The following is a 72,089-nucleotide window of genomic DNA, read 5'->3' on the forward strand; positions in this document are numbered from 1 at the left end:
TTGATCTTCTGGTGTCTGAATAAATGTTTTATTTCTTCTGCCTTCTATATAGAGAGTCTCTTATTCTTTGTGATTCCAAACTATACAGACATATTCATGATCACCATCAATATTATGAATCTTGCCTTACTAATACATAAATACATTTAATATGGTTTAAATGTGTAATTCATCAAATTCTGACAAAATCCATTTTAAACTTGCTTTTTGCATTTCCTTTTAAGGCCCTGTTAAGGAGATACTGGAGCCATATCATTAATTATTAAGATTCCTTGCTTTCCATCAAAATCCTTAAAGAAGTCTGCTGAATTAGGATTAGTTTTACATATTTTTTACACCAACACTTTTCTTTAACACAAGGTTATTCTGAAATGACTATTGGATAATTGAAAAAAAAAACTATACTACATTCAACAATACCAAACTCAAGGAGAGTTATTCATTAGTCCTAACTTGTCTAATCCAAAGGATTGTCTTTCTATAAAATGTCCCATGAATTTTTTTTTGGAATATACAGTGGAATTCATAGTTTAAAATAAGATATGATGTTGAAGGGGACATCAGTGAAAGACTTGCCAATCTAATACATCATTATTTTTGGTTGCTCCTCAAACTCTGGCTGATATAGTTGTCCAATGTTACTTAAATTAATGATTTTCTTAGGAAAATGCTTCAATTTGTTATCCATGAACTTGTTCTAAAGTACTTTATTAATCTCTGTTTAAAATATACTGAAATTATTCTTCTTGCATGTTTGTGTGTATATTAACATCTTTAGAATGAAATAAAGAAGAAACAGGTAAGCAAAATTATACCTTGAGAAAATTAAGTAATCAAAGGTACCTGAGCATTATGCTTTGAAAACTATGAATTTAAATGAATACAAAGTAATACTAAAGTGGGGATGAAGGGAGAAAAATGGAGGAAGAGGGAATACAAATCCATTAACACAATATTCAGATGGGAAAATTAAGAAAAATAATAATGTCAGTCTCTGAAGATCAATTAAAGAATGGGAATCAAGCCAATGTTAGAAAGAAAAGAACAGTATTATAATCTTCTCTTGAAAGCTATGGCAATGGGCCATTTATCCTGTTGGTTTTATCTTGGGCTGGTGCCCAGACTGGACAATTAATAGAATATTCTTGTCATGGCACCCTGTAACTTTATCTTGTTGCTGTTAACAAGGTGTCATTATCAACTATACATGCATTGATTTAATCTGTAATCTACATTTAAATGAAGTAAAAATTCATTGAGGGCAATGAAAGCATGGGGAAATGCATTCGGACTAATATGAAAAATGGTCTCTGGTCTCCTATAGAATTTCAGATAGAAAGAGAATACAAAATAATGAAGAGACTTCTAAGTCTTGGATTATATTTAAACCTCCAAATTTAGGTAAAATTAACCTTTAATTTAAATTTGCATATTTTGATTACATGAGAACAAATATCCATATATTTGGAAACATTTATCACAGAGAATGAAGCAAAATGACTTACTAAATGCATTGCTCTTATTCATAACAAAATTATTTCATTCACTCAAATTTAGTCCAATGGAACATAGAACCATACATTTAGAGCAAAAAGGATCCTTCAAAACTGATTTCACTACCCCCACCATCACCACCACTACCACTCCACCCCCCCACACACACATCCCTCCTTCTCCTCCCCCATTTTGCTGATAATTTTTGCAGAAAGGTTAAGTGTTTTGGGCAAAATCACATAACTACTAAGGATCTAAGGGAGAATTTAAACACAGGTCTTCCCCACACTAAGTCAAGTGAGTTATTAACTACCTTCCAGGTCACTCTTTAAATATAATTTATATTTGGAATCTCTAAATTTCTTCTGCATACTTAAGCACATAAAAAAAACTAAAGTCAACAGGTACTTCTCAGTCATCTAGACTCATAAGAGTATTTCCCCATTTTACCTACAGGCAGTTAGATGTCTTAGTCGATAGAGCGCAGGGTCAGAAGTCAGGAAGACTCATCCTGGTAAGCTCAAATTCCACCTCAGACATTTACTAGTAGTGTAACCCTTAACTCAGTTCTTCATCTTTAAGTGAAGGAAATAGCAAACCACCCCAATATCTTTGCCAAAAAATCCAAAATGGGGTCACAAAGGGTTAGATGTAACTGAAAGCTCACCTAGAGTTTAATTTTGTTTTCTTTTCTAGGAATAAACACATGTGCACACTCACAATATTGATATGTTCAGTGTTTTATTTATAATCTAAAAGATTCTGTTGTTTGTGTTTTTGTTTTTTAAAGACTGGGTTTCCATATCTCACCCGTGCTCTGATAGTCCTGAGAGATCCCAATTGCTCTATTTCCTAACTGGCCTAATTCACCTCTGAATCTTGGTCTTGGAGGCTCACCATTTCTGAAAAAGTGAACTTAATAGGGGAATCTGATCAGCTTAGTTCACTGAAACTCAGAACTCCCCAGCTGCAGAGATTCCATAGTGTCAGCCTCCTCATTATTGGAGACTACAGGTATGCATCACCTGGCCTAGTAAGATGACTTTTCCAAAATAATATACAAATGTTTTGTTGAAAATTCCACATGAAATCTTGAGGAACCAATTAAATAAAACAAGATCTTATTATAATTGCTTATTCACAAAAACTAATAAGTTAGATGTTTGCCTGTACTCTCTAGCAATTAGCCACAACTAATTCAATTTAGTCTCTTCAAAATCAGGACCATGGCCATAGTCAACCAATTACTCTTATTCTTTCATCTTTCTTTCGTTTCTCTAGACAGTTATACTGCTAAATTTCAAAATGTCATAATCAATCACTAGAAAAATAAACAAAAATGATAGTCTAAGATGTATGATCACAAATATATGATAAGCATCGTTCTCTTTCTGTTATTTCCCATCTTGTGTGTGTGTGTGTTTGTGTGTGTGTGTGTGTGTGTGTGTGTGTGTGTGTGTGAGAGAGAGAGAGAGAGAGAGAGAGAGAGAGGGAGAGAAAGAGAGAGATTACATGGAAACTCCCTGGATCTCAGTATTGGATGAACGAGCTGAATCTTAGGGAAAAATCTATTTTCCATGTCAGTGAAGTATCACTAAATAAAAGATATGAGATTATTAGCAATTAAAAATTGCTCCATTAAAATTTACTTGTATATTTCATCTTTATACAGAAAATTGGGACACATCAACCAAACTGTTGAAAATATTTATAGAAATGGTGACATTCCATTTGGCTTTACCATATAGATAGATACTATCTGGATAACAATATCTCATTTGAGAATCCTGAAATCACTGATGGATTTATCACTGTCATTATCATCAGCATTTTTAACAGGCCCTGACAGTTGCAGTGAGAGTTGGTACTATTCCTTAACTATTCAGGTTTTGTCAACTAAAATGACAACAAAGAGAAATAAGCACATATAAATGAATGAACAAATAAGTAAATAAATAACCAAACAAATAAACAGGATAACAAGCAAATAAATTAAATAATAAATGAAAGAATGAACAAATAATCAAAAAAATGAATAAATTAATGAATAAACAAGAAAACAGATAGATGAATGAACAAACAAATCAATAGATCCATAAACAAATTAATCAATCAATAAAATGATTGAATGAATCAATAAATAAATGAGTAAGAAAATAAAACCTTGAATTGGCAATGAAAAGCACCTGAATTGAAGCTTGACAAGGTCATTCACATTTTCTATGGAATTTAGTTATTGGGCAGCTGAAGTTGCAGAAGCCCAGTAAGTTCCAATTCTTGTTTTTTTAGCAGCTAATATGATGGATAGGGGGTAGCCTTGCAGTAATGAAGGAAGATCTGGGTTCAGGTCCTGCCTCTGATACATACTAGCTATGGCCATGAACAAGTCACTTAACTTTTCAGTATAACCAAGCAGTTATCTAAAAAACAAATAAGGATCTGAATTGATGAAATGAATTTCTATGCTTGGGGCTAGCCCAGGAGCATGTTTTTAAATGTTTACCAACCAGGTTTTCCAGAAATACTTTAAAAGTTAATCTGAATTTTTAACACTTTCTTAAATCTAGAATTCAACAAAACAACAAATCAATTGCTCATTTGTCATGATTTATCATTTATGAAGTGTAGATTCTTCCATTGAAATAAGGGTCAGATCTGGCTCCAGTACACCCTGGATCTATTTCACCAATGAGTTCACCAGTCTAAACAAAATGTGACACTTTTAAGTTTCCTGTGCAATATGAGACATAATTGTACCAACCAAAAACTTTATGATCTTCAAAAAATGTACTACTATATTGTAGGCTATGAAAACATTTTTCCATCATGACTTAGAAAACTATTTGTACTACAATGTCTCATATGCTATTTACTTTAGCAAACAGACACATACCTCAGGAGTAGTGCTGTCACTTAACTATGAAAAAAATGGCTTTCTACTTTTTATAGAGCAGCAAGTCTTTCAACACCTCTGTGACATAGACATCTTTCTGACTATACCCAAAAGGCAAAACTCTTTGGCATCCTCTGCATTAGGTAAAAATCTCAAGTTTTACTCCCAAGATATTTCCCTTGAAGATAAGTGGAATTTTACCATAGTCAAGACCGAAGAATACGACTTACCGTAGTTGCTGCAGCTGGAGATTTATATAGAGGAAAAGAAATTAGAATTGGACACACCCAAGAAGTTCATTGACAAGCAGAATAATTTAAGTTTTGCTGAAATCCCATATAACCTTGACTTCAACTCAATCCTGGATATTTTGGAAAGTTTTCATTACCCTCATTTTCTTTCTTTTGTTCATCTCTCTTCAGTGCTGAGAAAAAAAGCAGAGGGCCTATTTTTGCTGGAAAGCACCCAGACATCTGTACATAAGTTTTCACTCACCTATCCAATCCAACTAGAGCAAGGTTTTGTTGCCCCATTATGTGTAGGGAAATTTGTAAAGAAAATATAAGACTAAATATACTCTTGCCTAACTTGGACATTGTGATTATCTGACTCAATAAAGGACTAAATGCCACATCTTCCATAATCACCATTAACATAATTTTGTTTATATTTCTTACATTTAATATTTTTGAAATCTCAAAAAGACTGGAAAAATATCTGAAAATTTTAAGGACAATCTGATTACTCTCAACACTTTTCTTCCACGGAATCCACCCATAAAAAATGTCACAATAGAGATTTAATGGATTTAACATTTATTGCATAGTGAGCATTGTATTTAGGCAGGTAGGTGGCATAGTGGATAGAGTGCCCAGCCTGGGAGTCAAGAGGAAACTGAGGGAAACAGGGTTAAGTGACTTGCACAGTCATACAGCTAGTAAGTGTTTGAGAACAGATTTGAATTCAGGAAAATGAAGTTTCCTCATTCAAGGCTCACCACTCTATCCACTGAGATAGCTAGCTCCTCTTTCCCTTCTTACAAATAATAAATAATAATTAAAAAAATTAGTTCAGCAAAAGTACTCAACACATTAACTGAGTATGACAATACATTCAACATTCTACATCTATATTCTCCCACCTCTATAAAGATGAGAAGGACATATAGTTCCTCATTTTCTTTCTCTCAGTCCAAGCATTGTTACAATTACAGTACTTGAGATTTTGTTGTTTTCCTTTATATTAACATTGTTATAGCTATGTGTGTGTATATATATATATATATATGTGTGTGTGTGTGTCTCTGTGTATATATAGATATGTATCTATATATGTATGTGTGTACACATACATACATACACATAGATAGATAGATAGATAGATAGATAGATAGATAGATATTTCTTCCATCTGCATAGAACTTTCCGTATCACTCTTCCTCGGAGGGGGACCACGATTCTCTGAAATCCCTATACTTGTGTTGTTGTTGCTGTTTTAACAGCACAGTGATTATATTCCATTACAATAATGTACTTCAGTTTGTTTGTCCATTTCCCATTGATGCCAACCCTTTTGTTTTCTAGATGAGAGAAGCAAGGCCCAGAGAGGAGAAGTAACTTACCAAGGTTAAGAATTAAGCATCATCATGTGGAACATGTAGAGTTAGAGGTCTGGGCTCTAATCTCAGCTCTAATACCTGTAAATTATGGGATAACCTCTCTGAGCATCAAGTCCTTCTTCTATAAAATGGGTATAATATCACATTTAACAGCTATTTCTCAGGGTTATTAGGAAGAAGACACTTTCCAAACTTTAAATCATTATATAAGTGTGAATCGTTTGTGGAAGAGAACAAATGTTCTCTATAGCAGAGGTGGGCCAAAGCCTTGTAATGTCAATATCCAAAGAGGGCCATGATTGTTTATGACTTAGATGGATTAGAAAGGGAAATCTTTAGAGGTCATTCATCATAAAGAATGTTGAAGTTGTCAAGGCTGGTGGCAAAAGAAAACATGATAGGGTAGACAAATAAAATGGTAACCAATTGCCAAATTTATCAAATCTTGTCAAGTTTCTCATAAAGCACCCCATAAGCATTTGTCCTATTCATAGCTACAGTTACCATGCTAGTTATGATCATTTATCTGGCTCATGCAACTGTCTCCTAATTTATGTCCTTGCTTAAATCCAATTCATCCATGTATAACATTGGCAGGCTAATTTTTATTTATTTTTTTCTTTTTCTTTGAATTAAGGTTTTTTAATTTAGTTTACAACACTCAGTTCCACATAATTTTGAGTTCCAGATTTTCTTGCCTCCCTCCCTGCCTTCTCCCCAATACAGCATAGAATCCAATATATATTCTACATATAACTTCACATTGAACTTATTTACATAGTAGTCAATTTGTAAAGAAGAATTATGATGAATGGAATGAATCATGAGAAGGAAGAAACAAAAAAAAAAAACAGACAAAAACAAAAACAGAAGGAAAAAAAGAAAAAAACTGAGAGAAAAATGGAGAGCATACAGTGTGCCTTAATCTGCATTCAGACTCCATAGTTCTTTCTTTGGATGTAGAAAGCTCTCTCCATCAAGAGTCATTTGGATTTGTCTTTGAACCTTGTATTGCTGAGAAGAGTAAAGTCCATCAGGGTTAGTCATCACAGAATCCATATATCTGTGGTTGTGTATAATGTTCTCCTGGTTCTGCTCCACTAATTCAGCATCATATCATGTAGGTTTTTCCAGGTTATTATGAAGTCCGTGTCTTCCCCATTTCTTATAGCACAATAGTATTCCATTACCTTCATATACCACAACTTGTTCAGCCATTCCTCAATTGATGGGCATCCCCTTGATTTCCAATTCTTTGCTACTACAAAAAGAGCTGCTATAAATATTTTTGTACATATGGGTCCTTTTCCTACTTGTGTGAACTCTTTGGGATACAACCCTAGAAGTGGTATCACTGGATCAAATGGTATGAACATTGTTATAGCCCTTTGGGGATAGTTTCAAATTGCTCTGCACAATGGCTGTATCAATTCACAAATCCACCAGGAATGTAACAATGTTCCAATTTTCCCACATCCTCTCCAGCATTTATCATTTTCCTGTTTTGTCATTTTAGCCAATGTGACAGGAGAGATGTGGTACCTAAGAGTTGTTTTTATTTGCATTTCTCTAATCAATAGTGATTTAGAGCATTTTTCCATATGCCTGTATATATTTTTTAATTTAATTTTTTCCTCTGGAAACTGCCTGTTCATATCCTGTGACCATTTCTCAATTGGGGAATGACTTGTATTCCTATAATTTGGTACAGTTCCCTGTATATTTTAGAGATGAAGCCTTTATCGGAGACACTAGTTGTAAAGATTTTCTCTCAATTTTCTGCTTCCCTCCTAATCTTTGTTGCATTGGCTTTTTTATACAAAATATTTCAATTTAACATAATCAAAATTATCTATTTTGCATTTTGTAATGCTCTCAATCTCTTGTTGTGTCATGAATTCTTTTCTTTTCCATAAATCTGATAGGAAAACTATTCCTTGCTTTCCCAAATTGCTTATAATATCAGCCTTTATTCCTAAATCATGAACCTATTTTGACTTTATTTTGGTATATGGTATATTGGTCTATGCCCAGTTGCTGCCCTAACATTTTCCAATTTTCCCAGCAGTTTTTGTGAAATAGTGAATTCTTAGCCCAGAAGCTGTATTCTTTGGGTTTATCAATTATTAGATTGCTATAGTTGTTGACTACTGTGTCTTGTGTACCTATCCTATTCCACTTATCCACAACTGTTTCTTAACCAGTACCAGGTAGTTTTGATGACTATTGATTTATAGTACAGCTTAATATCTGGTATGTCTAGGTGACCTTTCCTAGCATTTATTTTCATTAATACCCTAGATATTCTAGACCTCTTGCTGTTCCATTATTTTGTTATTGTTTTTGTAGTTCAATTGGTATAGCACTGAATAAACAAATTAATTTAGGTAAAATTGTCATTTTTATTGTATTAGCTCAGCTTAACCATGAGCAACTGATGTTATTCCATTCTTTTCTATCTGACTTTATTTGCGTGAAGAGTATTTCATAATTATGTTCATAGAGGCCCTGGGTTTGTCTTGGCAGGTAGATTATACTGTCTACAGTAACTTTGAATGGAATTTCTCTTTCTATCTCTTGCTGTTGGGCTTTGTTAGTAATGTATAGGAATGCCCAGGATTAATGTGGATTTATTTTATATCTTGCAACTTTGCTAAAATTGCTTATTATTTCAAGTAGTTTTTTACTTGATTCTCCAGGATTCTCTAAGTAAATCATCATATCATCTGCAAAAAGTGATAATTCAGTTTCTTCTTTGCCTATTCTAATTCCTTCAATTTCTTTTTCTTCTCTTATTGCTACAGCTAAGGGGTGATAGTGGACATCCTTGTTTCACCCCTGATCTTATTGGGAATGTATCTAGCTTATACCCATTACAAATAATGCTTGTTGATGGTTTTAGGTAGGTGTTATTTATAATTTTAAGGAATGCTCCATTTATTCCTATGCTTTCTAGTGTTTTTAATAGGAATGAATGTTTTATTTTCTCAAAGGCTGTTTCTGCATCTATTGAGATGATCATATGTTTTCTGCTAAGTTTGTTGTTGATATGTTCAATTATGCTGATAGTTTTCCTATTATTGAACTAGCCTTGCATTCCTGGAATAAATCCTACATGGTCATGGTGTATTATTCTCATGATAAGTTGCTACAATCTTTTTGCTAATATTTTATTTAAAATTTTTGCATCAATATTCATTAGGGAAATAGGTCAATAACTTTCTTTCTCTGTTTTAACTTTCCTGGTTTGGGTATTAGTACCACATTTGTTTCATAAAAAAGAATTTGGTAGGACTCCTTCTTCAACTATTTTCCCAAATAATCTATAAAGTATAGGAATTACGTGTTCTTTAAATATTTGATAAAATTCACACGTAAAACCATCTGGCCCTGGAGAGTTTTTCCTACAGCCAGATTGATGGCTTGCTCAATTTCTTTTTCTGAGGTGGGGTTATTTAGGAATTTTATTTCCTCTTACATTAACCTGGGAGATTTATATTTTGGTAGATATTCATCCATATCCCTAAGGCTGTCGAATTTATGGGCATACAACCACGCAAAATAATTCCTAATTATTGTTTTAATTTCCTTTTCATTGGAGGTGAATTCACCCTTTTCAATCTTGATAATAGTAATGTGATTTTCTTCTTTCTTTTGTTAAACCAAATTGACCAAAGGTTTATCAATTCTATTGTTTTTTTTTCATAAAAGCAGCTCTTGGTTTTATTTATTGAGTTGATAGTTTTCTTGGTTTCAATTTTATTAATATCTCCTTTGATTTTCAGTATTTCTAATTTGGTATTTAATTGGGGATTTTCAATTTGTTCTTTTTCTAGCTTTTTCAGTTGCATGTCCAATTCTTTGATCTCCTTTTTCTCTATTTTATTCATGTAAGCATCCCCTAAGAACTGCTTTTGCTGTATCCCATAGGTTTTGGTATGTTGTCTCATTATGGTTATTCTCTTGAATGAAGTTATTAATTGTTTCTTTAATTTGTTCTTTGGCCCACTCATTCTTTACAATGAGATTATTTAGTTTCCAATTAATTCTTAGCTTATTTTTCCTTGGTTCTTTATTACAAATAATTTTTATTGCATCATGATCTAAAAAAGATGCTTTGACTACTTCTGCCTTACAGCACTGGACTGTGAGGTTTTTATGCCTTAGTACGTGGTCAATTTTTGAGTATGTGCCATGTACCACTGAGAGGAAAGTATATTCCTTTTTGTCCCCATTCAGTTTTCTCCAGAGGTCTATCATATCTGCCTTTTCTAAAATTCTGTTCACCTCCTTAACTTCTTGCTTGTTTATATTGAGGTTAGATTTATCTAGTTCAAAGAGGGGGAGGTCAAGGTCTCCCATTATTATGGTTTTGCTGTCTATTTCTTCCTGTAACTCCCTTAACCTCTCCTCTGAGAATTTGCATGCCATATTACTAGGTGCATATATGTTATAACAATCTCAGCTTTACCATTTGATACTTGTGTGACTTTTGGCAATCAATTTTCCCCTAGGCCTTAGGTTCCTTATATATAAAATGAGGAGGTTGGACTACCTTTTTGTAGACCATGTAGTCTAGCCCTCCTAAGTTTAGACCTATGATCTTATGAATTTCTCTGCTCCCAAACCCTCAACAGCTCCTGATTTCTTGTACTTATAAAACATAGCACCAAACACAAGAGTAAAGGTTATTAACCAACACCTCAGAAAGTCATCAATAAAAAACAACAACAATACATGCAGCAGATATAAGATAATGCAGAGTAATGCTTGACAGATTGCTGCAGCTATTATCTTCAAAGTCAAATTATGTACAGTATATATCACTCACACATTTACAGTGGCACATACATGTCAAAAAATACAAGAAAGCACTGAAATAATATTAATGGTGGCCCAACTAAAAAACACCATAGGTCAAACAATAAACTAAGTAAGATTTAAAAAATAAATGGAGCTAAAGGGTTTGCATAAAGAAAAGACAGAGCAAAAGGATGACATAAAAATTTAATAAGTAGAAGCATATTTGGGAAAGGTATTCATCTATGAACATATAAAATTATATTCAAGGCATATAGCACAAGAGTAAACATTGGTATTATCTTTTGATACATGTATCCATGACCCTAATTTCACCAGAGATATTGTAAATTAGTCTGGTCATGGAGTGGATAATCTTAGGCCTCATGTGACCATGGAATCTATCATTCTTGTGCCTGTGCTATTCAGTGATACAAGCTGGTTGTAAATCTTATCAGAACTATAGTTTTGTTCACCTAAATTTGACCCTAAAGGGGCTCAGGCTGACTAACAGCATTACTGTGTTCTGAAAGAATTGTCTGAACTCCACAAATCTCTAGGGTCAAAGTATTATACAGCAAAAGTATTGGCACTATATATGCTATATAAATGTTGTTTCCCCCTCTTGAGAATTGATTGTTGGGGTTCAGTACATAAGGTCTTCTTCACTTGAAACATCTGCTTTTGATCCCCTGTTTGAGGTCAGAAACATAATCTTTGCATGGTTAAAAGGCAAACTCTTTTTATTAGAGTCTGCTGAGGTGAATGTCTCCCAATTTCTGCTCACCCATCTGGGAGGCCAACTCTTGGCCATAAATCTAATCAATAGTTTTGTTGGGCTTCCATCAGTCTCAGGGGCTACTTTGTAAAAAGGAAAGTTGTTTAGCCTTTTTAGAAGTAGGTATGCTTTACCTTTCTATTAGTCTTCCAAATTATGGGCCCCATGAAAGCCAAGATTTCTCAACAGCACTGTTACCTTGTTCAAAGTCCTGACAGTGAATGTGGGCATCATATCACCATTTGTTTCTTTAATCCTCCTTCCTAATAGAAGATGTAGCTAGATAGTAAAATTTTTTTTTTATTCTTGACTGAGACCATTACTAGCAATGAGTATCTCAAGTCTCTCTCTCCTTTAAATTTTACTCTCAACTGAGAGACGCACAGAGCAACGAGTACCTGCAGTTGCTGAGTGTTATTCAGAGACTCTACAACATAAGTCAATTAATAGGCATGGCTCATGCTCAAACATCAGCCAACATGGTAAAAAGTTGGTGACATTTTTCCAGGTGGAATTGTATACATGTACCAGAGAATTCATACCCTGCTTCCCCTGAGATTTTTCTTTTATTCCTTTGAACCAGCAGAGCTTTCTTTGTGGTTGATAGTGGCTTCATCTAGCAGCAGTCTATTATAACTCCAAATAAGACAAGTGCACAGGCTTTTTGCATATACCTAAAGACAGTTTAGGAGCTTGAATACTTCAGACCAACAGAATAAAATCAGACTTGCCATAGTCTCTGGCTACTTTGAAAATACTGAAAGCTCACATATTCCTAGCCTGAGCTTTCTCTGAGATACTGGAATAAAATATCACTCAATACCCCCAAGAAAGCAGCAGCAGGACTAGCCCAAATGCTTTTGCAGAGGTATATAGCACCTGGCCCTATCATAAAGTTCAAACTCAGAAGGGAGACTGGAAGAATGAGCAAATAAACAAAAGATCCCAACATTTAAAAAATGCGGTCATGATGATGAGGATGCCTAAGAAAAAAACTCAGAAGATGAGAATGACTCTAAAATACCTACAGGCAAGGCCTTAAGGAAAAACATAGCTTGAGAAGAAATTCAACTAGAATTCCTAGAGGAGATGAAAAAAAGTTTTATTTTAAAGTGTTAGGAATTGTTTTTATAAAATAAATGAATGTTCTAGAAGGGAAAATGGAAAAGGAAGAGTTCTGGAAGAGTTGGAAAAGGAATTAATGACTAGGAATAATAGTAGCAAATTTTGCCCAAGCAACAAACTCCCTGAAAATCAGAATGAACCAAAAAGAAGCTAATGACTTCGTGAGTCAACAAGAAATATTAAAGCAAAGTCAAAATACTAAAAGAAATAGCAGAAAATGTATGACATCTCATAGCAAAACAACATAGCTAGAAATGAGATCGAGTAGAGAAAATTTAAGCATCCTTGCACTACCTGAAGACCGTGACGGACAAAAAAAGAGTTGGGATATCATATTTCAAGAAATAATAAAGGAAAAATGTTCAGTCCTCTTAGAACCAGAGGGCAAAATGGAAATAGAAAGAATCGACTAGTTATGCCCTTGAATGAATTCCCCCACATTCCATTAATATTCTAGAGAAATGGAAGCCAGCTTCCATTTCAAAAAAGACTATTTGGCCTATTCACAGCTATGAGAGCTATATGATCTACATCTTTTAATTTTTCTATAATATGATCTTTAGTATTAACTTCATGTATCCATTTAAAATGTATAATGAACTATGGAATAAAGTACTGGTGTACGTTTAAATTTTTCCAGACTGTTTCCAAGTCTTCTGGCAGTTTTATCCAAATATGCAGTTTTTCCTAATTAATTTACCCTGCCTGGTTTTCAAGACTCTTTATAATCACATCCAACTTTATACCATAAGTACTATTAGGAAGAAAAGAATCATCAAATCTCACAAGACTGACAAATTCTATCACAAAATTTGTATAAAACTTTCATGCTGACTTTTTTCACCAATTTTCCCTATTAATTTTTGTCTTCAGAAAACTGTTTTCTTATTTTAAATTTCTGGGTGTCCTAAAGAATTTCTTCAGAGCTGATGTTTTTCATATGTATCATTTTTTGTATCCTTAAAGGTTTCTAATTTCAGTTCAATGACATTCATGTTATTTTTATACAGTGCCCTAAATGCTTTCATGCTCATGTTCAAAGTCAGCAGCTCTTTAGTTCAGTCCTTTTAGGGCATCTTCATTGAGGTTTACTTACTCTCTGAATCTTTACTTAGCCTATTACCATTTTATCATATATTATGACCGTGACAAATCTCTTAAGGGGAAAGGGTTAAATTTACTCCTGTTTTGGACAGAAAGACCATCAAAATATACTAAGAAGGTAATTTTTGAAAGGCTGCAAAGTTAAATGAGAGGTAGTGCAGAAAAATTAGGGTTTTACCTATAGCTTTTCACTATTTGTAAGCTGTGAGACTCAGAGAGAGTCACCTATTCTCTCTAAACCTCAGTTTTCATTTTATTTTCTTTATTCTTTTAAAATCTGCTAAATGAAAATAATAACACCTATATTACCTAACCCAGACTCATAAATCAGACACTACCTAATCCAATATCCTTATTGAGGAAATATTTACATGCAGAAAGCAAAGCCCAAAGACTAAGGATAAATGATGAGATTGGAACAAAAAGACTTTGGGAGTTTTTTTTTATACCATGCTACTTTTATGGAATGCTAATAGTATGGAAACTAAGGAATCTCTATGGTAAGGTAAATAGTTTTTTAGTCATTTTCAGTTGTGTCCAATTCCTCATGACCCAATTTGAAGTTTACCTTGGCAGAGATACTAGAGTGATTTGCCATTTCCTTTTCCATCTCGTTTCATAGGGAAACTGATGCAAACAAGGTTAAGTGATTTGCCCAGGATCATGCAGCTAGTAAATGTTTGAGGCCTTGAAATCAACTCTTCCTGATTCCAGGCCTAGTGCTCTGTCATGTGAGCCACCACAATAAGGCAACAGAAAAGGGGGTGATGTTGAACATATCTGCAGTTTTCCTATATTGAGGTTACAGACAGCTAGCATATTAATTTTGGGGGAAAAGAACTGATTATCTTGGGAAAACATACTGTTAGTAATTTAGAAAACTGCAGCAACGTTCTCGGACAACTTTCTTTGTGTTTCTTTACTTGCATCATCCTGTGTTGAGTAAATTTCTGGACAAATCATATTGCAAACAGCCTGAGATTTCAAGCACAAAAATCACTAAAGGATTTGGTGGTACTTGGTGCAAGATAGGTACTTAATAAATGCTTGAGCACTTGACTGGAATATGTGTCACAAGGTTGATGATAGGTGCCTCCTTAAATAAGCCTCCATCTAAGATATTCCTTATTTTTTCTGATGTGCTCATGTTGGAGCCATGGAAACCTTGTCATCAGAGATTGGAGGGCCATGATACAATGTTGTGGTTAGCATTAAGTAAGAAAATATATAACCAAGCATTATATAATAATGAAGCCTTACAAAAATGTTCATTGAAATGAGTAGAATCCCAACATCTTCACATGCATAGTGCCGATATTCCTATGTAAAAGTAATCAGTTTAATTGGTGGCTAACTTTTTTTGAGGGGTAGAGGTTGAAGAATAATGAGACCTTAACTATTCTGCTCATTAAACATCTAATTAATTCACCCAGACTGTATTTTGCAGCAAACAGCTCTGTGTTCTTCCTGTTTCTCATACACTTCTATTTGATAACATTCCTGGCCATATCTGCCAAAGTTATCTGGGATTTGTATGGCTGCTCAGCCTAATTCTACATTCGTGTTTACTTAATCATTCTGTCGAGTAAGATGTTTCAATCAATAAACAAATATTAGTTGGATGCAGACCTTTTGACTCTAGAATTATACAATGAACTACAGAGAATATTAAAGATAAAAGCTCAATCAATTTGTGGAGGCAAAACATTTACCTACTACCTTCTTTACCATCGTTCAAGTAAAAAATATTCGCACTTCTAAAACACTTTAGGATTTTTTTGGTCTGTTCATCACAACTCAGTGAGGTAGAAAAAGCAAGGAATCATATCCCATTCTAGAGAGGAAGAAAACAAACACAGGAAAGATAAATGGTTTCCTCAAGGTGACATAGGAAGTGACAGTATGTGTCAAAACTCATATTCAAATCCAGATTTTCTCACTCCAAGTCCAGTACTCCTTCTACTCTACCATGATGCTTTAATAGACAAGATAAGAAAATGATACAAATAACTCTAATAAAAAGTAGATTAGAAAAACTCAGGGCAGCTAAATGACACAATAGAGTTGTGGGCCTGAAGTCAGAAAGATTCCTCTTCATGAGTTTAAATCTGTCTTCAGATACTTGCTAGTTGAACAACCCTTGGCAAGATACTTAACCTTGTTTGCCTCAGTTCCTCAACTATAAAATGAGCTGGAGAAGGAAATGGCAAACCACTTTAGTAACTTCATCAAGAAAACCCCAACTGGGATCACAAAGAGTCAGAAACAACTTTAAAACAATTAAACAACAACAAATAAAAAAAACTTAATGAGAGAACACAATTCTATGGCAGTTCAGAAGAAGGCATGATTATTCATAGTTGGAGTAAGGGAAATCTTCATAAAAGAGATGGAACTTGAGTTCAGTTTTGGAGGATAGGTAAGCATCAGGTAAACAGAGCTTGGAAGTGAAGGTAGAGGGATAGTGTGAGCAAAGAATGGAGTCAAAAATTACAGGCTGATTGTGGGGAAAGATGATTTCAGTGTGACACCAGCATAGAAGATGAGATACAAGTGAAGGGTAACTAACAATATGATCGAAGTGGTAAAGGATAAGTACTATACAACTGCTTTAGGGAGTGGTGTGCTGACGTTGATTGTTAAATTTTCACTGTGAGCATTCATACCTCAAAAATCTGTAAAGGCTACAAATCAGGGCTTGATTTATTGCTTTGTCAATCATGTCAACTCGAAAGTGGTTGGGGAATTGTTGATAATGCAGATTAAATGCAAAAGTCTATAATTAGCCCTTTTCCTCCCTAGAAAGATGGTTGTAAAACATTTCTGAATATATCTCTGGGTAGAAGTCATAAGTGCAACAAAAGACAGGGAAGGGAGAGATCACTATGGAAAGGGCAGGAGGGAGTGTTTTGCAGAATGGAAAGTGGAGCAGTTATTGGGATTTAGATAGAAAAAGAGTGTAAAGAAAGTATGTTTTCACAAATATTTAATTTAATTTAATACATCAATGCAAATGGGTACCCCGCTACAGAACATGATGTCTCTACGTCATAGGAAACCTGCTCACTTGGAGCCCCCTACACCAATTGGATTTTAGGTTTAATTCAAAACAATAAATGGAGTACACCCATGTAACACATAACTAAATATTCACATATGATTCTTCATATGCAGAATGGATTTTGAAGTCTTGTATGTGGTTTATTATACACATTACAACAAATATGTTATGAATACACACACTTGCTAATATTTTAAAGAAACTCTACCATTCAAAATGGTCTAGAAATTAAAAATCTGCAGAGAACATGATAGACTGAAATAATAAAAATAATGCCAAAAATTCTTTCCAAAGGTTGGCTTCCAACAGAGAAACCATGATTTTGGGCACCATCCCGTACAGCAAAGTGATGAATCTTCAATTCATTCCCATTGTTATTGGATACCATTCCTTACATTGCATTAGGTATCATATAATTTGTAACACCCCATTCTTCTCTATATAGACTGGTGTTCAAAGAGAACAATTAAAAAATTAAAATGTCAATTTCAAACTCCTCATTGTCAAATTCGATTTCCATTTCACTTCAACCTATGGTACAAATTCATTATTAAATCTGTTGATCCAAATCATTACATGTACTCTCTAAGTTTACGGTCAATGGCTTGTCATTTCCCCCATCAGAGCAACTAGATCTTGCATTGTAAATGACAAAGAGAATTGAAGAGGTGACTACTGGAACAAAGACATCCTCCATCATCAAATAATATACCTACTTTAAAAAAGATCACATAAAATAATTAATTTTTACCCATTCAAGTGATGTAAGTAGCTGGAACATTTTCCTCTTTTTTTCCTCTCATTTCATGTTTGTTATTAGGTAACTAAACATAGTTAAAAAATAAAATACTTGTAATGAATCCTGACACTATCAAAAGGACTATTCAGATATTCTTCAGAAATCACACAGTAATTATCTTTATGTATATTGTTGTTTCTCAAGCCTTTTGGGGGAAAAAAGAAAAAAAAATGTTTCTTGCCAGACCAGAAAAATCAAGGAGAAAACATTTTATGGCTTTGGGTATTATTTCTTTCCTTTTTTGACCACAAAAATGATATTTTGTAAAGCAACCATTTAATGATTTAGGTTTTTTCTGGTGTGAGAAATTGACAGGATTGGGGGTGGGGGGAGCTGAGCCAAGATGGCCATGTGAAAACAGTGTTTTACCAGAGCTCTCTCACAAGTTCTCTCAGATTCCCCTAAAAAGTGAATCTCAGCAGATTTGAGACAGAAGCTGCTAGCAGTCTGAGTGGGGCAAATTTCCAAGCCAGGAGAGTCCAAAAGGTTGACCGGATGTATCTCTAGGCTGGAAGAGTGCTCAGCATGCCAAGCTGCATCAGACGGCACCAAAGCAGAAGCAGCTGTGGCAACCAACCAGCAAGACAGGCTGGGAGAAAGCTGGGCACCCAAAACCGGTGGAGATCCCCAGGCTTCCCAACACAGGATGGAACTCTGTGGAAGGGACAAGAGGCAGCAGTGCAATGCCTCTGGCTGTGAGACATCAACTCCTGAGGCTTGAGGCCCAAAGGATTGAAATGCACCTTCTTGAATCTCCAGGATATGTAATCGCCAGGTAAAAAGCTCTAATCCCTGCCCCACCCAGAGAATTCCTTGGGAAAAATGCTGGAATAGAGGAGACAGAAGTGGGGCTTCAGTGGCCGAGCAGTGGGAGTTCCTGTGTCGCAGAGGGGCAAAGCCAGCAGGGGTCAAAACCAGGAGCCCAGACATACCCTTGCACCCCCAGGAGAAGTGGCAGACATCAGCACAGACAACAAACAGCTGAGACCATTGCAGAAGAGCAGTAGTGCTGGAGAGCAGCCCTGGGGAAAAGGAAAATTCAGGCAACGAGACCCCTCCCCCACACCTCAGGAAACTGAAGGCTATACTATACAAACCCAGTAAATAGACTCACAGTCCCCAGAATAAGAAGCCTGGGACAGAGATCCCTGAGCCCTCAAAGCAGAAATCCACTGTAAAGTCAGGAAAAAGCTAACCAACATGAAGAAGAACACAAAAAAACTGAGGACAACTAATTCACTTCATAGAGGCAGGGATGATCAAAATACCAATTTGGAAGAGGATAGCATTGACACTATAGCCACATCTGATACCACAAAAAGGAACGTGAATTGGTCTCAAACCCAAAAAGCATTACTGGAAATGATAAAGGAGGATTTTAAAAACCAAATTAGGGAGGTATAAGAAAAAATGAAAAAAAAAAGCTGATGAAATCAAGTCTTTAAGAAATAAGATCGGGGAAATGGCTATGGAGATTCAGAATCTAAACAGAGAAAATGACACCTTGAAAGGTAAAATCAACCAATTGGAAAAGGAGACTCAAAAGCAAAATAAAGACAGCAACTCTTTAAAAATTAGAATTGAGCAAGTGGAAACTAATGACTCTATGAGGCATCAAGAAGTAGTAAAACAAAATGTGAAGAATGAAAATGTAAAAGAAAATGTGAAATATCTGACTGGGAAAACAACAAACCTGGAAAATAGATCCAGGAGAGAGGATTTAAAAATTATTGGTCTACCAGAAAGCCATGGTGAAAAAAAAGGAGCCTGCACAGTATCTTTGAGGAAATTATCAAAGATAACTGCCCAGAGGTCCTAGAACCAGAGGGTAAAATAGTCATTGAATGAATCCACAGATCACCCCCTGAAAGAGACCCCAAAATGAAAACTTCAAGAATTATTATAGCCAAATTTCAGAATTACAAAGTCAAGGAGAAAATACTGCAAGCAACCAAAAGGAAACAATTCAGATATTGTGGAACTACAGTCCAAATCACGCAGGATCTCTCAGCTTCTACATTAAATGACAGGATAAATCGGAATGTGATATTCCAAAGGGCAAAGGAGCTGGGACTACAACCAAGGATCAACTACCCACCAAGACTGAGCATAAGTTTTCAGGCAAGGAGATGGACGTTCAATGAAATAAGGGAATTCCAGAACTTCCTGATGAAAAGCCCAGTACTCAATGGAAAATTTGATCTTCAAAAACAAAACTCAAGAGAGATATGAAAAGGTAAACGGGGGAAAACCCCACAAACCTTATTAAAAAATGAGGGCAAATTATTTGCATCTTTATATAGGATTATATCATCTTATGTATATCATATATAAATTTATGTGTATATATATGTCAATATTGAGAATAGTACAGTTATTATGATAATTGAAAGAGATACACATAGACTGTGGATGTCTGTATAAAATAACTGATATAAGGATGAAAACCATAATTAAAAGATGTAAAGGGAGGGTTCTGGGAGAAAAGGTAAGGAGGTAGTAGAAGAGGGTAAATTACATCAAATGAAGAGGCACAAAAACACCTTATAGTGGAGGGAAAGAAGGGAGGGAGAAGAGCAGTATTTGAGCTTTACCCGCCTCAAGTTTGGATCAGGAAAGGCATAACATACCCTGATAAGTATAGAAATCTAACTTCTCCTACAGGCAGTAGGAGGGGAAAGGGGGGAAAAGGGAGCGGGGTGGTCAGAAGGGAGGGAAGAAATAGGAAGTGGAAAACAATAAGAAAAGGGAGGGGAATCAGGAGGGAGGGTAAACTGAGGAAGGCAGTGGTCAAAAGTAAAACTGTTGAGGAGTGAAAGGGGAAAGGGAGAAATAAAAGCATAAATGGGGGAAATAGGATGGAGAAAAAGACACAGATAGTAATCATAACTATGAATGTGAATGGGATGAACACTCCCATAAAATGGAAGTATATAGCAGAATGGATTAAAAACCATAATCCTACAATATGCTGTTTACAAGAAACACATTTGAAACAGGGGGATACACAAAGGGGAAAGGTAAAAGCCTGGAGTAAAATATATTGTGCTTCAGCTAAAGTAAAAAGAAAAAAAAATGGGGGTAGCAATCCTAATCTCAGACAAAGAAAAATCAAAGATAGATCTAATTAAAAGAGATAAGGAAGGATGCTACATCCTGCTAAAAGGCACCATAAAAAATGAAGCAATATCATTGTTTAACATTTATTCACCAAGTGGTATGGCATGCAAATAATTAGAGGAGAGGTTAAGGGAGTTACAGGAAGAGGGGACCTCAACATCTCCCTCTCTGAACTAGATAAATCTAACCTTAAAATAAACAAGAAAGAAGTTAAGGAAGTGAACAGACTTTTAGAAAAGGCAGATATGATAGACCTCTGGAGAAAACTGAGTGGGGACAAAAAGGAATATACTTTTTTTCTGAGTGGTACATGGCACGTACTCAAAAACTTACTATGTACTAGAACATAAAAACCTCACAGTCCAGGGCAGAAAGGCAGAAGTAGTCAAAGCATCTTTTTCAGATCACAATGCAATAAAAATTATTTGTCATAAAGAACCGTGAAAAACTTAAGCTAAACATTAATTGGAAACTAAATAATCTAATTCTAAAGAATGAGTGGGCCAAAGAACAAATTAGAGAAACAATTAATAACTTCATTCAAGAGAATAACGATAATGAGACAATATACCAAAACTTATGAGATGGAGAAAAAGCAGTTCTTAGGGGAAGTTTTATATCTCTAAATGCTTACATGAATAAGATAGAGAAAAAGGAGATCAATGAATTTGGCATTCAACTGAAAAAGGTAGAAAAAGGACAAATTGAAAATCACCAATTAAGTACCAAATTAGCAATACTGAAAATTGCAGGAGTGATTAATAAAAATTGAAATCAAGAAACTATTGAATTAAAAAATAAAACCAAGAGCTGGTTTTATGAAAAAACCAATAAAATTGATAAATTTTGGTCAATTTGATTTAAAAAAAAAAGAAAGAAGAAAGTCAAATTAACAGTATCAAAAATAAAAAGGGTGAATTCACCACTAATGAAGAGAGAATCAGAACAATAATTAGGAATTATTTTGCCTAATTGTATGCCCATAAATTTAACAACCTTAGGGATATTGTGGCATTTAAAGAAAAATTAATTTCTATACTTTAAAGAATACTTGGGAAAATAGGTAAAGAAGGAGTTCTACCAAATTCTTTTTATAACATAAATATGGTACTAATACCCAAACCAGGGAGAATCAAAACACAGAAAGAAAATTATAGACAAATTTCCCTACTGAATATTGATGCAAAATTTTTAAATAAAATATTAGCAAAAAGATTGAAGCAACTTATCATGAGAATAATACGCTATTACCAGGTAGGATTTATTCCAGGAATGCAAGGCTAGTTTAAAAGTAGGAAAACTATCAGCATAATTGAACATATCAATAAGAAAATTAGCAGAAACCATATAATCATCTCAATAGATACAGGATAAGCTTTTGAAATAATAGAACACCCATTCCTATTAAAAACAACAGAAAGCATAGGAATAAATGGAGCCTTCCTTAAAATTATAAATATCATCTACCTAAAACACTTAACAAGCATTATTTGTAGTGGGGATAAGCTAGATGCATTCTCAGTAAGACCAGGGGTGAAACAAGGATGTCCATTATCACTCCTACTATCCAATTTGATACCAGAAAGGTTAGCTGTAGCAATAAGAGAATAAAAGAATTTCAAGGAATTAGAATAGGCAAAGAAGAAACTAAATTATCACTTTTTGTGATGATATGATGATTTACTTAGAGAATCCTAGAGAATCAGGTAAAAAACTACTTGAAATAATAAACAAGTTTGGCAAAGTTGCAGGATGTAAAATAAACCCACATAAATCCTTGGCATTCCTACACATTACTAACAAAGCCCAACAGCAAGAGATAGAAAGAGAAAGTCCATTCAAAGTTACTGTAGACATTATAAAATATTTGGGAGTCTATCTGCCAAGACAAACCCAGGGCTTATATCAACATAATTATGAAACACTCTTCAAGCTAATAAAGTCAGATCTAAATAAATGGAAAAAAAAAATATCAGTTGCTCATGGTTAAGCCCAACTAACATAATAAAAATGACAACTTTAACTAAATTAATCTATCTTTTCAGTGCCATAAAAATTAAACTACCTAAAATTATTTTACAGAGCTGGATAAAATTATAACAAAATTCATCCAGAAGAAAAGAGGTCTAGAATATCTACAGAATTAAGGAAAAGAAATACTAGGGAATGTGGCCTAACCATACCAGATATTAAGCTGTACTATAAAGCAGAAGTCATCAAAACCATTTGATACTGGCTAAGAAACAGAGTAGTGGATCAGTGGAGTAGGATAAGTACACAAAGTGGAGAAGTTAACAACTATAGCAATCTACTCTTTGATAAACCCAAAGAGACCAGCTTCTGGGCTAAGAATTCACTATTTCACAAAAACTGCTGGGAAAATTGGAAAATGGTAGGGCAGCAACTGGGCATAGACCAATATCTTACACCATATACCAAAATAAAGTCAAAATGGGTTCATGATTTAGGAATAAAGGCTGATACTATAAGCAATTTGGGAGAGCAAGGAATAGTTGACCTATCAGATTTATGGAAAAGCAAAGAATTCATGACACAACAAGAGATAGAGAGCATTACAAAATGCAAAATGGATAATTTTGATTATGTTAAATTGAAATGTTTTGTATGAAAAAGCCAATGCAACAAAGATTAGGAGGGAAGCAGAAAACTGGGAAAAAATCTTTACAACCAGTGTCTCTGATAGAGTACTCATCTCTAACATATACAATGAACTGAGCCAAATTTATTGGAATAGAAGTGATTTCCCAATTGAGAAATCGTCAAAGGATATGAACAGGCAGTTTTCAGAGGAAGAAATTAAAGATATCTATAGGCTTATGAAAAAATGCTTGAAATCACTACTGATTAGAGAAATGCAAATCAAAACAACTCTTAGGTACCACATCTCTCCTGTCAGATTGGCTAAAATGACAAAACAGGAAAATCATAAATGCTGTAGAAGATATGGGAAAATTGGAACATTGTTACATTGCTGGTGGAGTTGTAAACTGATCCAGCCATTCTGGAGAGCTTTGACCCAGCAATACCACTTCTAGGGTTGCATCCCAAAGAGATCACACAAGTAGGAAAAGGACCCATGCATACAAAAATATTTATAGTGGCTCTTTTTATAGTAGCAAGGAATTGGGAATCAAGGGGATGCCCATCAATTAGGTAATGGCTGAACAAGTTGTGGTATATGAAGGTAATGGAATGCTATTGTGCTATAAGAAGTGGTGAAGATAACGGACTTCATAATTACCTGGAAAAACCTACATGATATAATGCTGAGCAAGTTGAGCAGAACCAGGAGAATATTGTACATAATCCTAGATATATCGATTCTGTGATGACTAACCCAGATAGACTTCGCTCTTCTGAGCAATACAAGGTGCAAAGACAACTCCAAACGACTCATGATGGAGAATGCTATCTACATCCTGGGAAAGAATTATGGAATCTGAATGCAGATTGAATCACATTTTATGCTTGCCTTTTTCCCTTTTTTCTCAATTTTTTGTTTGAGGGGTTTTTTTGGTTGTTTCTTCTTTCTTATGATTCATTCCATTGGTCATAATTCTTCTTCACAAGTTGACTATTGTGTAAATAATTTCAATGTGAAGTTATGTGTAGAAGATATATTGGATTGCATTCCTTCTTGGGGAGCGAGGTGGGGCAGAGGGGAAAGAAAATCTGGAACTCAAAATTATGAAATTGTGTAAAACAGAGTGTTGTAAACTCAAAATAATTTTTTTTAAAAAGAAATTGACAGGATGTATAAGCCAGCCATTGACCCATGTGGTTCAGAGGAAAATGTGTCTTTCCTGAGATGAGTGAGTTTCATGATTTAGGGAGCCTTACTGTTTCAAAGTGAAATCACTTTCATTGCATATGTGAAGCCACATAAGCTCTCTTTGGTTATCCTGTGCGTAATATTTTTTCCTACTGGCAGCAGGAGGACTTTTCCATTTACTATCATCTAAGACAGTGTAAATTAATTAAAAGGAGCAGGACACTGACATGATTTAATCCACACCAAAGCCAGCACTGATCTAGAAACATGTGATTCTGACATTCTTTACAAGGTGAAGTTCTCCTTTTTCTTTTTCTCATTTCATTTTGGACTCTTAAGCAATTCACTTGGGGTGTTTTTTTAGGGTATGGTACAGGTGAACATTATGGGCTTTTGATTACATTCAGACAACACGAGATCCTCATAAAATGCAATAGGAGCATTCACAAAGATTCACAATGAGTAGGCAGGCAAGCTTTGGAAATGGATGGTTCCTCGTTTCAGGAGAATTCTTCTCAATTCATCATCATCTTTAAAGTATGTTTTTCTTTTCTCTTTTTATAAAGACATCAGTGTCCATGCCAATTAAAATATGTTACCTGCTAATTACAAAAGCAAGAAAGCTATTATGGGGTAGAGAGGTGAGAGTTGACCTTGGAACCAAGAAGACCTGGATTTGAGACCTACTGTTGACATATACCGATTGTGTGAACATGGTGTATTGGCAATCAAAATGGGTTTGAGTGACATGTTTGTGATATCAGAGGCTTTTAGACCATGCATATTTTTGTGAAGATTTTAGGTCACGTGGGCGAGTGGCATGTGTAACTCACCTTTGACCCTGAAAAAGATATAAAACTAGAGGTTGGCTTTCCTTTTCTGGAGCTCTGAGCTGCAGCAGTAGTGATCTGTGACTTTGAGTCTGCCATTGTTGAGCTCCCTGGCTGAACTCAGATGTTGGTAACTACGAATTGTATTTGGTCTGTTTGTAATTTGTTTGTATTTGCTCTGAAGTTCAGGATACTGGCTTTTTCCCCTGAACTAAATGAATGATATTTGTATGCTGGATTAAAGTAAGATTGTTAACCCCTTAATGTTACTGTCCTTAGTATAGCAGATCAAAAGGACCTGGGCTTTTGCAGCATTCTGTGTGCTGGTTGTTGTTGGTTTTACACTCCCACAGCAGCTGCTAGCCAGATTGTTGAAATACATGAGCAGGTCATATAACTTCTCAGTGCTTCAGGCAAATCTAAGACTAAGAAGTTATAAATGAATTGCGATTCTTCATTGGTAGAAAGAAATTTCTTGATGGAAGTTCTCCATGCAGATGCAATCACAAAAGTCTCAAGATCAGAAGCAATCTCAATTGCCTAGATAACCAGAATTTATTGAGTTCCAGTTTTGTAACTAGCCCTGCGCTATGTTTTGAGTTGGATGTAAGGAGTATGAAATACTGTTTCTTCCCTCAGGAAGCTTAAAATCACGTTGAGTCACACATGTAACATATGAAACAGAATAATACAAGATGGAATATCGAGTGTTCACCATAAGAATATTGAAGGGAAACAATATAGTTCAGTTAGTTGGTTGCTATCCTTTGTTCTCAAAGACAATCAAAATTACATCACCATGCTAGAGTCAAGTTTCAATGTGTTCAGCTGTGGCTGATCAGACCAATACAAGCTCAGAATGCTCTACCACAGGTCGGGCACAAATAGTCTGTATAAACATTTGTGGTACATTCTCTAAATTTGTATATCCTGCATGTCCTTCAAGCTGTTTCAATTCTGCATTGCTCATAGAGCACAGCGCCTTCTCTGATGTGGGCATTCCATGCTGGGTAATCCTGTGCCAGTGTCTCTCATGTCACACAATCATTTGCAGAGTTCTTAAGAGAGACCTTGAGAGTGTCTTTGATTTGCTTCTTCTGACTACCATGTGAACACTTACCCTGTGTGAGTTCTCCATAAAGTAGTCTTTTTGGCAAACATATGTTCTGCATTCAAACAACATGGCCAGCCCATCAAAGTTGCACTCTCTGAAGCAGAGTTTGAATGCTTGGCAGTTTAGCTCGAAAGAGGGCCTCAGTCCCTGGTACCTTGTCCTGCCAGGTGTTCTTACATAAGTAAGGCAAGATTCATGATACTGATGGTGATCATAAATATGCCTGTGTAGTTTGGTATCACAAAATATAAGAGACTGTCTATATAGAAGGCAGAAGAAATAAAACATTTATTCAGATACCAGAGAATCAAATCCCAGAACCAATAATTCCAATTCAACATAGCAACACTTGTATCCCAAAACCAGTAAGTCTGCTTCAATATAACAGCAAGGAATTTAAAACACAATATCACAGCAAGGAGCCAAGCCAGGATATCCTGTAAACATCCCCTCTGCTGAGGCCTTCCCCTATATACTCACTCACAAATCCTCACCGCTTGCTTACCTGTGTCCTCTCTTCCCACAGTTCTTCTTTCTCCTTGGGCTGAATTCTGAGCTTAATGGCTACCATCATGGTGTATACACACACACACACACAGACACATACACACACACATATATAGATAGATAGATAGATAGATAGATATAGATATAGATATAGATATACAGATATCTATATTTTTAGGTCCCTAGGGTTTTATACCTAATTAGCCTCACATCTTGTTAGCAAAAGAGTGTGGGCCTTTCTACAAACAAGCTTCTTGTAATGAAACTTCCCTTAACTAGCTCTACCTGAGGACTATTAAGGGGATGAATGGGTGAGGAAGATCTTTAATCACATTAACACCATACCACAGATATTCAGAATCTTCCTAAGACAATTAAAAGGGCCTCACTTAAATCCAATTTACCAACAAATAGAAAGATATCATCCATACCATTTTATGCCATTTTACCTGTATCAAAGTCCTGTGGTGACAGACAAGTGATAAAGAGGCAGGCGGGAACAGATGCAGAAAAAGCCTTTGACAAATTACAACACCCATTCCTATTAAAAACACTAGAAAGCATAGGAATAAATGGAGTCTTCCTTAAAATTATAAATAGCATCTACCTAAAATCAGCAACAAGCATTATTTGTAATGGGAATAAGCTAGATGCATTCCCTATAAGATCAGAGGTGAAAAAAGGATGTCCATTATCACTCCTACTATTCAATTTGATGCTAGAAAGGTTAGCTGTAGCAAAAAGAGAAGAAAAGGAAATTGAAGGAATTAGAATAGGCAAAGAAGAAACTAAATTATCACTTTTTGCTATGATATGATGGTTTACTTAGAGAATCCTAGACAATCAAGTAAAAAACTTGAAATAATAAACAACTTTAGCAAAGTTGCAGGATATAAAATAAACCCACATAAATCCTCAACATTCCTACATATTATTATCAAAGCCCAACAGCAAGACATAGAAAGAGAAATTCCATTCAAAGTTACTGTAGACACTATAAAGTATTTGGGAGTCTATCTGCCAAGACAAATCCAGGGCTTATACAAACATAATTATGAAACACTCTTCAAGCAAATAAAGTCAGATCTAAATAAATGGAAAAATATCAATTGCTCATGGTTAAGCCAAGCTAATATAATAAAAATGACAACTTTAACTAAATTAATTTCTCTATGCAGTGCCATACCAATTGAACTACCAAAAATTATTTTACAGAGCTGGATAAAATTATAACAAAATTCATCTAGGAGAACAAGAGGTCTATAATACCTAGGATATTAATGAAAAGAAATGCTTTGGAAAGTGGCCTAGTCATACCATATATTAAAGCAGCAGTCATCTAAACTACCTGGTACTGGCTAAGAAAGAGCTGTGGATCAGTGGAATAAGATCAGTACACAAGATGGAGAAGTCAATGACTATAGCAACCTACTCTTTGATAAACTCAAAGAATCTAGCTTCTGGGCTAAGAATTCACTATTTCACAAAAACTGCTGGGAAAATTGGAAAATGGTAGGGCAGCAACTGGGCATAGACCAATATCTTACACCATATACCAAAATAAAGTCAAAATGGGTTCATGATTTAGGAATAAAGGCTGATACTATAAGCAATTTGGGAGAGCAAGGAATAGTTGACCTATCAGATTTATGGAAGAGCAAAGAATTCATGACACAACAAGAGATAGAGAGCATTACAAAATGCAAGATAGATAATTTTGATTATGTTAAATCGAACTGTTTTGTATAAAAAAGCCAATGCAACAAAGATTAGGAGGGAAGCAGAAAACTGGGAAAAAATCTTTACAACCAGTGTCTCTGATAGAGTACTCATCTCTAACATATACAATGAACTGAGCCAAATTTATTGGAATAGAAGTGATTTCCCAATTGAGAAATCGTCAAAGGATATGAACAGGCAGTTTTCAGAGGAAGAAATTAAAGATATCTATAGGCTTATGAAAAAATGCTCAAAATCACTACTGATTAGAGAAATGCAAATCAAAACAACTCTTAGGTACCACATCTCTCCTGTCAGATTGGCTAAAATGACAAAACAGGAAAATCATAAATGCTGTAGAAGATATGGGAAAATTGGAACATTGTTACATTGCTGGTGGAGTTGTGAACTGATCCAGCCATTCTGTAGAGCAATTCGGAACTATGCCCAAAGGACTAAAGAAATGTTCATGCCCTTTAACCCAGCAATACCACTTCTAGGGTTGTATCCCAAAGAGATCACACAAGTGGGAAAATAACTCATATGTACAAAAATATTTATAGTGGCTCTTTTTGTAGTAGCGAAGAATTGGAAATCAAGGGAATGCCCATCAATTGGGGAACGGTTGAACAAGCTGTGGTATGTGAAGGTAATGGAATACTATTGTGCTATAGGAAATGGGGATGATGTAGATTTCATAACAACCTGGAAACACCTACATGACATAATGCTGAGTGAGCCGAACAGAGCCCGGAGAACATTATACACAACCACAGATATATGGATTCTGTGATGACTAACCCTGATAGACTTCACTCTTTATGGTCGCCTTTTTTCTCTTTTTTCTCTCTTTTGTTTTTGTTTTTGGGTTTTTTTTTTAGTTCTGTTTCTTCTTTCTCACGATTCATTCCATTGGTCATAATTCTTCTCCACAACTTGACTAGTGTGTAAATTAGTTCAATGCAAAGTTATACATAGAAGATATATTGGATTCCATGGAGTCTTGGGGAGGGAGGAGAAGAAGGAGGGAAGAAAATCTGGAACTCAAAATTATGTAGAACCGAGCGTTGTAAACTAAAAATAAAAAACAGACGCAGGTGGGGATACACTGGGAGATGTAGTCACAATCCTGCACACAGGGGTCTCAGGCCAGAGGGTCATTTCTCACTGGAAGCAGCAGTGTGATTTGGCAGTCCCGTTGGTGACTGAACAGCCATTCAAGGGTCACACTACTCACCTCCTGGTGTGAGGACGGGGCTAAAAAAGGTGCCCTAAAAATTGTCTGCTTATCCCACCCTCACCTGATTACCAAGGCAGAAGGGAATCCTCCCTCCCACTCTGTTGAAACACAAAAAATGTGCAAAAACATCTGCAAATATGATTCTACTAACCACTGGAATGTGATATGTGCACACACTTATAGACAACACAAAATCCAGTGTACCTGAAAGATGAACAGCTCTTCTTGCAAGAGAACTCAGTAGCCTGGAGTGAAACAAGGCTGGAAAGTGAAGGACAGCTTACTAAAGTTGGAGCTGGATACATTTCTTTCTGGAGTGACCACAGTGAATGGGGAGTGCTGTGAAGCTTGTATAGGTTTTGCAATCAAAACTAATCTAGTCAACAAACTTGTATGCCTACCAAAAGGAATGAACTACAAACTCATGACAATATGATTGCCACTTGCAGGAAAACATAATGCCACTATCATCAGTGCCTATGATCCCACCATGAAGAACTCTGATGAAGTCAAAGAAAAAAATTATGAAGACCTGAAGACCCTTATCATCAATGTGCCAAAAGAGGACAAGCTTATAAATTCTGAGGGACTTTAATGCTAGCATAGGCACAGACTACCAGACTTGGCAGGGAGTCCTAGGGAGGAATGGAGTTGGAAATAGCAATAGTAAAGGTCACTTAATACTGAAGACTTGTGTATCTCATGACCTTCTCATCACCAAAACTGAACTATAGTTAAGTTATTGACTTCACGAAGGAAGTAGGATTTAAATGGGACTTTGAAAGTTGAGTGAGAATTAGATGGGGAGAGAGAGGAGAAGATGCAGCCTGGTGAAAGGGAAATAGCATAAGTAAATATACTGAGGTGCAAACTAATACAAAAGTGTATAGACTTTACAGGTTTACTGAAGGAGAAGGTTTGTATTTGGGTTTAAGATACACTTTTCATTAAGTTTTAACTGAAGTGACATGTAACACTGGATAGGTGAGATGGGATCATGCAAAGTATCTTTCATTATTTGAATGGCCCTTATTAAGGAAAAACAAAGAACTTTATGCTGTTTTTCAACATCTGATTTTTAATTCATATGAAAATAATAAAAAACTCTACTGCCCATAAAGTTTCTATCTTCTTTTATTTGTTCTTCATTTCCTTCACTCTTCCTTCCTTCCTTCTTTCATTTTTTTTTCTTTTTTCCCTTCCTCCCTCCCTCCCTCTCTCCTTCCCTTCCCTTTCCTTCCCTTTCCTTTCATTTCCTTTTCCCCTTTCCTTTCCCCTTGCCTTTCCTTTCCTTTCCTTTCCTTTCATTTCCTTTCCTTTCCTTTCCCCTTTCCTTTCCCTTTCCCTTTCCTTTCCTTTCCTTTCCTTTCCTTTCCTTTCCTTCCCTTTCCTTCCTTTCCTTTCCTTCCCTTCCCTTCCCTTCCCTTCCCTTCCCTTCCCTTCCCTTCCCTTCCCTTCCCTTCCCTTCCCTTTCCTTCCTTCCCTTCCCTTCCCTTCCCTTCCCTTCCCTTCCCTTCCCTTCCCTTCCCTTCCCTTTCCTTTCTTCTCCTCTTCCTTTCTTCTCCTCTTCCTTTCTTCTCCTCTTCCCTCCTTCCCTTTCTTCCTTCCTTCCTTCATTCATTCCTTCCTCCTTTTTTTCTTTCTTTCTCCTTTTTTCTAGCACTGCTAAGCTAATTGGGTTTCAGGTTTAGGTCAAATTAAAATAACCACCTTGAATACTGTTTTTGAAGTACTGTTTTGTTTTTATTTTTCTTTGCATTCTAAGGATTTAGCACAGTGCTTGACACTTATTAAAAACTTAATGAATGCTTGTTGATTTTTGTTTCTGGTTTTGTGGTTTTCCTTTAGCACATAGAAATATGCCTTACTCATATCAGGTTTTCAAACAACACTGAGTAAATGCATTAACTGATCCTAGAAGTAGTATATGCTGTCTTTCCCCAAAATTATATAATCCCCATTGTCTAAATCTTTCTTAGTTGATTTCATTTAAAAATGTTTTTGGAAAAAATGCTGATTTGGGATTTGGACTTATTTGGATAAAATTTAGCTTCAGGTTTCATTTGGAAATGAAATGGATGTCCTTACTAAGCAAAATGGCAAATGATAGGGAAAAAACTCAGAAGGTCATGTCCTGAATTTCTTACCCTCAAACTTTAAAATTTTATAGTATCTTTTTTTTTACTGATGTGGATATTAACTAACATTTATTCTAATCATTACACAAATTCACATTCTGTATTTTAGTGTATATGATTTCTAAAAAATGAATCATAAAATATTATCTCATATATTTGTAGACTTGAACAAGTAAAAGAAATATAAAGAAATGCAAATACACAGTATTGTAGCAAAATGCTAGAAAGAATCCCACCTAGCAGCCTTTGAGAACTTCCAGTTAGCTATTTCAAGAATGTAATGAAATTTCTATTAGATATTTTTAAGGCAAGTTAGATAACCTATCTAGAATTCAAATTAAAATCAAAGTATTAAATATCTACCATTCATAGGGCACTGTAAGGACTAGGGTTATAAAAATGGAAAACATTTTTTTCTCTTCACTTGTGGAGCTTCTAATCTACTTAAGATGGCTATGACAAATGAAAAAAATGTATGATACTATGTATGGGGCAATGATGACAAAAGACACTTCCAGACAAAATGTTCTAGGAAAATAGGAAGAAGAAGAGAACAATTTCTGATGGGAATGATTAGAATCAATGAAGGCTTTATGCAAGATATGTCAAATTAGCTGGGCCTAAAGTGAAGGAAAATATTTTAAGTGAAAAAAAATGAAGAGAGGGGATATTTCAGTCAAAGGGGATGATCTGTGCAAATGCAAAGTGGTTGAAAACGAAAAGTCAAAAGATGGTGGTTGAAAAGCAGGGACTTGCTTAAGCTCTTCCCCAGGTCCCTCCAAATACCTATAAAAATGGCTCAGAACAAATTCTAGAGCTGCAGAAACCAGGGAAAAGCAGAGGGAAGCATGAGTCCAGGTCAGGACAGCCTGGATAGTGGATGGGAAGGGTTTATCATGCAGAGCTGGGAGCTTAGGAGAGCAGAGCCCAGCATGGGCCATGCCAGGACCAACCAGAGTGGGAGCTAGGCAGAACAGGGCATAGGGCCCTGAATCATTGAGCTGAGGAAGTTACCAGACTTCTTAACCCACAAACGCTGAAGACAACAGAGCAGGCTAGTGGGAAAAACTGCTGGCACAGAGTAAAAGGAGTTCCTGGTCAGCCACTGCCCCAGGGGTGGCAGAGGTGGTACAGTTCTGAAGCTGCTTCCAGAGCTACAACTGCAGTTGCTTCCAGCCCCAGGTCCACCCGATGGGAGGAATTAGGTGGCACATTAGGCCTGGAGGGCAAAGCCTGCTTTACCCTGCCTGGATCTGGGCCACAATACTGGTTGGCAGTTCTTGGGGGAGAAGGAGCACTAGTATGGCAGAGCTTGCAGTGTAGAAATAGCTGTGAAAACAGCAGCACAGCCCCTCAAGCTTGTGACAAAGGACTCTGTACTCTCCAAGCAATCATACCCTGACATAAAGGTCAAGGGTCAAGTAGTTGGCTAGGAACATGAACAGGCAGTGAAAATGGTCTCAGATTCACTGTCAGACTTTGGACTCTTTTTTGGTAACAAAGAAGACCAAAACATAAAGCCAGAAGTCGACAAACTCAAAGAGCATACATCAAAATCCTCCAAGAAACATATAAATTGGTCTCAGGTCATGGAAGAGCTCGAAAAGGATTTGGAAAAGCAAGTAAGAGAAGTAGAGGAAAAGTTGAGAAGAGAAATGAGAGTGATGGGAGAAAACTATGCAAAACAAGTCAATGACTTGTTAAAGGAGACCCAAAAATACTGAAGAAAATAACACCTTAAAAATAGACTAACTCAAATGGCAAAAGAGCTCCAAAAAAGCCAATGAGGAGAAGAATGCCTTGAAAGACAGAATTAGCCAAATGGAAAAGGAGGTTCAAAGGAACACTAAAGAGAATACTACCCTTAAAAATTAGATTAGAGCAAGTGGAAGCCAGTAACTGTACGAGAAGTCAAGATAGTACAAAACAGAAGCAAGGGAATGTAAAAATGCAAGACAATGTGCAATATCTCATTGGAAAAACCACTGACCTCAAAAATAGATCCAGGAGAGATAATTTTAAAATTATTGGACTACCTGAAGGCCATGATAAAAAAAGAACCTAGGTATCATCTTTCAAGAAATTATCAAGGAGAACTGCCCTGATATTCTAGAGCCAGAGGGTAAAATGGAAATTGAAAGACTCCACAGATCGCCTCCTCAAATAGATCCCCCCCCCCCAAAAAAAACAACTCCTAGGAATATTGTTGCCAAATTCCAGAGGTCCCAGGTCAAGGAGAAAATATTGCAAGCAGCCGGAAAGAAACAATTTGACTATTGTGGAAACACAATCAGAATAATACAAGATCTAGCAGCTTCTACATTAAGAGACTGAAGGGCTTGGAATACACTATTCCAGAGGTCAATGGAGCTTGAATTAAAACCAAGAATCACCTACCCATCAAAATTGAGAATCATGCTCCAAGGCAAAATATGGATTTTCAATAAAATAGAGGACTTTCAAGGTTTCTCAGTGAAAATACCAGAGCTGAATAGAAAATTTGACTTTCAAACACAAGAATCAAGGGAAGCATGAAAAGGCAAACAAGAAAGAGAAATCACAAGGGAATTACTAAAGTTGAACTGTTTTATTTACATTCTTACATGGAAAGATGATGTGTATGATTCATGAGACCTCAGTATTAAGGTAGCTGAAGGAAATATGCATATGTATAAATATATATATATATATATATATATATATATATATATATATATATGTGTGTGTGTGTGTGTGTGTGTGTGTGTGTGTGTGTGTGTGTGTTTGTGTTTGTGTGTATGTGTATGTATATATATATATGTGTGTGTGTGTGTATGTATATATGCATGTCTATATATATGCATGCATATATATAGACAGAGGGCACAAGGTGAGTTGAATATGAAGGGATGATATCTAAAATAATAAAATCAAATTAAGGGATGAGAGGAATATATTGAGAAAGGGAGAGATAGAATGGGGTAAATTATCTCACATAAAAGTGACAAGATAAAGCAGTTTGTTGGAAGGGAAGTGGGGGCAGGTGAGGGAGAATGAGTGAATCTTGCTCTCATCAGATTTCACTTGAGGAGGGAATAACATACACACTCAATTGGGCATCTTACCCCACAGGAAACAAGGAGGAAGGGAATAAGAGTGGGGGGATGATAGAAGTGGGGCAGATAGAGGGAAGAGGTCATCAAAAGCAAAGACTTTCGAGAAGGGACAGCATCAAGGGAGAAAATTGAATAAAGTGGGACAGGATAGGAGGGAGGAAAATATAGTTAGTCTTTCACAATATGAGTATTGTGGAAGGGTTGTGCATAATGATACATGTGTGGCCTGTGTTGAATTGCTTGCCTTCTTAGGGAGAGTGGGTGGGGAGGGAAGAGGGGAGAGAATTTGGAACTCAAAATGTTAAAAGCCGATGTGAAAAAAAAAGTTGTTTTTGCATGCAACTGGGAAATAATATACACAGGCAATGGGACATAGAAATTTATCTTGCCCTACAAGAAAGTAAGGAAAAGGGAGATTGGGGGGGGTTGTGGGGTGGCAGAAGGGAGGGCTGACTGACGAATGGGGTGATCAGAATATATGCCATCTTGGAGTTGAGGGAGGGTAGAAACGAGGAGAAAATTTGTAATTCAAAATCTTGTGGAAATCAATGCTGAAAACTGAAAATGTTATATAAATAATAAAATGATAAAAAAAAAGAAAATGGAATGTCAAGAGCTGGGAAGAGTTGGCTAGAGAAGAATACACAAAGGGGAGGTAACATGAAGTAAAGATTTAAAAGAAAGCTCTGTGGGGTGGAGGGTATTACATACCAGGTCAAGCCATCTTATTTCATCCTTTCAGCAATAGAGAGCTACCAGAGATTTTGAACATGAGATTGAAATCATCAGACTGTTTGTTTGGACTATTATTTAGACAGCTATGAGAAGGATGGCTCAGAAAGTCAAGACACTAGTAACTCTAGTCCCATCAGGAGAAATTATAATGATGCAGGCAAAAGATGATGAAGGCCTTAATTAGGATTATAGCAATGTGTAGAGAAGAGGGAATAGATGTGAGAAATGGTTTTTAAGCAAAGTAGCTGGTATTTTTAAAGAAATTGTATGTGGAGCATGAGGGGATAGGCAGTGACAAATAAGTTTGTTTTTAAAGTTTGGCAACTGTTAGGCCATTGTTCCATCCAGAGAAATAAGAGAAAGAGAGGGAGAAAGAGAGAGAGAAAGAGAGAGAGAGAGAGAGAGAGAGAGTCACTGAGAGAGAGAGTCAGAGAGAGAGAGAGAAAGAGAGAGAGAGGGAGGGAGGGAGGGAGGGAGGGAAGGAGGAGAGGAGAATTGAGTTCTGAAGAATTTGATCAATTCAACTAATTGCCTCTGTGCCTTATGATGGCTTCATGTTGACACAGGCCAGGTCAATGATCAATGAATTTGTGAGAAGTATAATCTAGAATCATAGTACGGTATTATTAGAAAAAAATCAATCAATAAATCAAAAGGTATCAGGAGGCAGAGTATCCAAGGATTAAGAACAGTAACTTGATCTGGCTGACTACAGAATCAAGACTATGAAAGAAGAGGTCAACAGGAGTGATGGAAAACTGGAAGGTCTTAAGAGACATCAAACACTTACTACAAAGAACAAGCATAAAAAGTGCAAAGAACAAGTGTACAAAGTATAAAGAACAAAGAGCAGGAGGACTGTATTAGTGAAGAAGATAAAAGGAAAGGAGGTTGTGATAAGAACAAGAAATTTCATATTTCACAATCTTTGAAGATGTAACAGTTTCAGGTGATGGTGAGAACTAAGGTGTGTCTACCCATTTGTAAAGATTGGATTCTCAGAAGGAGATGGTTGAAGCCAAGACATATGAAAGGCCTTATACAGGGAAACTGAAGTCACCAAGGATAAGCGTACAGAGGAAGACTATGAGTTAGCTTCTGAGATCAATGGGAAAAAGGAGAGTAATATAAAGGTCAATACAGAATAGCAAAAAGGCTCTTGCCACCTTGATATGTGAAGGAATGACCTTAAAAGAAAGAGAGGCTGCTGAATGATGGCAGTTGGAGAATCTGGAAGTAGCAGCAGGTGATAAAAAGTATGCCAACATATATTCCCAATCCTGTATGTTATGGGCATAAGAAATGGAACTCTCAGTATGGGAAGAGGTGGCAAAGAATGTGGTATCATGAGGAGAAAGTAAGGAAACAAGAACAGAAGATGGGTGCATCCATCACATGAGACCAAAGATGGATGAAAGTTTGTTAACAATACACTGAGTTTTCATAAGACATAGTAGTTGAATGTCAGGCCAGGGATGGGGGTGGATAGAGAGGATAGGAAATCCAGAAGGGCAGTTTTGAGATAAAGAGGAGTGAGAACAATAGGTATATTTGCCTAGAATGGTTTGTATAGTATGGTATGAGGGTAAAAAAAATTGATAAGACAACCTTCTAAATTCCTTGCAAATATTTAAAGTTGTGTACCTTTGGAATATAATGGGTTAGGTTGTTATTTTTTTTTAAATTATTTCATAGTATATATATTTAAGGTAAGTGTAGGGTAAAACATGGGTAACATTTGACAAAGATCCAAAACTTTTTTAAGGTAAATGGTTAATTAATACTCAATGAGGAGAACTGAAAATATAAGCATTTTCACTTTATAAGATAGATATTCCTGAAAATTGGTGTTTATGGAATATTTCTGTATTAAAGTATATTTTAAAACACAATTTAAAATTTTCTTCAGCTAATTACTTGTGAAATTCACATAACACTGAGCTATTTCGGCAAGCTTATTTCTTCCTAAGTTTGAGTTTGTGAATTTAGATTGACAGATATATTAAACAAAATATCCTACTCTACTTCCTTTTGACATATTATCTTAACGTGATCAATTTCACTTTTTCGTTGAAACTTTTTTCAATAGCAAATCTCTGTTCACCACTAATCTACTAGGACCTGTCAAATTAAATTTTCTAAGCCCACATCTAAATATGGCTAGTGAAATTTTACAAAAAACTTATTCTATATGTTGGTTGATTTTTTTGAAATATATTCCATTGTATCAGTAAGGCAAGATTCATGACCTTGAGGATGACCATGAAGATGCCTGTATGGTTTGGAATCACAAACTTTGAGTTACAAATTCTCTCTCTTCTTCCCTCCTGACCCAACCTCCTTGAGAAGGCAAGGAATTCAACATATGCCACACATGTATCATTATGCAAAACACTTCTATAACAGTCATGTTGTGAAAGAGTGACTATATATCCCTCCATCCTATCCTGTCGCCTTTTATTCAATTTTCTCCCTTGACCGTGTCCCTTTTCAAAGTGTTTGCTTTTGATTACTTCCTCCCCCATCTGCCCTCCCTTCTGTCATCCCCTTTTGTTATCCCCTTCCCCACTACTTTCCTGTAGGGTAAGAGGGTAACATACCCAATTGTGTGTGTATGTTATTCCCTCCTTAAGTCAAACCTGATGAGAGCAACATTCAATCATTCCCTTTCATCTATGGCCTCTTCCTTCAAATAGAACTGCTTTCTCTTGCCACGTTTATGTTAGATAATTTACCCCATTCTATATTTCTCTTTCTCCTTTCCCCAATATATTCCTCTCTCACCCTTTAATTTAATTTTGTTTTTTTAGATATCTTCCCTTCATATTCAACTTACCCCGTACCCTCTGTCTATATGCATGTATATCCCCTTCAACTTCCCTAATACTGAGAAAGCTTTCATGAGTTACAAATAACATCTTTCCATGTAGGAATGTAAACAAATTGGTTCACTTTAGTAAGTCCATTATGATTTCTCTTTCTTGTTTACCTTTTCATGCTTCTCTTGATTCTTGTATTTGAAAATCAAATTTTTTATTCAGCTCTGGTCTTTTCACTGAGAAAGCTTGAAAATCCTCTATTTTATTGAAAGTCCATATTTTTCCCAGGAGTATTATACTCAGGTTTGCTGGGTAGATGATTCTTGGTTTTAATCCTAGCTCCACTGACCTCCAGAATATCATATTCCAAGACCTTCGATCTCTTAATGTAGAAGCTGCTAGATCTTGGGTTATCCTGATTATGTTTTCACAATACTCAAATTGTTTCTTTCTGGCTGCTTGCAATATTTTCTCCTTGACCTGGGACCTCTGGAATTTGGCAACAATATTCCTAGGAGTTTTCTTTTTGGGATCTTTTTCAAGAAGCGATTGGTGGATTCTTTCAATTTCTATTTTACCCTCTGGCTCTAGAATATCAGGGCAGTTTTCCATGACAATTTCTTGAAAGATGATATGTAGGCTCTTTTTTTGATCATGGCTTTCAGGTAATCCAATAATTTTTTAAATTATCTCTCCTGGATCTGTTTTCCAGGTCAGTGGTTTTTCCAATGAGATATTTCACATTGTCTTCCATTTTTCATTCTTTTTGTTCTGTTTTATAATTTCTTGATTTCTCATAAAGTCCCTACGTTCCACTTCCTCCATTCTAATTTTTAAGGCAGTATTTTCTTCAGTGGTCTTTTGGACCTCCTTTTCCATGTGGCTAATCCTATCTTTTAAGGCTTTCTTCTCCCTTTTGGCTTTTTGGAGCTCTTTTGCCATTTGGATTAGTCTATTTTTAAGGTGTTATTTTCTTCAATAAAGTTGTTGATTTGTTTTTCATGATTTTCTTGTATCACTCTCATTTCTCTTCCCATTTTTTCCTCTATTTCTCTTACTTGATTTTTAAAATCGTTTTTGAGCTCTTCCATGGCCTGAGACCAAATCATATTTTTCTTGGAGGCTTTTGATGTAGGATCTTTGACTTTGCTGACTTCTTTTGGCTGTATGTTGTGATCTTTTTTGTCACCAAAAGAGATTCTATAGTCTGTGTCTGAATCCTTTACCCTGCTTGCTCATATTCCCAGCCAACTACTTGACCCTTGAGCTTTTTGTCAGGGTGTGACTGCTTTCAGAGCAGAGAGTGCTCTGTCCCATGCTTCAGGGGACTTGCACTGCTGTTTTCAGAGCTACCTCTATTCTGAGGTGGTATGATACTCCTCCCCTGGCCTGTGCTTGGTCTGTGAGTGCAAGTACTCCTTTAAGCCCTGTAGCTATGAGGAAGACTCCCTCTCCACAGTCACTACAAGCTCTGCCACACCAGTGCTCCTCCTCCCACAAAAACCATCAGCCAGGATCACAACCCAGAGCCAGGCAGGGCAAAGCAAGAGAACCCAGCCTCTTCACCAGCAAAGCATTCCCTGCATTCCTGTTCTGTTCCACAGCTTGATTCCTCCCAGCGTGTGGGCCTGGGGCTGGAAGCAGCCTCAGCTTGAGCTCTGGAAGCATCCTCTGGAACTTCAGCCTGCTGCCAATGCTCCACCTCCACCAACACCAGGGCTAGAGCCAGACCATACACTTCTCTCACCCAAATCCAGCAGTTTTCCCATTGACCTGCTCCATGGTATTTGGTGTTTGTGGGGTGAGAAGTATAGTAACTGCTATAGCTCGGTGATTCATGGCCCTGAGGCCTACTTTACCTGGTCACCACTGCCGATCTTCTGGCGTGGCCCAAGCTGGGCTGTGCTCTGCTCCTAGTACAGTCTAATAAACCATTCCCAGTGACCATCCAGGCTATCCTGGACTGGAGACCTGCTTCCCTCTGTCACTTTGTGGGTTCTGTGGCTCTAGAATTTGTTCAGAACAATTTTATAGGTGTTTGGAGGGATTTGGGGGAGAGCTTAAGTGAGTCCCTATTTTCCAGCTGCCACCTTGGGTCTGCCCCCTTCCTGTGCATTATCTTTGAACATGTTTGTTCTTCTGTTTGGATGCATGTGAAAGATAATTGGTCATTACAAAGCTAGGTCAAGGAGGTTTTCTTTCAGTTTAGTAATAGGAAGTAATAGGAAAGTGACAGGAAAAGATATGGGCTAGCAGTCTGTCTTTTTGTTTATTTGTTTGTTTATCCCAGAGACAGATAAAGAACTATAAGCAATATGCAACTAATTCTGATTCATAGAAAATAACTTTCTATAATAAAGTTCAATTTATTTGATGTAATAACGATATCTCATACCCCATGCCAGAAACTAGAAAAAAAATTATCTTCTACACAAAGGCAATGCCATATATACATATACATGTATATACATATATATATATACATATATATGTGTGTATATACATATATATGTGTGTACATACATATATGTATATATATATATATATATATCCACCTCTGGGGAATAAAAGATCATTTTAAAATTTGTCTAGTCAGCTTGGACAGGCACTTCTCAGACAATAAGTTTCCTTAGTGGATGGAATATTGAATTTGGAATAATATTAAATTTCAATTTCAGCCTAACAATCATTTTATTTTTTTTTAGTTGATTTTTATTTTATTTTTTTTTCTATTTAAATTTATTTATTTAACATATTTGGTTTTCAGCATTGATTTTCACAACATTTTGAATTACAAATTTTCTCCCCATTTCTACCCTCCCCCCCACTCCAAGATGGCTTATATTCTGGTTGCCCTGTTCCCCAGTCAGCCCTCCCCTCTATCACTCCCCTCCCTTCTCATCCCCTTTTCCCTTCCTTTCTTGTAGGGCAAGATAAATTTCTACGCCCCGTTGCCTGTGTATCTTATTTTTTAGTTGCATACAAAAACTTTTTTTGTTTTTGAACATCTGATTTTAAAACTTTGAGTTTCAAATTCTCTTCCCTCTTCCCTTCCCACCCACCCTCAGAAGTTGAGCAATTCAACCTAGGCCACACATGTATTATTATGTATAACCCTTCCACAATACTCATGTTGTGAAAGGCTAACTACATTTTGCTCCTTCCCAACCCATCCTGCTATATTGAATTTTCTCCCTTGACCCTGTCCCCTTTCCAAAGTGTTTGTTTTGATTACCTCCACCCCCATCTGCCCTCCCCTCCATCATCCCCCGGCCTTTTATTTTTTTTATCTTCCTCCCTCTTTTTCCTGTGGGGTAAGATACCCAACTGAGTATGTATGGTATTCCCTCCTCAGGCCAAATCTGATGAGAAAAAGGTTCACTCATTCCCCCCTCACCTGCCCTCTCCCTTCCTCCCATAGAACTGCTTCCTCTTGCCACCTTTACACGAGATAATCCACCTCATTCTATCTCTCCCTATCTCCCTCTCTCAGTATGTTGCTCTCTCATCCCTTAATTTCATTTTATTTCTTTTAGATATCTTCCCTTCGTCTTCAACTCACCCTGTGTCTGCTCTCTCTCTTTTACATATATATATATATATATATATATATATATATATATATACACATATATAAACACATATATATATATACACACATACATACACATACATACATATACACATAGATATATACATATATACACATTCACTTATATATACATAAACATATATATAAACATAAACATATATATATGCATATATATATATATATATATATATATATATATATGCACACATATGCGTATTCCCTTCAACTACCCTAATACTGAGGTCTCATGAATCATACTCATCATCTTTCCATGTAGGAATGTAAACAAAACAGTTCAACTTTAGTAAGTCCCTTGCAATTTCCGTTTCTTGATTACCTTTTCATGCTTCTCTTGATTCTTGTGTTTGAAAGTCAAATTTTCTATTCAGTTCTGGTCTTTTCACTGAGAAAGCTTGAAAGTCCTCTATTTTATTGAAAGTCCATATTTTGCCTTGGAACATGATACTCAGTTTTGCTGGGTAGGTGATTCTAGGTTTTAATCCTAGCTCCATTGACCTCCGGAATGTCGCATTCCAAGCCCTTCGATCTCTTAATGTAGAAGCTGCCAGATCTTGGGTTATTCTGATTGGGTTTCCACAATACTCAAATTGTTTCTTTCTAGCTGCTTGCAGTATTTTCTCCTTGATCTGGGAGCTCTGGAATTTGGCAACAATATTCCTTGGAGATTTCTTTTTGGGATCTATTTGAGGAGGCGATCGATGGATTCTTTCAATTTCTATTTTGCCCTGTGGCTCTAGAATATCAGGGCAGTTCTCCTTGATAATTTCTTGAAAGATGGTATCTAGGCTCTGTTTTTGATCATGGCTTTCAGGTAGTCCTATAATTTTTAAATTATCTCTCCTGGATCTATTTTCCAGGTCAGTGGTTTTTCCAAGGAGATATTTCACATTGTCTTCCATTTTTTCATTCCTCTGGTTCTGTTTTATAATATCCTGATTTCTCATAAAGTCACTAGCTTCCACTTGCTCCAATCTAATTTTTAAAGTAGTATTTTCTTCAGTGGTCTTTTGGACCTCCTTTTCCATTTGGCTAATTCTGCCTTTCAAGGCATTCTTCTCCTCATTGGCTTTTTGGAGCTCTTTTGCCATTTGAGTTAGTCTGTTTTTTAAGGTGTTGTTTTCTTCAGTGTATTTTTCAGTATTTTTTTGGGTCTCCTTTAGCAAGTCATTGACTTGTTTTTCATGGTTTTCTTGCATCCTTCTCATTTCTCTTCCCAATTTTTCCTCTACTTCTCTAACTTGCTTTTCCAAATCCTTTTTGAGTTCTTCTATGGCCTGGGGCCAGTTCATGTTTTTCTTGGAGGCTTTGGTTGTAGGCTCTATGACTTTGTTGTCTTCTTTAGGCTGTATGTTTTGGTCTTTGTCACCAAAGAAAGAATCCAAAGTCTGCGACTGAATCTCGGTGCGTTTTCGCTGCCTGGCCATATTCCCAACCAACTAACTTGACCCTTGAGTTTTTCAGTGGGGTATGACTGCTTGTAGACTTACGAGTTCTATGTTCTACGTTTGGGGGGGAGGTGCCAGCTCTATCAGAGCCGCACTCCTCCTTCCCCAAGGACCCCCAGTCCAGACTGGGCTTAGATCTTCAGCAGGCTGTTGCACTCCTGCTCTGATCTGCCACTTAATTCCTCCCACCAGGTGGGCCTGGAGCCGGAAGTAACAACAGCTGTAGCTGCCCCACCTCCGCTGCCCTCGGGGCTGGAAGCGGAACCTCGAACTCCTTCCACTCCCGCAGCTTTTCCCACTAACCTTCTCCGCAGTCTTTGGTGTTTGTGGGTCGAGGGCTCTGGTAACTGCCGCAGCTCACATATTCAGGGCACTAGGGCCCCCTCCGCCCAGCTTCTGGTCTGGATCGTCCACGCCGCTCAGGCTGGGCTCTGCTCCACTCCGTTCCCAGCCCCCAGCTCCCAGCTCCGTGTGTAATAGACCTCACCCAGAGACCATCCAGGCTGTCCTGGGCTGGAGCCCTGCTTCCCTCTGCTGTTCTGTGGGTTCTGCCGTTCTAGAATTGGTTCAGAGCCATTTTTATAGGTTTTTGGAGGGACTCGGGTACGGAGCTCACTCTAGTCCGTGCTTACCAGCCACCATCTTGGCTCCACCCAACAATCATTTTAAATATAGATTTGGATAAGCCATTTGGTTTGTTTTTTTTTTTTAGAAAAAAAAGAAAAAACATCAACAGAAACAAACATAATAGGAAAGAATTCTGAAAATATATGCATTATATCACACTCATAAATCTTAAACTTTTTCAAAGCTTTTGGGTGGAAAAGTCTTCCTTGGGACCATGCTTGGTTTTTTTTTTTGTACTTTTCTAACCCTCATTTTGATGGTTTTAGATAAATTCTTACATTTACATTGTTATAGATATTTGTGTATTGTTTTCTTGATTCTGCTTCTTACATTCTACATTTTATCATGTAAATGTTTACATAGAGTTCTGGATTTATCACATGTAAGCCATTTGGTTTTTACAAGGAGCTGGTATTTATCCTTCCACTTTGGGGGGATTGCCTGGATTCTATAAGCACTAAATAAGCACAAATGTAGGGATAAGTTATTTGATATATGATGTCATTAGTTTAGGGAAACTTCAGATGAAGAAATGATCTCAGCAGAAATCCAGAGCAGCTCTATATCTTCTCTGCAATTTATTGTCTTTGAGATTTTCTTAGGCCACTGTATATTTTATTAACTGTAAGGCATATAAAAGAGTTGTCATATGATGCTGTTTAGTCATTATGGATGTAGAGATTCTATATTCTCAATTGAATTCAATTCCACAAGTATTTATTTTCTCCTATGTGCTGAAAAATGCAAGCTACAAGCTACGGGGAATATGAAAAACAGAAGACATAGTCTCTGTTATTGAAAATATTCTAATCTAGTTGGGAAGATAGATTTATCACCATATAACAGAAAAAAAAATTCTAAGTTTTCTTACTTTTCTTTTTCTACCTCCTCCCAACACTTTTCAAAATCATTTCTCTTCTCCATTAGCCTCTTCTTAACTAATGTACTTGTCTAGATGTTAGTGGGCAAAAAGAAAAAAAATTCCAAACATATCATGCTCATTCACCCAGTGGATTTTCATCCATCCATCCTTTCAAGGCATCTGTGCTCTTGCCTATTAAACAAGGTGAAAGTATTACAACTATTATAAATATAAAGTATTATTATTACTTGTACCTGGCTTCTTTCATTTACAGTTTGTTGGAATGCTTCCCATTAGTCAACTTTCCAAGGTACAAAAAGAAAGCTATAGGAAAGACTAGTTCCCTGATATCTATAAGTAGGCTTATGAGCTTTGCCTTTATTGGACTAGCATATCAAAACTTAAGCATATGAATAAGTATTGTCACTTTCAAAGAAGTCTTACACAGTCAGTCCAGGGATGTTTTATTGCTTGAGGGCAGGGGATATTGCAATTTCTCTCTTTTTTTTTTAATCTCTAGCACATAACACCTTTCTTGGTACATATGAAAGTTTAATTGTTGATTTATGATTAAATCCAGCTGATACCCATGAATCCTGGTATAATGTAAGGATCTCAAGGGCAGGGACTGTTTTATTTTTGTCTTTATATTCCACATGCTTAGTACAGTCCCTGGTATATAATAGGTCTTGTAATAAATAAATGCTTCTTGAATGAGTTAATAAGGCAATTGAGCAGGCTCAATAATATACATCTTGGCCAAAAATAAGGCCATAACAACAATGATAAATAAATATGTATTTATTATGTAGCTCGTTAGCTAAATCTTAAAGCAGTTCCAGAAGTGAAGTGTATTTTTATTTTAGCATTTCACTCCGTAATCATTTTTCATGTATCAACTGAGCCAAATATCAATAGACTGTAGGCTTTCTACAGAAATCTCATTCAGGACAGAGCAGTCAGATACTGTGAAGAGTAGGATGTTATATTATGGCATTGATTCTTTAACCCTATTTCCTCTCAGGTAACTTCAGCCTTAGTCAACCTGATGGTCCTATACAGCAGAGCTCCTAGGAGATAGGAAGTCTGCTAACCTCTCTCTGGCCTTCGGGACTGTAGTACAGTCACAAGTGTGGGGGCGGGGAACAGAGATATGATAATGCTGGAGACATCTTGCTCACCTTTGAACTCAGCTTGATTCTGTCATGAAAGTCTAGCTTTTTTGAGGCAGTGGTCCTCCAACCACTAGGTTGTACAAGCACTTCATCCACAAACAGTTAAAATAGGTTAATGACCTATCTCAAATCTGTGTTATAAATCCCTTCCCCTCCCAAAGCATTTGACCTCCCTTACAGTGACCTCCATCATCCCTTCCTTTTCCTAAGCCAAAGGATTTTAAACAACCTCAGGAAGGAGCTCACTGAAGCTATGTTATTCATGGCAAGCTTTTCTGGGCTAATGCTTCCTGAGTGTACTACAAGTGTGGCTTCTTTCCAAAGAGGCAAAAATGTAAAATAACGCAATTTATAAAATGGTATATCTGGTACTTATTGAAAATAAGAGGGTTGTTAACATCTTACACAAATGAGATTTTTGGGGGGTGCAGAAGGATTAAGGAGAGTGTCCTAAAGTGCCATGTGCAGGGAAATTATACACGTAGGGTAAACATAGGACTATGTATCCTGGAATCCACAGTTATGAATAAATAAGGAAGAATATAAACCCCATTTGAACACAAGCACTTGCACTTTTCCTCCCATTGTGTCTATGGAAATAGTAGAATCAGGTACTGAATCAGGTGGAAATACATAGACTGATGGTATTTGGCCTTTAGTTTGGACTCTTCTGGAATAATTCCTGCTAAAGTCTAGTCCTATAAACTTACCTTGGGCATGATGATTCTATCTTTATACTTTCTCAAATCTATACTTGTGGTTATTCAGAAAACAAACAAAACAACTTTACATGAAGAAAGCTAATATAGTTCATACAAGTCTCCTAATTCTAGATTTGGAAGTAACCCCCGTGGCCTTCTAGAAAGATACATAGATTTAAAAGACTCCTAACTGTGACAAACCAGGTAAGTGGTCACTCATCCTCTGACTGAAGGCATCCAACAAAAATGAGCCCACTGCCTCTTTTTTAGAAAAAAAATATGATTTTTAATTATATGTAAAAACCATTTTTAATATTCATTTGTTAAAGTTCTGAGTTGCAAATTTTCTCCCTCTTTCCTACCTTCCGCCCTCCCTGAAAGAAATTTAATATTGGCAAGAAATTTAACATTTTTTATACATGTACAGTCACGCAAAACATATTTCCATGTTGTGAGAGAAAATACATATTAAAAAAACAGAAAAATGAAGGAATTTTAAAAAGTATGCTTAAATCTGTCCTTAGGAACTGTCTTGGGTAATTTTATTGTTGAGAATAGCTGAATTGGTCACAATTGATCATTACATAATGTTGCTGCTGTGATGTACAATGTTTTCCTGGTTCTATTTACTTTGCACCAACTCATATAAGTCTTTTGAGGGTTTTTTTTTTAATGAAACCATCCTGCTTGTCATCTCTTACAGCACAATAGTATTTCATCACAATCATGCCACAACTTGTTGAGTCATTGCCAAAGTGATGGACATTCCTCAATTTCCAATTCTTTGCCACCACAAAAAGACTTATATGTAAACATATTTACATATAGGTCTTTTGGCCTTTTTTATTTCTTTGGGATACAGACTTAATAGTGGTGTTGCTGGATTAACAAGTATGCCCAGTTTGATTGCCCTTTGGGCTTAGTTCCAAATTGCTCTCCAGAACAGCTGGATCAGTTTACACCTCTACAAACAGTGCATTAGTGACCCACTTTTTCCATATCCCCTCCAACATTTGTGATTTTCTTTTTGTGTTATATGAACCTATCTGATAGGTGGTGCAGGGTGGCATATCAGAGTTGTTTCAATTTGCATTTCTCTTATGAATTGTGATTTAGGGCATTTTTTCATATGTTTTTAGACAACTTCTATTTCTTCTTCTGAAATCTGCCAGTTCATGTCCTTTGACCGTTTATCAATTGGGGAATGACTCATATTCTTATAAATTTGACTTAGTCTTCTATATATTTGAGAAATGAAACCTTTATGAGAAAACTTACTATGTGTTTTGCCCCAGTTTTCTTCTTTCCTTCTAATCTAGGTAGCATTGGCTTTATTTGCACAAAGTATTTTAAATTAAATATAAACAAAATTATCCATTTTATTTCCCATAATGCTCTTTATCTCTTGTTAGGTAATAAATTTTTCTCTTTTCCATGGATCTCATAGGAAAGATATTCCATGCTTCCCTAATTTTCTTAAATTTCCTTTTATATGTAAATTATGTATTCATTTTGACTTTATCTTGGTAAATGGCATGGGATGTTGTTCTGTACCTAGTTTCTGACACACTGTTTTCCAGTTTTCCCAGAAGTTTTTGCCAAATAGTTAGTGAGTTCTTATCCCAAAAGCTCAGATCTTTGGGTTTGTTAAATACTAGATTACTATACTCATTTACCACTGTGTATTATGTACCTAATCTATTCCACTGATTTACTGCTGTATTTCTTAGCAGTACAAGATGTTTCAATGATTACATCTTCGTAACAGTTTGAGATCTGATACTGCTAAGCAACACTCCTTTACTTTTTTCCCCATTAATTCCCTTGATATTCTGGACATTTTGTTCTTCCTGATGAATTTTATTGTTTTTTTTTTCTAGCTCTATAATATATCTGTATATACATATATATATATATATATATATATATATATATTAATAATTTGGTTGATAAATCACTTAATAAGTAAATTAATTTAGAGAGAGTTGTCTTTTTTTATTATATTGGCTTGGCCTACCCACAAGTAATTAATATTTCACCAATTATTTATTTCTGCTTTTATTTGTGTGGAAAATATTTTGTAATTGTGTTCATACACTTCTTAAGTTTGTCTTGACAGGTATGTTCCCGAGTATTTTCTATTGTGAGAAGTTACTTTAATGGATATTTCTCTTTCTGTCCCTTCTTGTTGGACTTTATTGGTAATATATAGAGCCACTGGTGATTTATGTGGGTTTATTTTGTATCCTGCAACTTTGCTGAAGTTGTTAATTATTTCAACTAGGTTTTTTAGTTGAATTTCTAGGATTCTTAAGTATATCTAATCATGTCATTTGCAAAGAGTGACAGTTTTGTTTCCTAATTGCCTATTCTAATTTCCTCAGTTTTTTTTCTTGTCTTATTTCTATAGCTTGCTTTTCTAGAATAATATAGAATAATAGTGGAGATAAAGTATCCTTACTTCATCTCTCCTTTCCTCCCCTCCCCTCATCCCCTCTCCTCTCCTCTCCTCACATGGGGTAGCATGTCCTTACTTGAAGCTATTCTGCCTAAGGGAAGGTTAATTTTGATGGCTGAAACCTACCTAGTTAACCTAGGGTTTACTGGCTAGATTTCTTTCTCAAAGACAATGCCTTATAGACAGCAATAGGTCCGTAACCACACACCACTTAATGGTTATTTTTTGGATCCTCCTGGCTCAGAGTGAATGTAAATAGTAACTGTTTTTCTTTTGACCAGCAACCTGGAGGGTCCTTTGATTTTTTTAATAGGGCCATGCCTGGGCTCACTTCTTACAGAGGCCTATTTGCTGATTGGGTGTTATCTCACTCAAAGTGATACCTTGAAAAGACCTTACCTTAAAAAGGCAAAGGTCTCCCACTGCATCCTGGGCCATCTCTAATCTTCCTGATCTATATCTGGCCACTGGACTTGGATGGCTCTGCAAAAAGTGAAGCTTGTGACTTCACATAACTGTTTCTCACTCAAATATAATTCAATTGCAAATCATGTCATCATCTCCCTGAAGTCATAGGCATTTTCAAGAACTAGGAACAAATCACAACCACAAGCTCATCCCCATTACAGAAAATGGTTTTTGACAGATACTGCTTTTCATTTTAACTAATAACTCATAACAATGCTCATTTCAATTTTGGATGATTTTAATTTTTAGGAAGATTCTCCTCCCTCTCAGCCCTTTTTTGACATTAAGTTTAATTTTTTTTTGGACCTTTCTGTCTTGGTTCCTATTTCTCAATTTTTTCAGTGAAATATGAGTCAAAATTCTTAGCTGAGAGAGTTGGGGGGAGGTTTGAGGAGGAATGAAAAGTCTTAGAAGTACCACTATAGTGAATAGGGTGAGTCAATTAATAAGATACAAAAGAATTGCCTTGTTGCAGTGAGGTCCCATTTGAGATTTTGTAATATAAATTCATATTGGAAAGTCTGTCATGAAGAAGGGAAATTAGAGTTGGTCCATTTGAGCCCAGATGGAAGAAGTAGGAACAAAGACAAAAAGATCTCCCTCTTCTTCCCTCCCTGTTATTTCACATCAATCAGCTGCCTTCTGCTACTATCTCCTTCACCAAAGTATTGCATGAAAAAGTGACCCTTTTCAGTGAAAAGGCATATCCCGCTACATATGGAAGTTGTATGGATCACACAAGTGATTCTTTTCCATCTCAACTTCTCTAACAGATTTCCCTCTCTATAATGCTCACTTTCTCTTTTATCTTCAATTTCACCTTTTCTATTGGCTTCTTCTCTATTGCCGACAAACATGCTCAAGTATCTCCCATCCTCAGAAAATCCATTAGTCAATGCAAGCATCTCACTAGCTATCATCCAACATCCCTCCTCTCTTTCATGGCTAAATTTCATGAGACCATCTATAATTAATTCCTTGAGTTTCTTCTCAACTTCTTTTTAATTCATCTTGGACTTTCCATTTTCTTTCAGCTCCCCCTGCCATCTCTAAACTATTGCCATATTATATAATTTTTATCTTTGTGACATCTTTTGTGTATGCCCACTTCCCTCCTCTAAGACTGCTATCACCCTGATACAGGCCCTCATCACTTCATGCCTGGATTATTGCAACAGCCTGCTGAATGTTCTCCTTGTCTTAAGTATCTTCTAAAGCCACTCCATCTTTCACTTAACTATCAGACTGATTATCCAAAAGTTCGAGTCTGACTACATCATCCCCATTATTCAATAAATCCCCATGGCTATTATCTTCAGGATCAAATATAAAATCTTTTATCTGGTATTCAAAGTCCTTCATAATCTGCCTCCCTCATCTTTTCTAATATTTTTATACCTTACATGTCCCCATGCATTCTGCAATCCTTTTGGCACATACTTCCTTATTGTTCTTCAAATAAGCTAATCCATCTACTCGCTCTCCGATCTTTATGCATGTTTACTGGCTGTTCCCCATGTCTAGAATTCTTTACTTCCTCTTATCCTCAAGGCTTGCCTGGTTTTCTTCAAGTACCAGATAAATTTCCTTCTACAAGAAGTTTCCTGATCATCCTTTATGCTATTTGTTATCTGCAGTGTATCCTGTATACAGCTTATTAGTATGTATAATTGTTTCCACATTGTCTCCCCCGTTAGATTATGAGATCACTGATACTTGATTGTAATGTTATATCCTCCATAAGTCTTATTTTTTCTAAGTTCAATATCCATGTTCTTTCAATCAAGCCTATATGACATAGGCTGACAACACTTTGCCTTTCTTATTATTCACTTCTTGAAACTATCTACCCTATCAATGTCATTCTTAACTGAATCAGGATTTCCTTTACTTTTCCATAAGCAATGGTTTTGGAAGGTGGTCTAAATCTGACAAGATTAAATTTAATTGGAAAAAAAATGTTAAATCTTTTAATTGGGCTCAAAAAATAACTGTGCAAACACAGATGGGATTTTGCTTAACCAAAATTCTTGTGAAAAAAACCTCCAGCTTGAATTGGCATCCCAAATTATCTAGTGTCATCTTAGGTTGAATTACTATTAATGCTCAGAATAAGTGCTATCGATAGTTCAATAGTACTTTGAGTTGATCAAATAATGTAATTTCCTTGAGGGAAGATATTAGTGTGTTTATTAAGTTGTCGTGTATCTAGAGGAGAGCAGCCAGTAAACTGAAGAACCTTGAGCTTGTGAGAGGATGGGTTGAGGGAATTGGGAATATGGATAAGAGTACTGGGCCTGGAGTCATGAAGACTCACCTTCATGGATTAAAATCTGGCCTAGGACACTGGCTCTGTGACCCTGGGCAAATCATTAAACCCTGTTTGCTTCAGTTCTTCATCTGTAAAATGAGCTGAAGAAGGAAATTGCCAACCACTCCAGTATCTGTCAAATAAGGTCATTCAGTCCTGACTGAAAAATGACTTAACAGCAACTTGGGGAAGACTGAAGGCATAAGTAATAGCCATCTTCTGATATTTGAAGAGTTACCACGTGGAGAAAAGGGACTAAACTTTTTTTTGCCTTCAGTGGGAAGAAACTGAACAATGGATGGAAGTCTCAAAACGACAAATTTAGACTCAATGTTGGGGCAGGGGAAATCCTAACAATTAGCTGATAAAAATTAGAATGAAATTATTCAATAGTTTGTGGGTTGCTGTCTTTGGATCTCTTCAAGTAGAGAGTGAATGAACTCTTTGGTGGTTTGTTAAAGTAGGGATTTCTTTTGAATAATGGTTAGACTAGGTGACCACTTACTTCTTGATCAATATTTAACTTCTGTGACTCACAATAATGAGACTGACATTATCAGAGCTTTTCATTGAGAGATGTACTCTGGAATGTGCTAGTAAATATTTAACAACCATCTCTCCAAAAATAAAAATGTGTCCATAGCACACTTTCAAATTTAATTTTCAGTATTAGTATTTTCTTCATTACTTTCTCAATCAGACATCAACAAAACAATGAATCAAGCCCTGATTCATAGCATTTGACAATTTCTGAGGTATAAATGTTCACATTGAAAATTGAACATTCAGATCTTCCTGAGTGATTTGAGATGGGTCCAGCATGCTCTATGAGATGTCTATTTTATATCCAGAATACTGGACTTTAAAACATTTTTCTGTCTTCTTTTATGGCTTCTTGAGTCTATGAGATTCTTCAACCACTACTATATAACTTTCTTTCAGGTATAACTTTTGCTTTGTTTTTGGTTACCTAGAATCCTGTTTTGCATGGGAAATTAATTAAAGGCCAAGGTATCCCTACTCTAAGCTACCTCTATTCCTTGAGCACAGCATTCACCTCTGGCCTATAAAAGGGGACCTAAAGAATTAGCCTTATAAACTGGTAGTCTCACCTCTGAGAAATATTGCAGCCAAGTTAATCTTTCTTTTTTTAGGAATGTAAACAGTTCAACTTTAATAAATCCCCTATGATTTCTCTTTCTTGTTTACCTTTCAATGTTTCTCTTGATTCTTGTATTTGAAAGTCAAGTTTTCTATTCAGTTCTGGTCTTTTCAACAAAAATGCGTGAAAGTCCTCTATTTCATTGAATATCTATATTTTCCTCTGAAGTATTATACTTAGTTTTGCTGGGTAGATGATTCTTGGTTTTAATCTCAGCTCCTTTGACCTCAGGAATATCATATTCTAAGCCCTTTAATCTCTTAATGTAGAAGCTGCTAGATCTTGTGTTATCCTGATTGTGTTTCCACAATACTCGAATTGTTTCTATCTGGCTGCTTGCAATATTTTCTTCTTGACCTGGGAACTCTGGAATTTGGCTACAATATTCCTAGTTTTCTTTTTGGGATCTTTTTCAAGAGGCAATCAGTGGATTCTTTCAATTTTTATTTTACCCTCTGGTTCTAGAATATCAGGGAAGTTCTCCTTGATAATTTCTTGAAAGGTGATATCTAGCATGGTCTTTTGATCATGGCTTTCAGGTAATCCAATCATTTTTAAATTATCTCTCCTGGATCTGTTTTCCAGATCAGTGGGTTTTCTAATGAGATATTTCACATTTTCTTCTCTTTTTTGTTCTTTTGATTCTGTTTTATAATTTCTTGATTTCTCATTAAATCATTTCCTTCCATTTGTTCCATTCTAAATTTTTAAGGAATTATTTTCTTCAGTGAGCTATTGGACCTCCTTTTCCATTTGGACAATTTTGCTGAATAAGATATTCTTCTCCTCATTGGCTTTTTGTAGCTCTTTTACCATTTGGGCTAGTCTATTTTTAAGGTGTTATTTTCTTTAAATTTTTTTTGGGTCTCCTTCAGCAAGCTGTTGACTCATTTTTCTCGGTTTTCTTGTATCGCTCTCATTTCTTTTCCCAATTTCTCCTCTATGTCTCTTACTTGATTTTTAAAATCCTTTTTTGAGCTCATGCATGGGCTGCAGCCAAATCATGTTCTTCTTGGAGGCTTTTGATGTAGGATCTTTAACTTTGTTGTCTTCTTCTGGCTGCATATTTTGATCTTCCTTGTCACTAAAGTAAGATTCTATAGTCTGAGGGTTTACACTGTCTGCTCATTTTTTCAGTCAATTGCTTGACTTTTGAGCTCTTTCTCAAGTTATGACTCTGTTTCCAGAGTGGAGAGTGCTACATCCCAAGCTTCAGGGGTTTTGCACAGCTGTTTTCAGAGCTATTTCTAGGCACCTGTAAATTTTCAGTTCTTCTGAGGTGGTGTAACCTAAGGAAAGGTGCTTACTCCTCTCCTGGCCTGTGTTCTGGGCTGTGAGTGACCTAAAGCACTCTCCTCTGCCTCAGAACTATGAAGAGGATTCCTTCTCTGTTGCTGCCACAAGCTCTGCCACACCAGCACTCCTTCTCACTCCCTAGGACTACGACCCAGATCCAATCCTGGCAAAGCAAGAGAAACTTGCCTCAATACCAGCAAAGAGATCCCTGCAGTCCTGCTCTGATCAGCCACTTGATCCCCCCACTGTCTGTAGGCCTGGAGTTCTGGAATCAGTCATGCTACTGCTCCCACCACTGCTGTTGCTGCAGCCATCTCTGCTGCCCTGAGGCTGGGGCTAGACTATGCCTCTCTCACCCAGGTCAGACAGAGTTTTCCCACTGACCTTTTACTATGTCTTTGGTGTTTGTGGGTTTAGAAGTCTGGAAACTGTCACAGCTGCCAGTGATTAAATTGGCTGAAGCCTGCCCAAGCCCTTTCTGTACTGGCATGGGCCATGTTGTACTGTGCTCCACTCCCATCCTGGCATGATAGATCCTTCCCCTTGAACTTCTAGGTTGTCTTGGGCTGGAGATCTGCCTCACTCTGTCATTTAGTGGGTCCTGTAGTTCTAGAATTTGTTTACAATCATTTTTTCAAGTATTTGGAGGGGTTTGGGGGAAGGAGCTCAAGCAAGTCCCTGCTTTTACTCCACCATCTTCGCTCCACCCCCCAAGTTAATCTTAATCTCTAAGGCTCCATGCATCTCTTTAAGGCTATAAGAATAGCTTACCTGTCTCCTTAGAAGGAGGTTCCTCACCTAGGAGGTTATTATGCTAAGGAAAACTACTATGGGAGGGAGGTGGAGAAAGGGAGAGGAATAACAAAAAATCTATGTGATATAAAGATTTAAAAAAAATAATCATTTATTTGAAATAAAATAAAACAATATGAAATCACAAGTTCAAACCCTATACTTATAAAAGGAACTCTGATCTTAGCAAATCTAGTATCTTATTTAACTAGAGTGTTCCAGACATGTTTTACCCCTTTTTTGTAAACTCTCTTCGGTATTCATGGCTTTGTGTCTTAACTTCATTCTCTAATTAGTGTTCTTCATTTCTGCTTTATTCACTCTTTCCTAGATCTAAAAGTTTTCACTCTCAAAAGATCATCCTTCATGTAGTCTTCTCCATGATAATTTCTTAGTCAGGTGATCTTAAAGATCTCAAAAAATTTTGGAAATCTCAGGAGAAGCAGAATAATTAATAGATATACTTTCTAAATAAGATCTCCAGCAAAACTTTCAGAGCCAAGGATGGTCTGTTTGTTTAGCCTTTGGAGATGAGAGACCCATGCAATGCTTATTTTTAGTAGAATACACTAATGTAACTAATTTTGCTATATTTTAATAATACTCATCATAACATTTTAAAAATTTCATTATACTGTTCTTGAAGCAAAATATTTTAGTAGATAGAAAATAGGCATTGGAATTAGTAAAGCTCGGATTCAAGTCTGTCTAAACGATTCTCACCGAATCTATGAAATAATGAGTGCCTTCATGTAAATCTTTGAGACTGTAAGTTACAAATAATGTATTTATCTATTTTAGTGGAGAGAGTTTTCACACCAGGAGTTCACCACACTGATTTAAATCACAGAACCACAATAATAATAATAATACCACTTATTATATTATAGCATTTATTATTATAGTAATAATATAGCACTTAATATATGCCAGGTATTATACTAAGCACTTTACAATTATCATTTCATTTGATCCTCACAACAACCTTGGGAGGAAGGTACTATTATTATCCCCACTTTACAGATGAGGAAACTGAGGCAAAAGTAGGTTAAATGACTTGCCCAGGTCACACAGTAACTATTTTTTGAAATCATGTTTGAACTCAAATCTTCCTGATTTTAGGCCCAGTACCTTATCCACTGTGCCCCTTAGATGCCCAAACAAAACCAATTGTTGTTGTTCAGTCATTTCAGACTTTGTGACCCCATTTCTTGGCAAAGATAGTGGAATAGTTTACCATTTCATTCTCCAGATGAGAAAAACAAGGCAAACAGAGTTGTGTCTTGCCCAGGGTCACATAGCCTGTAAATGTCTGAGGTCAAATTTGAACTCACAAAGATGAGTTTTCCTGTTTCCAAGCCCAGTGCTCTATCCACCATCCCACTCAGATGCCCCAATAAGACCAAAGACCAAATTAAAGGCAGTTCTACAGACACCGTGACAAATATGTATGTTTTTTAAATACCTCGTATTTGATACATGTAACTCTATGTGACTGTCCACCTCCTTCCTACTGTAGCTATTTGTCTTTTGCAGGACAAAGAGAACATTATTGAAGGGAAAAAACCCACTTTTTTCCTAGTGATTTCCATTCCTGAGACCTCTTCCTTTTTTCTCTCTACCTGTAGCTGTTCTTTTGAAGCCCATTTAGAGTTTAGACAGCTGCAATCACAAGGCCAAAATTCACTTTCCCTATGTTAGATCCAAGTCTATTTGTTATTTCTTCTAACCTATTTCCTCCTTTCTTGATAAAGAACATTTTATAAAAGTCCTCTATGAAGTCCAATATTATGAAAAAGCGACTCAACAAAAGGAAATAATGGAAATGTAGCTATTTTCATAAACTGAAAATCTGCCAAAGTTAAGATATTTATCAGACCACTTGGTTAACCATATTTTTTTCTGAATGCTGACCAATCTTCACTGGTTAGAAGATGGTGGATAGACAACCAAATGGGTGCTGATATATTTGTGCATGAAATGAACATGAAAGGTTATTTAAAATGCTTATTAATGTCACATTAAGGAGGAGGCATGGTCTAATTGAAGGAAAAGAGGAAACTCACATATTTGTGGCTATCATTTTCTTTTTGACCATGGCTGAACTCGTCTATTTACAGTTTTTAGGGAAAGAAAATATTTTTTTCTGACCACAGCTGAGGAGAGACCCTGACAGAGTTTTTCCTGCTCACCATCTCCATATCATCAGTGTTTTCTGGGAGAGGAATCCGAGGTGGTTTTCCACCTAAGTGGGTACAGCTGTTTCCACAGCATCAGTCAGATGGAGTTTCTGCTGATGTTGACTTTGGCTCCAGGGTTCAACTGGAACCCAGCAGGAGCAAAGCATTTGCTCTGAGGCCTGGGACTCTGTACAAACATTCCAGAGTTTCTGAGTTCTTAACATTAATGTTTGATGAATTCTTCTTTTAATTTCTCCTGGAGAAAAGTCAAACCGACTGGAGAGTTCCCTTGCCCCCTGACAACCACAGTATTCCCTCTCTCCCATCCCCCATACACACACACTTTCCTCCTCTTTAGTTAAAACTAAAAGGGGGAAATCATTTGCCCAGAGCACACATGCCAATCTATAAAAACAAGCGTTCTTTCCAAAATGCTTCAACACGTTTGGGCAGAAAGTTTTCTGAAGTTGTAGACTTTGCAAGGGTATTGCAGGGTGTAAGGAAAAATAGACTTCAAAGAAGAATCACACCAAAATATTTATGTAGATGCAGACTCCGTGAGAGAAACTGGAATGCAGTCAGAGAGTTAATTAAAGAGGTCACTTGTCATAAATGTTCACAGGTAAAGTAGCACTTTCCTTAATGTTATTTTGATAACCTCTCAAGTCTAATGGGACCCACCATTTCCATGCATGTGTGCACTACATTTTACCGTTAACATCACTTTTTATTGCCTATTCTCATATCAACAATATGAGGTAATTTACAAAGAAAACAATATAGATTGATTGTTTAACATCGAGAAATAAAAAAAAGTTGCTTAAGAGAGGCTAAATTAGGAAATAGCATTTTTTCCTCACTAGCTCTGTGTGGGTTGTTTTAGTTTCATAAGGAAAATAATCCTATGCCATTATTGGATGATGTGGTATGGCATGTACAAAGTCTTAATTTTACCAAAGGTAGAAGTCTCGACAGGATTCAACAGGCACTGAAGGGATTTCAATTAGGAAATAAAAAAAGAACTTCCTGACAAGAATTATGGAAAAGCATATTGGAAAATCAAGAGAGTTCAAAGAAATGATTTCCTGGAGAATTAAGAAAAGATAAACAAAGCTGCACATGAAATACATAAATCAAACAGGGAGATGTTCAGCACAGTTGATGGGAAAGGGGCAGATTAGATGACTTCTCTAAGTCCTAAAGTGACCATGATTCTGCGAGTAATACATGGGGCTTCACTAAGACATTAAATGGTATTATACTATATAGTACTTTAAGGGGTGCAAAATACCTTACACATCTTTTTTGATCTTCACCACAGCTTTGTGAGGCAATTGCTGTTCTTAGCCTTAGAAATTAGGAAACTGAGGCTGAAACTGAGGTTATATGAATTACCCAGAGTCACACAGCTAGAAAATGACTGCAGTAGGGTCAGAACATGGGTCTTCTTGGCTCTGTGTCCAACATTTTATCTACTAAGACACCTGTGCATAGTAGATTTATTAAGAATGTAGACTTGGTATTTCCTTCAACTCTATGTAAATATATATATATAATATATATATATGTATATACACACATACATATGTATATAAGTATTTATATATATATATATATGTCTTTGTGTGTATATATATATATATACGTTTGCCCATGTCTTTTCTTATTTTCCTGCTACTTCCTATGAAAGAAAACCTTGAACCACCTTTGTAATAACCAATTATCTTCCACATGCATCCAAACACAAGAACAAACATCTTAAAAGACAATAAATAAATTAAATTACATTAAATTAAAAATGATTACCTTTAGGAGAGGAATCATCTCTTATCTTTGTTCACTAGATTTAATAGCTAGTTGAAAGAAAAAAAATAGATTAATTTAAATGAAGTTAAGAAAGTACCTGACATTATTTTTGTGGCTGAAAATCAGAGACTCTTAAGGGATCATATATCTAAAAGGTATATTAAAAAGTCCTCTCTTACTTTACTACCTTTGTTACCCGGGGAAGGGAATGAGCATTTCTATATGTGCCAGGCACTGTGTTAAACACTTTACAAATATTATCTCATTTGATCCTCGCAACAAACCTGGGAAGTAGGTATAGTTATTATCCCCATTTTATAGAAGAGGAAACTAATACAAATGGAAGCTAAGTGACTGGCCACAATCACAGAGGTAGAAAGTGACTAAGGCTGGATTTGAAGTCAGGTCTTCCTAACTCCAGGCCCACTACACCACCTAGCTTCCCAAGTTAACTCCTGGGATTCTCTTTACTTCAGTGTTCTTTCTACCTCACCATATCATCCATCCAAAGTTAGGAATCTCTTCAACAATATCTCTTTCTATCCAAATTTTCTTTTTAGCCATATCTAGTGATTGGTGTCTCCCCAGCTTTCAAGACATCCTATTTCATCTTTAAGTGACTCTAATGATTTGAAAATCCTTCCTCATATTGGTCTGAAATCTACTTCCCTATCACTCTCATTCCTCGGTCCTCTATTAAAATACAGAATAAATACACTTCATACTCCATAAGTTAACATGGTACAGTGCATTGAATTCTGAACCAGGATTTGGAAGACTTGTGTTCTAATTCTACCTCATACACTTACCTGACCATGACCAAATCAGTTAACCTTTCCAAACCTCAGTTTCTTCATCTGTAAAATACAATGATAATAGCTGTACTATCTATAATAGGAGGTTACTGTGGGGATCAAAAGAGATGATGCATGTATAACCCTAAGGTAGTATGTTAAGCTCATGTCTTATTAGACACATTTAAAAATGGCTCAAGTTCATAGTAATTCTATCTTCAGAATTCTATTTATGAAACAGTTCATGATTATATCCCTAGTTAGAAAGCAAAAAAAACAAACAAAACAAAACAAAACAACTTTCTAACAATGGGCTGAGGGGTTGGGATTCCAGACCTGAACTAGGAAAGGTCACTTTAAATATATATATATATATATATATATATATATATTTCAACATTCACCTTTTTAAAAATTAATTTATTTAATTTTAATTTTCAGCACTCCCATGAATTTCTGAGTTTTAAATTTTCTCTGCCTCCCTCCCCATGTCCTCCCCCCCACGATGGTGTGCAATCTGATAAATGCTGTTCTTACAGTTCTTATTAAACATATTTTCCTATTAGTCATGTTGTAAAGAAGAATTAGAATGGATGGGAGAAACCACAAGAAAGAAAAAAAATGAGAGAGAGAGAGAGAGAGAGAGAGAGAGAGAGAGAGAGAGAGAGAGAGAGAGAGAGAGAAGAAATGCTTTGATCCACATTCACACTCCATAGTTCTTTCTCTGGATGTGGATAGCATTTTCCATCATGAGTCTTGAAGTTGTCTTAGATCCTTGCATTGCTGAGAAGAGCTAAATCCATCAAAGTTAGTCATCATACAATGTGACTGCTACTGTGTACAATGTTCTCTTGTTTCTGCTCATTTCACTCAGCATCGGTTCATGTAAATCTTTCCAGGTTTTTCTGAAGTCTGCCTGACCATCATTTATGGAACAATAGCATTTCATTACACTAATATACTGCAACTTGTTCAGCCATTCCTCAGTTGATAGGTATCCCCTCCATTCCCAATTCTTGGCCGCCACAAAAATTGCTGCTATAAATATTTTTTTTTTCCATGTAGGTCCCTTTCCCCTTTTATGATCTCTCTGGGATACAGACCTATTAGTGGTATTGCTGGATCAAAGGGTATGTATAGTTTTAAAGGCCTTTGAGCATAGTTCCAAATTGCTCTCCATAATGGTTGAATCAGTTCACAGCTCCACCAACAATGCATTAATATTCCAATTTCTCCATATTTTTCCAGCATTTATTGTTTTCCTGTTTTATCATATTGGAAAGGTCACTTTCTCCTGTGTGGCTCTGAATGCCGTCCTAAATATGACATAAACAAAGGAATACCAGGAAACCTAAAGATGTGGTCAATTGTAGATGTTTATGAGAATTAAGATCAGATATGCCAAATTCAATCTTCAGCAGAACACATTTTTGAAAATGGAAACAAATAGAAACTTGGATGAAGTAAGGAAAGTGGTGGAGGTAACCTATTTTTGTCTCAGCCCAATTACCAAAGTGAACTTAGTCCTGATGAAAAAACAGTCACATACCTTTCCACTTCTTCAGTTAGATGTCACTTCTCAGGGCCTCATGGACGCTTGTTTTTAAAGAAGGAAACTTCTGTGTTACTGGACAATGAGGTTACACTGTTATACGTTTTGTCGAGAGTCCTCAAAACTTCCCTCTTTCCCTCTACTTCACAAAAGATCCTCAGTCCTGATCTCACATTGCCTTATGTTCTTCCCAAGCTTAGAAGAAATGAAACACCCAGAGCCTTTGTGGCCATCCTAAATCCTACTGAAGTTTTTCAATATATAAAATCATTTCTAAAACTAAAAATTCTCTATAGATGTAAGTTGGTACTATTTTAAGATATTTGTTTTATCTGTCATGCCTTCTCTTTTCCATACTAAATCTTAACCTTTCCCCAGATTTCTTTTTACCAGTAAATAAAACACTAATGAGGAAATCAGGAAAACCACAAAGCATATCACCAGTCACTGACTACCTTACTAGTGGACTCAGCAACAAGTTTCCACATTGCCTTTGCCAAAAAGGAACCATGGATAGTTTAAGTTGAAGGTCGGGGGAGGCAGTGCTGCCCCATTCCCCTTTGTTAGGTAACACACACAGGGCAGAAGACTTTCAATAGGAGTTCTGCCTTTTGGGGGAACAAGAAAATCCCAAACCATTGTTTTTTAGAGAACAATGTTAAGGGAGGCCTGGATTGGTGGATGCCCAAAATGCCACAGGAAGTTTTCTGAAAGGAAAACTAGAAAAAGGTGGACCAGAGGGCCACAGAACTAAAGACTTAGGACTCTATTGTATAAATAGCTGTCAAATTGCAAAGTAACCTCTTTGGCATGGCAGCAGGAGGGGACCATCAATCACCAAAGATCAGCCTTTTGGAGTCCCTGCTGGGTCAGGTCTTTCATAGCCTGGCCTGTAATTGGCATCGTACAGAGAAGCACAGAGAAAAGTGATTACAGCTGCTGTGTTATAGAAAGCCTACACATCATACTTTGTGTATAGTAGGTAGTACTTAATAAATGTTTGTCGAATTGAACTAAGCTTGTTTCCCTTCCTTGTGGCCTGCTCTGTTACAGCCTTTCTGTTCTTGCACTTTCCATTCTTTTCATGCCTACCATGTGAACTCTCATCATTAGATCAATGCATTAGAGACAGCTAAGTTAGGCAATAGAGTGCTAGACCTGAAGTCAAGATCTGAGTTCAAATTCTGCCTCAGAAACTTACTAGCTGTATGACCTTGGGAAAGCCACTTAATCTCTGTTGCCCACAATTTCCTTACCTGTAAAATGGAAATGATGATTATGTCAACTTAAGAGGGTTATTGTGAGTATAAAATGAGATACTATTTGTAAAGTGCTTTGCAAATCAAGTTATATCTATCTCAACCTGTTATATATAGTTATATATAAGACATATATTAACATATATGTAACATACATAGTCATATATATGCTATATCTCATACATAGTTATATATGTCATATATTTGCATATATATAGTCATATATAAATCATATATAAGACATAGATAAGACATCGTTCCTTGTCTAATTATAATGAACCTTCCCATGTCTGCCTTTCTGGGTGCTCTGCAGGATTTCAGTTATTTCATCTTCATAGGAGCAGAGAAATATAACTGGAAGAGACCTAACTAACCACCTAATTCAAATGCCTTATTTTACAGCTAAAGAAAATGAGATCCAGAAAAATAAAGTGATTTTCCCAGTATGGCCCAGCTGGTAAGTGGTAGAGCTGGTAGAGCTTACTACTAGAGGAACTCTTACGATAGATTTTTTAAGTCCAAAATACATCTAAATCTCTATTAAATGATTTTTTTTTCTTTTTCTGTCCTACATAGAATAGGGATAGCAAAACCAGTTCATGAATAGTACCCCTCAAGGTTAGGAAAATTACAGCCAACAAGGTTCTTTTCTTCATCTTCTTCATTTAAAGCATGTTATTTGCATGTAATTAGAAGTGTGCTAATCTTTCTTGCGGCTTAAATAATTTTTGTTTCGATTTAGCTGCTTCAAATATTTATTCTTGAAAAGGCAGAAAATCATTGTTAATTTCATCCCAGAGCTGGCAGGCAGCCAACTCAAGTTTTGAACTTTGGGAGCTTGATGAAATATGGGGAGATTGAGAGAGAGAGAGAGAGACAGACAGAGAGAGAGAGAGAGACAGAGAGAGAGAGACAGAGACAGAGACAGAGACAGAGACAGAGAGACATATACAGAAAGAACATCATGCTACCTAGTGGGTTAGTAATTATAATATAATCATCCTGACAAATTGAGTGTCAAAGGGAAAGGTGGGGGGGCAGTGTTCATTAGAAATTGAAAAGAAAAAATAGGAAGATCTCTAGGTCATTTTCCTAGTTTTTAAATTCTACTTTCTAATACAACATTAGAAATGAATCATTAATACAAATGAAGATAGACATGGAAGGTAATTTTTGCCTCATACTACTGGAGAGCTTTGTGAACATTTTTATTTTCCAAGACATGCCAGCAAATTTGGTGGTACTGTTTTCAATCCCAGGGTTACTAAATATGTATACAAGAAAATGTTGCTAACTCAATTCAAATCAATTCAACTCAATTCAAAGGTCATCAACTAAGCACCTGACATATAATGCACACTGTTAGGTTCTGGGGTAACAATGATGAGACAAATACTATCTGCCCTCCAGGAGTTTACAATCTATTTGTTTTCTCTTGAATCAATATAGGGGAATGAAAATAGTCAGGAAAACAAAATGACCAGTTGTTGTGGATGTCACAAACAGACTTCTGGCTTTTGATGGGGTTGATGATCTCTGGGATCCAGTCTAATCCTGGTATTCTATGATGCTATTCCTACATGACCTTACTATTCTTTTGAAGTCATCATGATGGGGTGCTTGTGCTTGGAGCCTAATTCTAACATCACATTTCTCCTTAGCCTCTGCTTGAGTGCCTGTGCCTGGACCCCATTTCTAAAATCACATCTCTCCCTAGCTTCAAAGCTTTTCCCTAGCAGTTTCCCTCTTGTTCAAGGGCAGCATGCCTTAGCCAAACACTTATCTCTCCTCCTGATACTGAGGCTAGCTGAACATATAGAATTTATTGCTCTGACTACCTATGTATTGCTAATTGACTGCGCATTGGGACATAACAATACTTAATACTTACTCACCTTCCTGATACGTATCCTAGACATAGTCAAATGTATACTCCCTTATATTCATCTTGTCTAACAAGACATTTGATGGAAGCCACCTGGATATTCCCAGTTAGCTGTGACTGATGGTTGACTTACTGAGGCTTCACAGTCAAAACCACACCCCTGGGTAGCCCCCCGCCCATTGGGCTATTTCCCAGTGAACTCTCGGTAAGATATCTGTTCAGTGGATACAAAAAGTGCATGTTTCTTTAAGAACTGACCACCCCTTAACCACTCCCTAATCCCACCCCAAAACACCTAATTTATAGGTTTCACCCACAAATCTCATATTTAAACTTTCACTGTAGCCCTGTAAGGTTGCAGCTTCCCTAAGAAATCTTGCCCACTGTAAAGCATAACAAATCTTTGCCACCTTGACTTGAAGAATGTTTGAGATCATGAATTCATTCCGGTCAGCCACAACCCTCTCCAGTACTCAGGTCTTTGAGGAGCACTCCCTCTCAATGACCCCATCTGGGAGCTCTAGTCTTGGGGTTCCTGGACCTCATGTCCCTCAACCATCAACATTTGCTTCTTGCTTGATCTTGCTCTTATCATCTGCACAGTGATTGACATACAGTAGGTACTTAATAAATACTTGTTCATTGGTTGATTTGGCATATCTTTATAAAACTTTGAATGGGTAATGAGTTCTTTATGCATCCAGTTTTAACAAACTTCTCTTTTCTTCCTAATCCTAACAATGTGTGTTTGTGGCTTTAGAATATTGTTATTGAGAATACTCTATGCCTCTTGTATAACAACTTGCTCTATATAATTTTAGGCGATTGGTTCCTACCTCATTTTTTCCTGTCTTTGAAATATGTTTTCTCTATATCTTGTGTGCTCATCAAAATATGTAGGGTTTTCTCCCTCCTTGTCTAATCACAAGCTCTAAATCAAGAACCTTTGATTTTATTTGAATCACAATAGAACCCTGTGGAGTAGGTGTTACAGGTTGTATTAATTCCATTATATAGATGAAGAAAAAGGCATGAGTTTAAATGACTTACCCTTTATCCCATGCTATTAAGTATTTGAAGTGGGTAGTGTTGATAGTTAAAGCTGGAAGTGCAGGGAGAGGCCAAATCACAAATTACCAAGACCACCAGGAAAAAGAGGTCAACTACTCCATTTGGAATTTATGCAGTAAGCAGTAGTTAAGGTTCTGATATGAAAGCTGCCCTAAATTTCTATAGAAAATAAACATATAACTAGAAACATTTATATTAATTGTGCAAAGAAATAACTCTCTCCATGCAAGTCCAGAAAGCTTAAAAAATCTATTTGGAGTTATAACTATGTTGATAAAATTGTTTCATATATATTTTAAAGCTCAATTATTTTGTTCTAAAGCCTTACTTTTATTCTTTTCTTATGTGCTTATCATCCTCTACTTTTGAGCATAGCTCTTTTTGACTACTTAATTTCTCCTTAATATATTGTATAGGATTAAAAATTTTGGTATCTCTCTTATATCTACTTTGCTGCTTTGTAAATTGTAGGTTCTTAATAAATGTCAAACTGAATTGAAGAAATACCAGGTACTTTACATCCATTATAAGATTTTAGAGCTCTGAAATACTCTGTATATTTAATAAATGTTGGATAAGACCTATAATATATTAATATCATTTATACATAAAATATGATTAAAACTCATTTGTTTCCTTATGAGTCTAGGAAAATAATTAGCTGAGCATGCAAATAGCACTGGAAAATACTTAGAAAAGAACTAATGGTCTCAAGAGGGTATAATAATTAACTTTTATAATTTAAACCTATTAATACAAGTGTGGTTTCACCAACAAAACAGATCTCTTTTTCTTAAAGATGTTTATAGTGAATTGTTTGGCTTAATTTGGGGGAGTAAAGGGGAAAGGAGGTAGGTCTCCACCAACCTAAGACAACTAACAATTTGAAAATTTTAAGTGAAGTTGAATGGTAGAGAAAACAATTTAACTTTCTGAAATGATCCAGTTGGATATCCCATGGAAACCAAATTAAGTGAATACCTACCCAAATTCTCTCGTGGATACTCCAGAATGTGGACACTCCAGAATGTGTAAAACTACTTTAAGTATTTTCTACCACCATTAGAATTTAAGCTCCATGAGGGCAGGTACTGCTTTTATATGTATCACAAGCATTTAGTCTCCTTGCTGATTTTCCTTTGTGAATTTCCCTTATGAGGATTTTCTCATTTTTATTCTTAGTCTTTTAATTTATTTTGCCCATTTCTTCCTATTTTAAGGTGATGAAACAGAGTTGGTTTTTTTTTGACACAACCTTTCATTCACCAAACTTGCTGGAAGCCCCAATCTATCACATGTCATTGCAACTGAGTCAATGTGACATCTTCACTGTGTTTTAGGGATTACAATCTGTTCTTTTTGGAAGCATTATTTTCCCAAATCATTCCTCGTTCTGCTACAGACTAATTTTTAGTGAATCTGAAACTCACTCCAATCCTATCTATTCTGAGAGTCTAAAAGTTTGGAATTGAGTCCTAACTCTGGCCCCACCTACCTTTGAGAGTTAGGCAAAGCACAACCAAGTTTCTTCTTTAGTAAAATAAATGTTTTTAGTAAGCAATCTTTAAAATCTCTTCCAGTTCTCAGATTCCATTTAATGAAGTAGTAGCCATGCGTTCTCTGGCTCTAGCTTTTCAGTGTGCCCTGTAAGACATGAGTCCTTGTGGACTTTGATTTTTCATTACATAATTCATTGAGTGTTATTTCATTTTGGTCCGTGTGAATCATTTTTATGACAATAAATTTTGGCACATTTGTAGAAGTCTTCAATGTGTTTAAAATGATGCTCCCCAAATATCTTAATTCAGTAAACTCCATTTTGCCTGGAACATTGTATTTTCTTGCAACTGACATGTTTTGAAGTCTTAGGGAAATATTCCTCAGCACCATGGCAGCTGGCAACAATGACTTACAGTCAGCAACTCAAGGTTGCCCTAGAATACCAGCAGATGCCATGGCAACGAGGGTGAAGGCCTGTCAGAATTGCAATAGTCACAATGTTCATATAGAATCATGGGACATTTGTGTCTCTGAAGTTAAGATAGACTTGCAATTTTCAGTAAGCAGAACATCACATCCCTGCTCATGCCAGTAGTTACTCTCGATTTAACAACCCTGACATAACAATATCTTCTGCGTAGATTATAATAATGAATAAGGTTTGGGGGTACTTGGCACCTGTTTCTTTTCTGTATACGTCTCTAAGACACTTGAATTTGGTTCTGTAAGTAATCTAGTACTTGGCTGGAGTGGATATTCCACCCATGGACAGATCACAACTCCTTCATGCCTATACATCCCTTATGACTCTCGTCCACATTTCACTAATAAGGTCTACCCAGCACACTGGAGACCTCCTTCTCATGTTTTTTGATGCAAAGGAAAATAAGTAATAATAATAGTAATAACAATAATATAATAAGGAGGAGGAAGAAGAGAAGGAGAAAGAGCAAAAGAAGGAGGAGTTGGGTATGATATGGGTATTTGGTGGTAAAGAAGGGGGTGCCTCTTACTAGATCACTGAGACCCTTCTTCTTCCTGCCACAGTCTGAATACTGAATTATTAGAGACCCAGACTTCTTCCTTTTGGTGGAATCACAGATGTATTCTATCTCTCCAGAGACTCAATTCTATATTTGTATCTGACTTGATACGTGCCTTTTTCATGTTTCCTCTTCTTCTTGTCTTTGGTTATCTCAAGTAAAGCATTCCCCTGAATGAGTTAAATTATGTAAAATAAGGCATTTAAGTTTCAACAATTTTGATCTCTTATGTAGAAATTTCCTGGACTAAACTGGGAAACCAGGTATTTCACTATTGCCTTACAACAATATCCAACACAACAATATCTGGTTAACATTTATATGGTGTTTTAAGGGTTGCAAAATACTCTACCAATATTTCATTTGATTTTCACAAAAAACCAAGGATATATTTTTATCCTCATTTTATAGATCAGGAAACCAAGGCAGGAAAAGGTTAAGTGACAGTGTCAGACAGCTAGTAAATATCTGAGGCCAAATTTGAACTTAAGTCTTCCTGACTTCTGGCCCAGAACTCTATCCACTTTGCCACTTAACTGCCCCTAGTTAGATAAATAGTAGTAAAGAAAAAAATGGATTCACTACTTGGGGGAGGACAAATTTTTAAGTGTATGCTTTCTCTGAATTCTATAGGATACAACCTCTTTGTAGGAATAATACTATTAAATAAATAAATAGAAAGCCATTACTCTAAATAACAAGAAGAAGCCCATAAAATTAAGGACCTGGCTATATAAGAAGACAAAATTTGTTACAGAGGGGTAAAATGTTTTTAAATTTGGTTGTTGGTTGAGACTGGGTATTAAGTGATTTATTTGCATGACTATTCTGGCTAAAACTAATACTGTTTGAAAGGAAAATAAAAGATAGCATCACCAAAGAAATCTGAGCAACCATAACAAAGCTCTCAATTACTCACCCACTAGAAAAGACACAAAAACATGACAGAATAGGAGCCAGTTACCAAATTTTGTGAGATACAATCAAATCCTTTCTATCCTCGGAAAAAGAGAGGCATCCTAGTTCACATACTTGGGCATCTTTAGATTCATCTTTATCTCCATTGTTCATTATCTTTCTGTTCGAATAATCAAGATTTCTCCCCCAACTGCATGTATGCCAGACTTCTTCCCCATGGGACAAAACTTATCACTTCATCCTGTTTGCCTGAATTGAGTTTTTCCTAAATGGGAGTGAGGGAGGACAGGGGTGGGGAGACAGACAAATTTACAATCCAAAGTGTCTAAATAAAGTTCATAGATCTGCCTCATGTGCTTGTCTAGCCTAAAAATGCCAAAGCAGCAGGTTCTTTCTGGGTTACACATCCAAAGGATTTAGTGCCAATCAGGAAGACACAGTGAGTCATCTACCTGGGTAGTGGCCATGGCACATGCACACGCACACTGTGCGTCACCAAAGGTCCTGATCCATGGTTTCAGATGAACCCAAACACTCATTGTGGAAACACAGGAGATGACTCAACCTGCTAGGGTTTTGGTACATGTCATGTGTTTTTGTTTTGCTTTGCTTGGATTTAGTTTTCAGTATACAGTAATTCATTTTTCTCCCTCTCTTTGGGGCGGGCTTTTAAAATTCCTGCCTTAGTAGGCAGATGTCAAACTTAGGCTCCTAAAAAATTTACTTCCTTAAGTGATTAAAAGTCTAAGGTGGAGGATAGGAACCCATCAATTTACCTTTGTACTTGAGATAGGCTAGTATATTTTAAATTGCAAGGTTTCTGTTTTTACAACCCTGAAAGTTGAAGAAAGATGAAAAAATTTAACTTATTTATTTCTTCTTTAACTTTTTTCTCATATACTCATATGCAAACATACACACACATATACACACACCAAACATACTCTCACTACCAAACAACACTCTACTAACATGAATTTGTGGTCTTCTAATTTTCATGTCATAATAAGTTTTGTTGATGAGTTCAGGCTTTTATCACCTATTGCTTGGCTACCCTCTCCTAATGGATATTCCACCCTTAGATCTCTTCTCTCTCCAATACATCTTCCATACAACTGCCAAAGGGATTTCCCTTGGCCTGACCATGATACTCCCCTACTCAGTAATTCTCAGTTGCTCCCAGTTGCTTCTATCACCAGAGATAAACCTCTCTGGCTTTTTAATCTGTTCATACCTCTTTTCCCAACCTTATTATACATAACTTCTCTTCCTATGTTCTATGGTCTAGTCCAGTAGTTATTTAACTTGGGACTATGGGCCCACAAGTAGTCTGTAGTTAAGTTTCACAATGTTCATTTTAATGGGGAAAATAGTAGATAGATAGATAGATCTTTATTTTTACTTTGCCTTTTCATTTTAGCTGAAACTTAGTTTTTCCTTTAGTGATTGAAAAATATTTTGATAAGGGGTCTGTGGTCTTTACAATACTGTTGCCAAAGAGGTTTATAACTAAAAAAGGTTAAAAATCTCTGTTACAATCAAATTAACCTTTTTGTTATTTCTTATGCGTGATATCCCAACTCTCATCTGGATGTCTGGGCACTAGCTGTCCCCTTTGCCCAAAACTGACTATTCTAACTTCCTTTTCTTAAAATGCCTTGTTTCCTTCCAAACTGCATAAGTAACACCTTCTAAATGAAGCCTTTCCTATTTATCACAAATACTACTGTTCTCACCTCAGAATAAAGTCTATACAATGAGGGAGTTAAGATAAATTGCCCCCAAGAACCCTTCTAGCTTTAAATCTATGATCAAAGAAATTACTTTTTCAACTGATTTAAGCATTTGATATTTTCTGAATTGGCTGCTTTGATTTTTTTAGGAAGGAATCCCTGGATATCTTATGTTTCTTCTCACCCTTTCCTTGCAATAGAAAGAAGGCACCATCCACTAATTGAGGGTAACAGGATATGCTTTCTGAGAGCCAAGATGTTGGAGTAAGCAGTAAATCTCTGTAACACTCCCATATTCACCTCCGAATAACAGGCAGAAGGAGTTAAAAGATGGGGTGAAACAACCTTTTAGCCCAAGAAACTTGAAGGATCAACAAGAAATGTCCATCTCACTTTGGTGAAAGGGGAGCTCAGTCCAGGAGGAGATGCATCACAGTAAATCAGCCACAAACCCCACTTCAGCAAACCATCAGGAGATCCTGAGGCTCAGGGTGGTGAAGCAGGCAAACTCCAACACCAGGACACCCTATGTGCTGTAGCATAGCCAGAGGAACAGGCAGACTCCAGCTGCAGGGACCACCATGTACTTCAGTGTAGCCTCAGGCAAACAGGCATCTTCCACTAGCCAGACCTCCAGGTGCTGCAGCACAGCCTGG

This window comes from Trichosurus vulpecula, chromosome 7, assembly GCF_011100635.1.
Source record: "Trichosurus vulpecula isolate mTriVul1 chromosome 7, mTriVul1.pri, whole genome shotgun sequence".
NCBI classification, from domain to species: Eukaryota; Metazoa; Chordata; class Mammalia; order Diprotodontia; family Phalangeridae; genus Trichosurus; species Trichosurus vulpecula.